Genomic DNA, 72089 nt, shown 5'->3' on the forward strand with positions numbered 1-72089 from the left:
CAATTTATATATATATATATATATATATATATATATATATATATATATATATATATATATATATATATATATATATATATATATATATATATATATATTTATGTCCGTTTTTATCTATATATAATCTATATACCTGTATATATGGAATCTGCATATACCAGTTTTTAATACGTATATTTATCTGTATATATATATAATATAGATTCCAAAATGATTCCTAATATAACCTGTATATATAATATTCGGTATATATATGTATATAGATATATCTGTTTTTTTATATATCTGTACATATACTATCTATTTACTATATTTAATCTAAATAATTAATAAGTATAACTATCATAATAATAATATTACTCTAAGTAAAAAAAAAATATTATAGATAATAATAATGTTTATAAGATTTATAATTATGATAATATTATTTATAATACTAAGATTATTAATGACAATACTACTATTAATAATAATAATAATATTATAACAATTTATATTTAACACCCTTCACAACTATATATTATATATTGAGAAACATTAATTACTAATACAGATTTTAATATTAATGAAAGTAGTCATAATATTATTAGTATAGTAATTTATATCTTTAATTTGTATTATATATTTTATTATTACAATTTGTTAATCTCATAATATTTAATAATTTCATGGAATATATAACAGTATATTTCGAATATTCAATATATATTTATTTTATATATTAATGTACAAAAAGCAATATTTGGGTATATTCATCAAGTGTGTATATATATATATATATATATATATATATATATATATATATATATATATATATATATATATTCTATTTACCATTAAAGGTTCGTGAATCGTCGGGATTAGTCAAAAGGGTAATTGGTTACATAAACACAGTTCAAAGTTTTTGAGATTTCAACATTTCAGACTTTGCTTATCGTGTCAAAATCAATTAAAGATCAAGTTTAAATTTGGTTGGAAATTCCCGGGTCGTCACAGTACCTACCCGTTAAAGAAATTTCGTCCCGAAATTTGAGTAAGGTGGTCATGGCTAACAATGAAAATGTTTATATGACGAATACGAGCTGATAAAATAGAGTTTTAACATTATTGAGTAATATGGAATAAACAATTCGATTATTCAAAGAGTACGAATGAAGCTATCACAAAAGTGTGAGATGAGAAATAGAGATTCGTCTTAACTTTTGACGTTGTCAGGGTTGAATTTAAAAAATAAGGTGCGTCTTAATTTTTGACGTTGTCTTGATTGAATTCCGGAATTCAAGGGGTTTAAAGAAAATCTTCGAAATCTAAAAGATTGGATTCTTCGGTGAGTAAGGAAATTAAGATCTCTATTATTTAATACGGTGATCTGCCTCGATTACTCTGTCTGCTATTTTCATTATAAATTAAGCTCTTCTGTTACATTATTCTCACCATTCCTGTACTTCCTTTCTTAGTTCATACATCCAAAAGATTGTGAAAATGCTTAGTCCAGTTCTAATCCTTGATACTTTCCTAACCTTCATATCTGTCATTCTTCTTTTCAATCTTCCACCAAAAAAATTTGTTTACTTTTACTTTTACCCTGGGGTGATACTATTCTTAATTATGTCGTGTCTTTATTTTGATATTCCTATTAACATCCATGGTTTGTAACATCCGTGTTGTTATTGGGCTTTATATTTTCTCTTATATTTTGGAGCCCTTTGCCTTTTTATTATCCTCCCGACCTCTAGTAAAGTGAGTAATGGTTCAGAATTCGTAAGCATGGAGTTTCGAATGAACTTTATGTTATAAACAAGAAAGAACGTTACCGCACGATTTGATTTTTCAAATTACTTGAATCACTGAAAATAGAACTATCAAGAATATATTTTCTTGATATGTTCAGAAGTTAAGCAGAATGAAGAAGTTATGTAACATGGAACCTGATGAAGTTATGGTCTGTGAATCATCAAGTTTCATTAGAAACTCGGCATGACTTACTGTAATATAATCACGTTGATCAAGTGTCATTATATTATACTAATTCATGCATCAATTTCTTTACATATCTCCAGGATTCATTCATAAATTAAATTTAGATTTTACAGAAGTTTCCAATATAATGAAACACAGGAAACACGAAGAGGTATATAATTTCGTACGAGAATATCTATGAAAATATCTTCAGAAATATCGAAGATATTTATGATGATATTTTGGAATTTCTAAGTTCGATGGTTGATGAAGAAAGATTTTCCGCAAGATTTTTAACATGAGTACGGAGTAAGATATTCGTTGAAGGTTTCATCGGATCCAGAATTACCTGGATTCTTTGAATATATGGTATGGTCCTTGTATTTGTCCTTGGTCTCCTTTGTGGTTAGCTCAATCCGTTTTCCAGTTCCAATTTTTCTGAGCTTTTCCAACATACTATTCTTTATCATCAAACTTTCGATGATTAAGGTCGTTTACGGTTGTCTATGATTTCTGCTGCTTCATTCAGCTTTTTCAACATTCAGAGTATTGATTTGTGACTGAGTGCTTTTCAGAATTTCAGAATGAGAGATCATAATTCTTAGAGATAAATGTCATACATATAACTGTTGATGTAGATATGCTGTGAGTTTTCAAAGTACTGATTGCTGATTCCCGATAATTGGTATGGCAGTTTTTGTTACAAGATGCGGATGATTATATGATAGGGTTTCAATGAATAAATATAATGATTTGTCAGAGAGATTTATGCCAAGAAGCAACGAGGTTGCTGGTACGTCTGCTGGTAATATGGTGGAATATAAAAGAATTCTCCGGTATCAAAAGGGTAATCGTATATATCAGGATTATAGTAAGGCTACTTCGAATGACAAGTCGAAGTTGACTTGCTGGAGCTGTGACAAAATTGGCTTCTTTGAAAAGGGATCGCAAAGTTATTTTTGCTAATAAATGCCAAAGGATCTGATGCGGCTACGTGTTAAACTTTTACTCAATTGTCGAGAGTTTCTCAGGTGCATAACTATATGCATAATTTTTTTTCTTCTATAGATGAAGTTCGGTTGGTTCATCCTCTCGATTGAGGTGCTTTCAAGAATCATGAAAGGTTTAAACGCAGATTGTAATCATCAAAATACAAATGAGGTTTAAGATGAAATCAAGTGGCAAACTTGAAGAATTGTTTAGTTTTATATGTTATAGTCAATATTTTAATTCATTTTAATTGTCCAATGTTGATAGTCCTCAGTTGATAGTCCCCATTTAGCAGTGTACAAATAATAATTCATATATAGTTTACTATATAATATTCGAATTAATTAATACGTATCGTGACCCGTGTACATGTCTCAGACTCGATCACAACTCAAACTATATATATTATTGTAGAATCAACCTCAACCCTGTATAGCTAACTCCCGCATTACTGCATATAGAGTGTCTATGGTTATTCCAAATAATATATATATATGGGTCGATATGATATGTCAAAATCTTGTATACGTGTCCCAACATTTAAAGTGCGTAAAATAAATAATAGAATTTAAATGACGATAAATAAAATTGCGATAATTAAATTGCGATAAATAAACTGCGATAAATAAAATATAATCAGTTAGCTAGGAACAGTTAGCTGGCAATAGTTAGCTGGCAACAGTTAGCGTGGATTCTTAACAAAATTTCTCATAGTTAATTTGTTTGTTTCTAACAAATTTTATTTTGTCTAATGTTTTCTTCATTATGCTACTTGTTGGATTATGATAAATTAAAATCCAAATATGAATTTGAATAAAAATGGTTATTCTATGGTGAACGGATACACATATTGGTGGATATAAGTAGTATAGTAAACGACTGTTGAATCAGCTTCGAAGAATGTACAGTGTAATTTATTAATGTGAAATCTGAATATTCCTCGGGTATTACCTACCCGTTAAAATATTTTCACGATTAACACTTTGTACGAAAGAATATTTAATTACAATCTTTATGAAAACATATATACATATATATTTTCTTCATATGTAATCATGGATTCATTGAGTTAATATGATATTAAACTCATTTGGTTTACCATTAGAACTAGAATATATAATCTCTAAAACATTAGAGATTTCATAATCGCCATGTCGAACGAAGATAAATGATGTAAAAATGATACATAGAATGATGATTATGCTCGGGGTAAATAATGAGATGTTGAGACGTGTGATGTTGAAACTTGGGTTGTTGGTGGTACTGGTATTGATGTTGGTGGTACTGTTGGTGCCAGTGATGTTGCTGAAGCTGGTAAATTTTGCACCATATTTTTCCAAGACTATAATTCGGGCGCGAAGTTCGCTGACTTCTTGTATTACTCTGAGATGATTGTCAGTCGGAACGAATGGATGAATAAGGTTTAGAATTTTAGATAGAATATAATCGTGGTGAGATATTCGGGAAATGAGGGTAAAAATGGTGTTTCGGTGTGGTTCGTCGGTAAGTGCTTCAGGTTCTTCACCAAGAGGTGAATTTGGTTAATGGAAAGGATTGCCTTCTTCTCGTCTCCATCAATTAAGTCGACTACGAACTCATCATATGAATTGGAGATGGTTGGTTGGTTGATTCATTCTGGTGACGCTGCTTTCGGAGCTTAGGTGAACGTCCACGTCGGAATAGCTGTCGGAATAACTATCGGAATAGCTATCGGAATTCGAGGGACTCGAACTGATTGAAGGATTCATCCCGTATAATCAGATGAAGAATTTTTGATAAGAAATAGATTATAGGATGTAGATTATTACCTTGCAATACATAATATACATATGCATATATAATACTAAAATCCCATAAGTTACGGAGGAATCTACGGAAGCTTGTCAGGCAAAGTAACAACAACAGATATGCTAAGATATGAATTTATCTATACACTGTCTATGCAATAGCGGCAGTAAGATGTGTCTAGACTTTAAGGATGATAAACAAGTAATTTTTGACACGAAATGATAAACAAAACTTTTGACATGCAGACACGGTCGAAGTCCAGACTCACTAATGCATCCTAACGACTTATCAGTTATACACACTAATGCAGACCTGGTTCGCTAAGACCACCGCCCTGATACCAACTGTAAAGACCCGTCCTAATCCATGCGGGCGAAGTCCATATCGATTATAAATGATTCACAACAGTTGATTACATCGCGAGGTATTTGACCTCTATATGATACATTTTACAAACATTACATTCAATTTTAAAAGACAATCTTTCTTTTCAACGAAAATTGACCGCATGCATACCATTTCAGAATATATCCAACTATAATTGACTTAATAATAATCTTGATGAACTCGACGACTCGAATGCAACGTCTTTTGAAATATGCCATGAATGACTCCAAGTAATGTTTCTAAAATGAGCAAATGCACAGCGGAAGATTTCTTTCGTACCTGAGAATAAATATGCTTTCAAGTGTCAACCAAAAGGTTGGTGAGTTCATTAGTTTAACATAAATAATTATTTCATAATTTTAATAGACCACAAGATTTTCGTTTCTCATAAACATATGTCTCATGCATAGAGACAAAAATATCATTCATATGGATTGAATACCTGGTAACCGACATTCACAATATACATATAAGAATATCCCCATCATTCCGGGATCCTCCTTCGGACATGATATAAATTTCGAAGTACTAAAACATCCGGTACTTTGGATGGGGCTTGTTGGGCCCGATAGATCTATCTTTAGAGTTCGCGTTAATTAGGGTGTCTGTTCCCTAATTCTTAGATTACCAGACTTAATAAAAAGGGCATATTCGATTAGATAATCCAACCATAGAATGTAGTTTCGATTACTTGTGTCTATTTCGTAAAGCATTTATAAAAGCAGCGCATGTATTCTCAGTCCCAAAAATATATATTGCAAAAGCATTTAAAAAGGGATTAATGAAACTCACCATACTGTATTTTGTAGTAAAAATACATAGAACGACATTGAACAAGTATAGGGTTGGCCTCGGATTCACGAACCTATATCATTTATATGTATATTAACACATATAATGGTAATCGAACAAATTTAGGTATTATTACTAATTGTTATTTTTAGTAACATGTACGTTTCATTAATAACTAAATTAACTATATTTACTTTTATATGCATTAAATAGATGATTAATATTTATTACAAACATATTAATATAGTTATGTTTTATGTAAATAATATATTTTTATATATAGAAAATCTTTATTTGATATATTGATATTGATAATACTAATAATAATGATGATAAAAATAATAATATTGGTGTTAGAAATAATAAAAATGATAATAAAAATAATAATGATAAAAATAATGATAATTCTAATAATGAATATGATAACTTTTGTATAAGAATTAGTTTCAATAATAAAACTACTTTCATTAAAAATGATAATAATAATAATAATAATAATTAATAATACTAATAACAATAATATTAGTAATGATAATACTAATAAACTTTAAATGATAATAATAATGATAGTAACATTCATAATATTAATATTAGTGATAACCATAATTAATCATAATAATAATAGCATAATTAATAATAACGAAAATAATAATAATAAAAAGTTTGATAAAGAAGCTACCTCAAAAAGCTTTAAAAAAAAAACTTGCAATTGACAGGGCTCGAACCCTGGATCCCTCACTCCCCCCACATCACACTTAACCATATGCTCTGCTTAGTTTTTCTGATTTAAGTACTACACTAAATATATATAACCCATTTTTTTTTTCTGTTTCTAGTCCAATAACATTCCAACCAAGCTTGTCCCAATAAAAGACTTCGGCCCAATAGTTCTCAAGCCCCATCTGTATATTTAATCTAGCCCAATAAACACTTGTATGTTCTTGATCAAATTCGTTAAAGGGTAACAGGAAACAAATAAAAGAGCAGTTGAAGGAAACCGATACATTATCCTCATCTTATCCATTATCTCGTCTATCCTTTCGCTGTAACTTCACGGACATCATCACTCTTTAATACTTAATTGAAAAAGGCAGCAAGTGGTTGGTTATTTTTGGTTATATCAAGGAATCTAGCACGCGAGAAAAGGAAGAAGAAAATAAGTGGGGTTTGGTTTTTAAAACTAAAAAAAAAAACATGACCGATACTTTACAAATTGCACAAGTGGGGTATTGTATTTGTCTAGACCTTGAGTAACATAGTCAAAAAGTAGGCATGCTTGTTTCTAGTTATGGAGTTTCTTTAGAAGATTAAATCGACCCTTTTGATTTTTAAAATAAAAGAAATCGCCCCACTAGTGAAGAAATGTGTGAGTATGATGATGCATGGGTGTCGCCTTGGAAAGAAAAAAAAATAAAACGCAAAAGGTCGACTAATAAAATCATTATATAATTATTCGGCCAAAACAATCACATGGCCCATTCAATCGATTTAAATCTGTTTCTAAATTCTTTAATCAACAAGTGGAGTATACACTTTAGAAAATGTTGGCCACGATTCCTTTTTAAATAACAAGTGTTGGTCATAATAGAAAGATCATGCAAAAAATAGTTTGATCTATCACTTATTTGCAAACTGCATATCTAATATATATATCGGTTTGCTTCGAGTTGTTCTTGGACAAGACAGCAACACTTGCCGAAGGTTTGCAGGTTTCATAAGGTAAATTGTGGTTATTTGGTTACAAGTATTAAAAGAGTTGAAGGATGATGAATAATGGAGGTGGATTTGATTGTATACATACGTGTGTAGGTGTTCGTGGGTGATGGGTATCACTGATCGAACAGAAAAATAATAATGGAAGTAGTAGCAATGAGTTCGATGATAGCACTAGCAGTTAAGGTGATTTCGTGATGGCAATTTTTCGAAGGTGGTGGTGACTCTTTGTTGATAGTAGTGATGATAAACGAAGGTGGTGATTGGTGACCGAATCAGAAACAAAATATAGAAACGCAAGTGGTGATCGAAGTGGAGGTGGTGGCTGTGAAACTGATAATGGTAGAGGGAGATTAAATGGACTGTCTATTATTCTATTTTGATTGATTTATGGAGATTGAAGATCGACATGAGTATTGCTCCAAGAGGAAAAAGATAAAAAAAATATAAAGGCAGAGTATGACTACTAACAAATTTGGAATCTGCTGAATCTAATTCGTACGATTTGCTTACGACTTATAATATTTTAGGAGACAGAATACAAAAAAAGTAGATAGAGTTTGATTGTAACACAAAACTGAATTTGGTTCTTTGAACCTAAACATGTATTCATCCAATTTATATATATATATTTATGTCCGTTTTTATCTATATATAATCTATATACCTGTATATATGGAATCTGCATATACCAGTTTTTAATACGTATATTTATCTGTATATATATATAATATAGATTCCAAAATGATTCCTAATATAACCTGTATATATAATATTCGGTATATATATGTATATAGATATATCTGTTTTTTATATATCTGTACATATACTATCTATATACTATATTTAATCTAAATAATTAATAAGTATAACTATCATAATAATAATATTACTCTAAGTAAAAAAAAAATATTATAGATAATAATAATGTTTATAAGATTTATAATTATGATAATATTATTTATAATACTAAGATTATTAATGACAATACTACTATTAATAATAATAATATTATAACAATTTATATTTAACACCCTTCACAACTATATATTATATATTGAGAAACATTAATTACTAATACAGATTTTAATATTAATGAAAGTAGTCATAATATTATTAGTATAGTAATTTATATCTTTAATTTGTATTATATATTTTATTATTACAATTTGTTAATCTCGTAATATTTAATAATTTCATGGAATATATAACAGTATATTTCGAATATTCAATATATATTTATTTTATATATTAATGTACAAAAAGCAATATTTGGGTATATTCATCAAGTGTATATATATATATATATATATATATATATATATATATATATATATATATATATATATATATATATATATATATATTTCTATTTACCATTAAAGGTTCGTGAATCGTCGGGATTAGTCAAAAGGGTAATTGGTTACATAAACACAGTTCAAAGTTTTTGAGATTTCAACATTTCAGACTTTGCTTATCGTGTCGAAATCAATTAAAGATCAAGTTTAAATTTGGTCGGAAATTCCCGGGTCGTCACACCAAATCTTGTCCTTATTTTAGTATGCAACAGCGGAATCTCTTAATAATCACCTGAGAATAAACATGCTTAAAACGTCAACAAAAATATTGGTGAGTTATAGGTTTAACCTATATAATATAAAATCATAATAATAGACCACAAGATTTCATATTTCAATATACATCCCATACATAGAGATAAAAATCATTCATATGGTGAACACCTGGTAACCGACATTAACAAGATGCATGTAAGAATATCTCCTATCATTTCGGGAAATCCTTCGGACATGATAAAAACGAATTCGAAGTACTAAAGCATCTGGTACTTTGGATGGGGTTCGTTAGGCCCAATAGATCTATCTTTAGGATTCGCGTCAATTAGTAGATCGGTTTACTAATTCTTAGGCTACCAAGCAAAAGGGGCATATTCGGCTTCGATCATTCACCCATATAATGTAGTTTCATTTACTTGTGTCTATTTCGTAAAATATTTATAAAACTGCATGTATTCTCATCCCAAAATATTAGATTTTAAAAGTGGGACTATAACTCACTTTCACAGATTTTTACTTCGTCGGGAGTAAGACTTGGCCACTGGTCAATTCACGAACCTATAACAAATATATATATATATATATATATATATATATATATATATATATATATATATATATATATATATATATATATATATATATATATATATATATATATATATATATATATATATATATATATATATATATATATCAAAGTATGTTCAAAATATATTTACAACATTTTTAATACATTTTGATGTTTTAAGTTTATTAAGTCAGCTGTCCTCGTTAGTAACCTACAACTAGTTGTCCATAGTTAGATGTACAGAAATAAATTGATATATATATTATCTTGAATCAATCTATGACCCAGTGTATACACGTCTTAGGCTAGATCACAACTCAAAGTATATATATTTTTGGAATCAACCTCAACCCTGTATAGCTAACTCAAACATTACTGCATATAGAGTGTCTATGGTTGTTCCAAATAATATATATACATGGGTCGATATGATATGTCAAAACATTTGCATACGTATCTATGGTATCCCAAGATTACATAATATATTAGAATACATGTATAATACAATATAAGTTAGCTAGGATATGATTTGTATAGAATTGTTACAATATTTCCCGTAGCTACAACAATCAAAAAATATCCAATCTTGTTTTACCCGTAACTTCTTCGTTTTAAATCCGTTTTGAGTGAATCAAATTGCTATGGTTTCATATTGAACTCTATTTTATGAATCTAAACAGAAAAATTATAGGTTTATAGTCGGAAATATAAGTTACAAGTCATTTTTGTAAGAGGTAGTCATTTCAGTCGAAAGAACGACGTCTTGATGACCATTTTGAAAAACATACTTCCACTTTGAGTTTAACCATGATTTTTGGATATAGTTTCATGTTCATAAGAAAAATCATTTTACCAGAAGAACAACTTTTAAATCAAAGTTTATCATAGTTTTTAATTATCAAACCCAAAACAGCCCGCGGTGTTACTACGACGGCGTATGTCCGGTTTTACGATGTTTTTCGTGTTTCCAGGTTTTAAATCATTAAGTTAGCATATCATATAGATATAGAACATGTGTTTAGTTGATTTTAAAAGTCAAGTTAGAAGGATTAACTTTTGTTTGCGAACAAGTTTAGAATTAACTAAACTATGTTCTAGTGATTTCAAGTTTAAACCTTCGAATAAGGTAGTTTTATATATATGAATCGAATGATGTTATGAACATCATTACTACCTCAGGTTTTATAGATAAACCTACTGGAAATGAAAAAAATAGATCTAGCTTCAAAGTATCCTTGGATGGCTTGAAAGTTCTTGAAGCAGAATCATGACACGAAAACAAGTTCAAGTAAGATTTCCACTCGAAATAAGATTGTTATAGTTATAGAAATTGAATCAAACTTTGAATATGAGTATTACCTTATATTAGAAAGATATATTACTGTAAATAAGAAAGATTTCTTGAGGTTGGATGATCACTTTACAAGATTGGAAGTAAGCTAGCAAACTTGAAAGTATTCTTGATTTTATGAAACTAGAACTTATAGAATTTATGAAGAACACTTATAACTTGAAGATAGAACTTGAGAGAGATCAATTAGATGAAGAATATTGAAGAATGAAAGTGTTTGTAGGTGTTTTTGGTCGTTGGTGTATGGATTAGATATAAAGGATGTGTAATTTTGTTTACATGTAAATAAGTCATGAATGATTACTAATATTTTTGTAATTTTATGAGATATTTCATTCTAGTTGCCAAATGATGGTTCCCACATGTGTTAGGTGAGTCACATGGGCTGCTAAGAGCTGATCATTGAAGTGTATATACCAATAGTACATACATCTAAAAGCTGTGTATTGTACGAGTACGAATACGGGTGCATACGAGTAGAATTGTTGATGAAACTAAACGAGGATGTAATTGTAAGCATTTTTGTTAAGTAGAAGTATTTTGATAAGTGTCTTGAATTTTTTCAAAAGTGTATGAATACATATTAAAACACTACATGTATATACATTTTAACTGAGTCGTTAAGTCATCGTTAGTCGTTACATGTAAATGTTGTTTTGAAACCTTTAGGTTAACGATCTTGTTAAATGTTGTTAACCCATTATTTATTATATATAAATAGATGTTAAACTATTACATTATCATGATATTATGATATATTAATATATCTTAGTATGATATATATACAGTTAAATGTTGTTACAACGATAATCGTTACATATATGTCTCGTTTCGAAATCATTAAGTTAGTAGTCTTGTTTTTACATATGTAGTTCACTGTTAATACACTTAATGACATGTTTACTTATCATTTATCATGATTAAACATAGTGTATCAATATCTTAATATGATTCATATGTATTTCGTAAGACATTGTTATAACGATAATCGTTATATATATCGTTTCGAGTTTCTTAATTCAATAAACTCAATTTTATGTGTATAACTCATTGTTAAAATACATAATGAGATACTTACTTATCATAATATCATGTTAACTATATATATAATCATATATATGTCATCATATAATTTTTACAAGTTTTAACGTTCGTGAATCACCGGTCAACTTGGGTGGTCAATTGTCTATATGAAACCTATTTCAATTAATCAAGTCTTAACAAGTTTGATTGCTTAACATGTTGGAAATACTTAATCATTTAAATAACAATTTCATTTAATATATATAAACATAGAAAAGTTCGGGTCACTAAAGTACCTACCCGTTAAATAAATTTCGTCCCGAAATTTTAAGCAGTTGGAGGTGTTGATGTATCTTCTGGAAATAAGTGCGGGTATTTCTTCTTCATCTGATCTTCTCGTTCCCAGGTGAACTCGGGTCCTCTACGAGCATTCCATCGAACATTAACAATTGGTATCTTGTTTTGCTTAAGTCTTTTAACCTCACGATCTATTATTTCGACGGGTTCTTCGACGAATTGAAGTTTTTCGTTGATTTGGATTTCGTCTAACGGAATAGTGAGATCTACTTTAGCAAAACATTTCTTCAAATTTGAGTAGTGGAAAGTGTTATGTACAGCCGCGAGCTGTTGTGGTAATTCAAGTCGGTAAGCTACTGGTCCGACACGATCAATAATCTTGAATGGTAATATATACCTTGGATTTAATTTCCCTCGTTTACCAAATCGAACAACGCCTTTCCAAGGTGCAACCTTAAGCATGACCATCTCTCCAATTTTAAATTCTATATCTTTTCTTTTAATGTCGGAGTAGCTCTTTTGTCGACTTTGGGCAGTTTTCAACCGTTGTTGAATTTGGATGATCTTCTCGGTAGTTTCTTGTATTATCTCCGGACCCGTAATCTGTCTATCCCCCACTTCACTCCAATAAATCAGAGACCTGCACTTTCTACCATAAAGTGCTTCAAACGGCGCCATCTCAATGCTTGAATGGTAGCTGTTGTTGTAGGAAAATTCTGCTAACGGTAGATGTCGATCCCAACTGTTTTCGAAATCAATAACACATGCTCGTAGCATGTCTTCAAGCATTTGTATCGTCCTTTCGCTCTGCCCATCAGTTTATGGATGATAGGTAGTACTCATGTCTAGACGAGTTCCTAATGCTTGCTGTAATGACTGCCAGAATCTTGAAATAAATCTGCCATCCCTATCAGAGATAATAGAGATTGGTATTCCATGTCTGGAGATGACTTCCTTCAAATACAGTCATGCTAACTTCTCCATCTTGTCATCTTCTATTATTGGCAGGAAGTGTGCTGATTTGGTGAGACGATCAACTATTACCCAAATAGTATCAAAACCACTTGCAGTCTTTAATGCAAAAACAACCGCGCCTAATTCCAAATCATGCGTCGTATAATTCTGCTCGTGAATCTTCAATTGTCTAGACGCATAAGCAATTACTTTCGGTCGTTGCATTAATACACAACCGAGACCTTGCTTTGAGGCGTCACAATATATCACAAAATCATCATTCCCTTCAGGTAATGACAATATATGTGCCGTAGTTAACTTTTTCTTCAACAATTGAAACGCTTTTTCTTGTTCATCCTTCCATTCAAATTTCCTCCCTTTATGCGTTAATGCAGTCAAGGGTTTTGCTATTTTAGAAAAATCTTGGATGAATCTCCTGTAATAACCAGCTAGCCCTAAAAATTGGCGTATGTGTTTCGGAGTTTTCGGGGTTTCCCACTTTGCAACAGTTTCAATCTTTGCTGGATCCACCTGAATACCTTCTTTGTTCACTATATGATCGAGGAATTGAACTTCTTCCAACCAAAATGCACACTTTGAAAACTTAGCGTACAGTTTTTCTTTTCTCAGCAACTCTAGCACTTTTTTCAAATGTTCTTCGTGCTCTTGATCATTCTTCGAGTAAATAAGTATGTCATCGATGAAAACAATGACAAACTTGTCAAGATATGGCCCACACACTCGGTTCATGAGGTCCATGAACACAGCTGGTGCGTAAGTCAATCCAAACGGCATAACAATAAACTTGTAATGACCGTAACGCGTCCTAAAAGCAGTCTTTGGAATGTCATCCTCTTTTACCCGCATTTGGTGATATCCAGAAAGTAAATCGATCTTCGAATAAACCGACGAGCCTTGTAGTTGATCAGATAAGTCGTCGATTCTCGGTAATGGGTAACGATTCTTGATGGTAAATTTGTTCAACTCTCGGTAGTCGATACACAACCTGAATGTACCATCTTTCTTCTTGACAAACAGAACAGGAGCTCCCCATGGTGATGTACTTGGTCGAATGAAACCAAGCTCTAAAAGTTCCTGTAATTGACTTTGTAATTCTTTCATTTCGCTGGGTGCGAGTCTTTATGAAGCACGAGCTATTGGTGCAGCTCCTGGTACAAGGTCTATTTGAAATTCAACGGATCGATGTGGGAGTAATCCTGGTAATTCTTTCGAAAATACATCAGAAAATTCTTTTGCGACGGGAACATCACTGATGTTCTTTTCTTCAGGTTTAACTTCCTCGATGTGTGCTAGAATGATGTAACAACCTTTTCTTATTAGTTTTTGCGCCTTCAAACTACTAATAAGATTTAACTTCGTGTTGTTCTTTTCTCCATACACCATTAAAGGTTTTCCTTTTTCACGCATAATGCGAATCGCATTTTTGTAACAAACGACCTCTGCTCTTACCTTCTTCAACCAGTCCATGCCAATTATTACATCAAAACTCCCTTACTTGACTGGTATTAAATCAATCTTAAACGTTTCATCACCCAGTTTAATTTCTCTATCCCAACATATATTATCTGCTGAAATTAATTTACCATTTGCTAATTCGAGTAAAAATTTATTATCCAAAGGCGTCAATGGGCAACTTAATTTAGCACAAAATTCTCTACTCATATAGCTTCTATCCACACCTGAATCAAATAAAACATAAGCAGATTTATCGCCAATAAGAAACGTACCCGTAACAAGCTCCGGGTCTTCTGCCGCATTAATATTGAAAACTCTTCCACGGCCCTGCCCATTAGTATTCCCCTGGTTCGGGAAATTTCTAATAATGTGGCCTGGTTTTACACATTTATAACAAACAGCGTTGGTATTACTTACTCCGACACTATTCGTTCCGGCATTACTTGTTCCGACACTATTTGTTCCTTTAGTTCTGTTAAACTTTGGTCCGTAGACCTCACACTTTGTCGCGCTATGACCATTTCTTTTACACTTGTTGCAAAATGTCGTGCAAAACCCCTGATGATTTTCTTCACACCTATGACATGGCTGTTTTTGGTTTTTGTTGCCGTTGTTGTTATTGAGGTTGTTGTTGGGATTGTTATTGTTGTTGAAACGGTTGTTGTAGTTGTTGTTGTTGTTGGGATGTTTGTTGTAGTTATTGTTAGGATTGCGGTTATTGTTGCGATTGTTGTTGCGGTTGTTGGGATAGTTGTTGCGATTGTGGTTGTAATTGTTATTGTTGTTGTACTGGTGATTCTTGTCACCGTTTTCCTCCCACTTCCTCTTGAGTTGTTTCGTGTTGGCTTCTTCGGCTGCCTGCTCTTTAATTCTTCCCTCAATCTGATTTATGAGTTTATGAGCCATTCGACTTGACTTTTGTATGGAAGCGGGCTCGTGTGAACTCACATCTTCTTGAATCCTTACTGGTAACCCTTTTACAAATGCGTCGATCTTCTCTTCTTCATCTTCGAACTCTCCCGGACACAATAGGCACAACTCTGTGAATCGTCGTTCGTACATGGTAATGTCGAACCCTTATGTTCATAACTCTCTAAGCTCTACCTTGAGCTTATTGACTTCGTTTCTAGGACGGTACTACTCGTTCATCAATTGCTTGAATGCCGACCACGGTAGTGCGTAAGCAGCATTTTGTCCTACCTGTTCAAGATAGGTGTTCCACCACGTTAATGCAGTACCTGTGAAGGTATGCGTAGCATACTTAACTTTGTCCTCTTCAGTACACTTACTTATGGAAAACACCGATTCGACTTTCTCGGTCCACCGTTTCAATCCAATTGGTCCTTCGGTTCCATCAAATTCTAAAGGTTTGCAGGCAGTGAATTCTTTGTAGGAGCATCCTACACGATTTCTTGCGCCGTTAGCTACATTGCTAGATTCAGAGTTATTGTTGGTATGTAGCGCAGCCTGTACTGCGGCTATTTTTGCAGCAAGAAAGGTACGAAATTCTTCTTCACTCATATTCATGGTGTGTCGAGTAGTCGGTGCCATTTCCTTCAAAACATTTCTGAAAAGTCTTTCAAATGTTTGATAAGTTAATTTTGCCATAATTAATTGTGCTGATGAATTCTGACCAACTCTAGACAAGATTTCCTCAATCATATCCTCTGGTAGATCTTCTAAAATATTCGGTTGTCTACCCTTAACGTCCATTTTGTTTTTATACTGTAAAATAGACAAGGATTAGATTCGTAAAAGATAATTAACAAACAATACAAGCAATTTCATAATCTGGCGCATTAATGTTTGGTTGAGTAATTGCGTGACCTTGGCCAGTGCGTTTAGCTCGCATTCGGTCTTCCATACTTAGAGGTTCCAGATTCTCCATGATTGAATTTGTTGAATCTGAATCACTAAAGGATTCTGATTTAATGGGTTGTTCCTCGACAATCTCTGTTTGAATGATTGGTGGTTCCGGAGGAAAGATTAATGGTTCAGGATCTCTGAATTGTCCCTGAATATCTTTCGGATTCTCAATTGTGAGGTCTGGTTCAAAAAATGGATTATCGGAAATTTGAATTGGAGTACTTGGTTGACTGGATGACGATTCTAAAGAAAAATCAACGGCGACAATATTGGCCAGATGTCTTGATCGAGTTACAGGTGGTAAACGTATAAAAGGTGGTGAACGTTTTGCTCGGTGCATTCACTGAATATCCTATTATTTATAAAAGATAAAAATGATATAAGTTATCAAATTAATAGACTTTTCTGATTTTGCCCACGTTTCGAATAGCCAATAGATGCAGCAGGTATCCAGGACCCTTTAAATCGGAAGCCCACAACTCGCCACTAACAAATCTAACTATTACTACGAACCAGAAAATTTTGGATGTCTATCAATTTAACCACTTAAAATAATTTTTCGTTGAAATTTAAAGAAATTTTTGAGAAGAAATAGAAAATTCTATGTCCTAAAAACTAGAGCGTCGAGAAATAAGAAAGAAAAAGAGTGCGTCGAAAAACGTCGAAAAATAAAAGGTCGAAAAATTAAGCGTCGAAAAGTAAAAGTCTAAAAACTAAAATTTAAAACTTACGTCTAAAGGTATTAAAGCTTAAAAGGAATTCTATATCCAAAACGGCAATAACTTAAAAAGGCACTAAAACTTAAAACGGCGTCGCAAAATTCTAAAGCACCTAAATCTTAGTCTAAAGAAAAAGCACTTAAGGGATTTTACGGCAAAGCCTAAAAATCTAGAAATAAAAATAACTACGGCAAGTACTATATCTTAAAACTAGTTACGAACGAAAAATACAAATTACGAATTAAACTAATAAAAAGATACGAAAATATAAAAATAAAACTAAAGTTATAAAAATACAATTTTTTTATAAAAATATTATTTTTATATTATTTATATAAAAGTATTAGTTTTATATATTTAATTAAACTTAATAAAACTAACTAAAACTAAATAAAACTAATTATTATTTTAATTAACCCTAAATATAATTAATTAATAATAATAATATTAATTAAACACAAACCCTATCCGTACCAGCTCAGGTTCAGACCTGTCAGACACGACCATGCGGTCGCATGGATTTATAACTGAACCTTCATGCAATCGCATGAGGGTCAGGTTCAGTTCACATGCAGGTTCAAAATTGATAGGTTCAAAGTATATTTTTATTTTATTTTACTTTTTTACATTTTTTTTAACTTATAAAATATTTATATAAAATAAATAAAAACTTATACTTTAAAAACTAAAAAAAATTGAAATACTTTATAATTTTATATATTTTAAACAAACTCTTAAAAAATATATATTTTTTTTGTTTTTATATTTTTGTATTTTTAATATTTAAAACGTATTTTTACGAAAAGAAATTAAAACTTAATAAAAATCTTTTTTTATAGCTTTTCGCTTTCGGCGTTGTTTTTCCCCGGCAGCGGCGCCAAAAATACTTGATGTTAAAGCGAAGGGGTACAAAATAGTTATATTTTTACTACAAAATACTATTAAATACGATACAATTTTACACAAGTTATTTATTTATTTATAGAGTGGATATACCTAAACCTTGCTACAACACTTATAGGCAGTGTACCTAATCGTACCGTAGTGTAGTTTTTAGTAAGTCTGGTTCGTCCACAGGGAACTCGCCAAGTTTAACGCTATATTTTTAAAAACTATATTTGTATAAATATAAATATATATATAAGTAGTATTATTATTATAAAAGGGGGATTTTACCGTTTAATGACCGGTTTGTCTATTTTATAACTTTAGTCGCAGTTAAAACCTAATGTAAAATATTAAAAATAAATATAACTTAATTTTAAGCGTAAAGTAAATAACGATAATGAAATTGCGATAAATAAAAGTGCGATAAAATGACGATAAATAAAATTACTATAATTAAAAAGTACGATATATAAAATGACAATAAATTAAAGTGCGATAATTAAAAGTGCAATAAATATGAAATAAAGGAATTATGCTTATTACCATGGGTTAATTGTCCTTTGTCCTAAATTATTCAATACGTTCGTCTGGTTTTTGTCCATAACAGTCCGTCAGTCATAAATATAAAGTGCGAGTGTCCTCGTCAAATTATCCTTATATCCGAAGTCAAATATTCCAATTAATTGGGGACTTAAACTATAATTACACCAAGTATCCTTGTATATAATTCACCCCTGTTTTAATAAGTCCATAGACTATTAATCCATTCCCGTGTCCGGTTAAATGAACTATTATTAGTACTTATAAATATCCCGCCCATCGTGTCCGATCGAGTGTATGTGGTTATTTATAGGTACGTCCAATTGTAAATATTTATATTAAATTAACAAACTATCATTTAATTAAACAAATATAAAGCCCATTAATAGCCCATAGTCTAATTTCCACAAGTGTCGTTCTTTTGTCCAAACCCCAATTATGGTACAAAGCCCAATTACCATGTCTTTAATATTTAGCCCAACATTATGATTACTTTAATTTAAATAAGCATAATAATAACTTAGCTACGAGACATTAATTTAAAAAGGTTGAACATAACTTACAATGATTAATAATAGCGTAGCGTTACACGGACATAATTTCGACTTACACCCTTACAACATTCGCTAACATACCCTTATTATTAAAATTAAAATTAAAATTAAAATTAAAATTAAAATTAAAATTATAATATATATATATATATATATATATATATATATATATATATATATATATATATATATATATATATATATATATACACATTTGAGATGGAGAAAGAAAAAGATGTGTTTTTGTTCGACCAAAACTGCGAAATTTATAGGACCTGACCCTCAAATTGGGGCCATGCGATCGCATGGGTTTTCTACTTCCTAGCCATGCGATAGCATGGCCTGGGATTCCAGCTCACATATTGTTGTTTTCTTCTTGCCGACGGTTTTATAAATATATATAATATATATATAATTTTTAAGAATTATTTATTTATATATTATATTATATTTATGTGCATAGTTAACTTGTAATTTTAGCTCCGTTGCGCGTTGAGAGTTGACTCTGGTCCTGGTTCCGGATTTTTGAACGTCCTTTCGTACTATTTAATATCTTGTATTTTGCGTTTCGCGTCTTGTACTTTTGTAATTTTGAGACGTTTCTCATCAATAATTTGGATCACTTTGATTGTACTTTGTACTTTTTAGCTTTTTGGTCGTTTGTGTCTTCAAATCGTCGAATCTGTCTTTTGTCTTCACCTTTTATTATTTAAACGAATATCACTTGTAAATAGAACAATTACAACTAAAAGCTTGTCTTTCTTGAGGGATAATGCTATGAAATATATGTTCGTTTTTAGCATTATCAAATATTCCCATACTTGAGCGTTGCTTGTCCTCAAGCAATATAGTCTTGAAATAAAAAAAAAAAATACTAAAATCACTTATTTATTCTTTACACTTTGTACATCAGTGATTTCGATTTGGCGGTATGAACAATGATAGTAACGTTGTGGTTTACAGTCCCACATGACTATGAAAATTTAGATCCTTTAGGAAATTGGATCTTTATGAAAATAATTGATCTTTCGAAAATTCAATCTAGCTTTTACCCTAGATAAGTTTTCCGGAATAACCCTTTACCGGTGTTTGCTAAATTGTTTTTGTGGGTTTTGTGGGTTTCAGATTTGAAAATTTTAGCTCAAAACTTATGGTTTTGTGTCACCCACTTGCTAACCTTGTATTGGGAAAGCAACACGTCCAGTTTACTTACTCCGTATATTACCTTTCGGTAAACTACCGTCCGGTTGTAAAGGAAAGCGTTGAACAAGAAACTGTTGAGGCAATGTCCCGTGACATGCTTTTGATTATGGTCTATATCGTGTCAGATGCAATTACTATCCTTTGTAGGAGCAATAATAAAGATCACCCTATAGTTTTTTGGTCTGGCACAAGGTCCTGTCTTCGACCATGCTATGCAACCACCGTTCTTACGGTTGACACCCGATTTGGTTCAGGTGACCTAATGAATTCCGGTGAATTCTTAGGATTTTACGTTCAATGGTAATGAACGCATTGAAAATAGGTTTTCAGAAAACAAATCGGCTTTAATTTTATCAAAATATTTTCTCGTTCAAGCTTGAGTTTAGATATCATCGAATTTCATGAGTTTGAATTCTCAATCTTTAAAAGTCAATCTCAAGGATTGAGTAATATCAGTCTTAAAAGCTGATTTTTGATCTTTTAAGGAGATTATCCTTTCTTGGGATCTGATTCATTAGTCTTATCAAGCTAATTTTCACGGCGCCCTCCCCATTTTACGAGACAGATCCTCTTATTGTTAGGATAAATCTGACCACTTGGCGACCATGTTTGATGCTGAGGTCCGTGGATTTCCTGCTGATTTTAGAGATGACTTTTCTAGATTTTTCGTCAACCTACAGCTGGTCTGGACGACAACTTCTTGACCTAAATCGAGAAGCGCGTGTCTTTTTCGGAAGACTTTACTTCCTTTTAATGATGGAATTGATTCATCGTGTAGATCCATCTTTCTTTTAAATATATTACAATTTATCGGGTAAAACGGTTAATTTTGTTCAAAACAAAAGTATCTTCAATTATTTGTACAAAAATATGTGATATATGTTTTAAATAACTTGGTAAATTTTTCCCACACTTGGCTTTTATTTTCCTTTCTTTGCCTTTTTATTGTCCTCTATTTCATTTTAAATGAATTCTAACATTTTGAGTTGTTTCTCAATTTATGTCCTTTCCGAGGTAACAATAATTTCGGTGTTAACACCTAGTTTTATCGCTCATAAATATGTATAAACATGATTTTGAATTCATTTAATTGAAAATTTTACTAGAATTGGGTAGTCAGTATATAAGACTAGGGCTGTTCTTTATTATCAGAGAGCACTAGATTCTAATACAACTACTGCGTTACTAGTATTTTTAATGGTAACCAAGTGTATAAGTTAAAATTTTAAAAATCCGAAAGAATTTAATCCCTTCCCACACTTAAGATCTTGCAATGCCCTCATTTGCAAGAAATCAGTAACAATTTAAATTATTGAGGGTGATTAGCGTAGAAAAATGATTAAATTTTACCAAAGTTTCCTTTTACTTTAGGTAGTTTCGGTATGTTTACCTAGTCCGTCCCTCGACAAAATTTAAAATTTGTCGTTTTTAAAGCGATTGTTTTAAAAGCAAAGATTTTTGGGTTTTTAAATTTTTTAATTTTTTTGGTATACTTTAGATCAATAAAATTAAAAATAATGATAACAAAATTTTTCGCCCTGCCCTTGGGTAAAGTAATTTCAGTTCTATGACCTAATCTTCAACTTACGATGAATTTTTAGAAATCATTTTTTTAAACTTAATGAAATAAAGTAATTTTTGTTTTTTTAAAATCACACAAAAATTAAATTTAAAAATGCATATAAATTTCATACAAAACCTACAAAACAAAAATTCAGAATGGGGGAGAAAACTAGTTCTTTAGTGTCTGCTAGTGGAAAAGACCAATCGGATTCCATTCTCGGAACTACATGAGAACAAAACAACTAACTCTAGATAGCATTTTCTTTTTAGAACATTTGAATCTCCCCACACTTAGGTAGCTGTGGTGTCGAAATTGTGATTAAATTCATCGTCAGTTTCTTTTGGACCATAATCAACTTGCATATCTGTGACTTTTGCTTTCAGCCATTGGTCGAATTCCTGTGTAATATCCACAAATTCTATTAGTTTCGCCTTTTCTTTGAGCGATAGATTGGATACTAACTGGTTACATAACTTAACGTTCCCCATGGTTCTAGCATCGTGAATCCGTTTAATAAGTTTCTTCATTGAACTATTAATAACGGGGTCATTTAATTTCGTATCAACAATGGGGTTCTTTGTTATCAGGTCATCATTAGGTGTTGCTTCATCTTCCCCACACTTAGGTGTTTAATTATTGTTAAGCACTACCATCGGAGTTAGTAAAATAATGTGGTTCTTACCAATCGTTTTTGTTAGTTTAACGGTTTTGGTTGGTGGAGATTTAGTCTTTCGAATCACAAAGGTGACCAATTTGTCACCATCACTAAGTGTCATTCTACCCTCTCTTACATCAAATAACACCCTGGTGGATGCTAAGAATGGTCGACCTAAAATTAGAGGAAAGTTTGAGTCCTCTAAAACTTTGAATTCTCAATCTTTAAAAGTCAATCTCAAGGATTGAGTAATATCAGTCTTAAAAGCTGATTTTTGATCTTTTAAGGAGATTATCCTTTCTTGGGATCTGATTCATTAGTCTTATCAAGCTAATTTTCACGGCGCCCTCCCCATTTTACGAGACAGATCCTCTCATTGTTAGGATAAGTCTGACCACTTGGCGACCATGTTTGATGCTGAGGTCCGTGGATTTCCTGCTGATTTTAGAGATGACTTTTCTAGATTTTTCATCAACCTACAGCTGGTCTGGACGACAACTTCTTGATCTAAATCGAGAAGCGCGTGTCTTTTTCGGAAGACTTTACTTCCTTTTAATGATGGAATTGATTCATCGTGTAGATCCATCTTTCTTTTAAATATATTACAATTTATCGGGTAAAACGGTTAATTTTGTTCAAAACAAAAGTATCTTCAATTATTTGTACAAAAATATGTGATATATGTTTTAAATAACTTGGTAAATTTTTCCCACACTTGGCTTTTATTTTCCTTTCTTTGCCTTTTTATTGTCCTCTATTTCATTTTAAATGAATTCTAACATTTTGAGTTGTTTCTCAATTTATGTCCTTTCCGAGGTAACAATAATTTCGGTGTTAACACCTAGTTTTATCGCTCATAAATATGTATAAACATGATTTTGAATTCATTTAATTGAAAATTTTGAAAATTTTACTAGAATTGGGTAGTCAGTATATAAGACTAGGGCTGTTCTTTATTATCAGAGAGCACTAGATTCTAATACAACTACTGCGTTACTAGTATTTTTAATGGTAACCAAGTGTATAAGTTAAAATTTTAAAAATCCGAAAGAATTTAATCCCTTCCCACACTTAAGATCTTGCAATGCCCTCATTTGCAAGAAATCAGTAGCAATTTAAATTATTGAGGGTGATTAGCGTAGAAAAATGATTAAATTTTACCAAAGTTTCCTTTTACTTTAGGTAGTTTCGGTATGTTTACCTAGTCCGTCCCTCGACAAAATTTAAAATTTGTCGTTTTTAAAGCGATTGTTTTAAAAGCAAAGATTTTTGGGTTTTTAAATTTTTTTGGTATACTTTAGATCAATAAAATTAAAAATAATGATAACAAAATTTTTCGCCCTGCCCTTGGGTAAAGTAATTTCAGTTCTATGACCTAATCTTCAACTTACGATGAATTTTTAGAAATCATTTTTTTAAACTTAATGAAATAAAGTAATTTTTGTTTTTTTAAAATCACACAAAAATTAAATTTAAAAATGCATATAAATTTCATACAAAACCTACAAAACAAAAATTCAGAATGGGGGAGAAAACTAGTTCTTTAGTGTCTGCTAGTGGAAAAGACCAATCGGATTCCATTTTCGGAACTACATGAGAACAAAACAACTAACTCTAGATAGCATTTTCTTTTTAGAACATTTGAATCTCCCCACACTTAGGTAGCTGTGGTGTTGAAAGTGTCATTCTACCCTCTCTTACATCAAATAACACCCTGGTGGATGCTAAGAATGGTCAACCTAAAATTAGAGGAAAGTTTGAGTCCTCTTCTATGTCAATGACAATAAATTCGACTAGAAAGGTTAAATTACCTACTTGAATGGGTAGATTGTCAGCAATTCCAACTGGGTGCCTAATGGTTTGATCAAAGAGTCGGACACTCATCTCTGTTGGACTTAACTCACCTACTCTTAATCTCTTATATAATGAAAGAGGCATAACACTCACACTCGCACCTAAATCTGCTAGTGCATCATACATGACACAATTACTAAGTAGACAAGGAACAATAAATTCACCCGGATCACCCAACCTGGGTGGAACTTTTGGTGGAACTGTCTTCACCGGGTTTATTTTTACGATTTTTGTTTCTTGCACTTTCTTATTCTTCTTTTTCTTTCCAGAGGAATCACAAACTTTATTACCTATTACTTGCTCATACTCAACTCCTTTTCTTGGAAACAGGATGGGTGGTCTGTATGGTGCCACCACTGGCTTTACATACTCGGGTGGTGGTGGTGGTGTTGTAACTTCTTCATTGTTACTCAAATCGAAAACCTTCCCATCTTCTGATGATGGTTTTTCAGAATTTGTTGACACCATGTTAACATTCTCATTCCGAGGATTTACTTCAGTATTACTCGGTAGCTTTCCTTATTCCCTCTCACTCATCATGCTAGCAAGAGTACCTACATGTTTTTCTAGATTCAAAATGGAAGCTTGTTGAGTTCTTAATGACTGATCAAACCTCTCATTTGTTTGGGTTTGAGATGTTATAAATTGTGTTTGAGATTCCATTAGCTTTGCCATCATTTCTTCTAGATTTGACTTTTTCTCTTCGGTTTGTTGTGGTGGTTTATACAAGCTAGGTCTTTGTTGATTGAAAGTGCTGTTTTAAGTTGGTTGGTTATTTGGACCTTGTTGGTTGTATGAGTTATTGTTGGGTCCATTTGGATTGTAAAGAATGTTTTGATTTCGATTAAAGTTTGGCCTTGGCGGTTGATAATTATTTTGATAATTATTTCCCGGCCTTTGGTTCATATAGGAAACATTCTCTCGTTGTTCCATCGTTTGCTCAATGTGACAATCTTTCGTTAAGTGTGGTCCACCGCATTGCTCACAACTGATTCGTATTGCGTGAATATCTTTATTCATCTTTTCCATTCATCTCTCGAAAGCATCTATTTTTGCGGAAACAGAATCAAAGTCATGGCTAGAATCGGCTCTAGCCGCTTTAGATGAACGAAAGATATCTTTTTCCTGGTGCGACTCATGCGAGTGGGAGGCTGTGTTATCAATGATTTTGTAAGCTTTAGTTGCGGTTTTCTTCATAATGGAACCACCAACTACTATGTCGATGTCTTTTCGTGTAGTAATATCGCATCCTTGGTAGAATATTTGCACTATTTGATAAGTATCTAAACCATGTTGCGGACATCCTCTCAACAACTTTCCAAATCTTGTCCACGCCTCATATAGAGTTTCGTTTGGCTTTTGTGTGAACGTAACAATTTTTCCTTGAAGTCTCACGGCTTTAGATGCCGGAAAAAATTGTTTAAGAAAATTTTCAACTAAAACGTCCCATGTATCAATCGCCCCTTCAGGTAACGATTCTAACCAATCTTTGGCTTCTCCCTTTAAAGTCCAGGGAAATAACATGAGATATATCTATTCATCCTCCACTTCTCTTATTTTAAATAAAGTACAGATCCTATTAAAGGTACGAAGATGTTCATTTAGATCTTCCTTCGGCGCACCACTAAATTGGCATTGATTAGTTACCATGTGTAGAATTTGTCCTTTAATTTCATAATCTGGTGAATTAATGTCTGGTTGAGTAATTGCGTGACCTTGGCCAGTGCGTTTAGCTCGCATTCGGTCTTCCATACTTAGAGGTTCCAGATTCTCCATGATTGAATTTGTTGAATCTGAATCACTAAAGGATTCTGATTTAATGGGTTGTTCCTCGACAATCTCTGTTTGAATGATTGGTGGTTCTGGAGGAAAGATTAATGGTTCAGGATCTCTGAATTGTCCCTGAATATCTTCCGGATTCTCAATTGTGAGGTCTGGTTCAAAAAATGGATTATCGGAAATTTGAATTGGAGTACTTGTTTGACTGGACGACGATTCTAAAGAAAAATCAACGACGACAATATTGGCCAGATGTCTTGATCGAGTTATAGGTGGTGAACGTATAAAAGGTGGTGAACGTTTTGCTCGGTGCATTCACTGAATATCCTATTAGTTACGGAGTATAAAAGATAAAAATTATATAAGTTATCAAATTAATAGACTTTTCTGATTTTGCCCACGTTTCGAATAGCCAATAGATGCAGCAGGTAGCCAGCACCCTTTAAATCGGAAGCCCACAACTCGCCACTAACAAATCCAACTATTACTACGAACCAGAAAGTTTTGGATGTCTATCAATTTAACCACTTAAAATAATTTTTCGTTGAAATTTAAAGAAATTTTAGAGAAGAAATAGAAAATTCTATGTCCTAAAAACTAGAGCGTCGAGAAATAAGAAAGAAAAAGAGTGCGTCGAAAAACATCGAAAAATAAAAGGTCGAAAAATTAAGCGTCGAAAAATAAAAGTCTAAAAAATAAAATTTAAAATTTACGTCTAAAGGTATTAAAGCTTAAAAGGAATTCTATATCCAAAGCGGAAATAACTTAAAAAGGCACTAAAACTTAAAACGGCGTCGCAAAATTTTAAAGCACCTAAATCTTAGTCTAAAGAAAAAGCACTTAAGGGATTTTACGGCAAGTCTAAAAATCTCGAAATAAAAATAACTACGGCAAATACTATATCTTAAAACTAGTTACGAACGAAAAATACAAATTACGAATTAAACTAATAAAAAGATACGAAAATATAAAAATAAAACTAAAGTTATAAAAATACAATTTTTTTATAAAAATATTATTTTTATATTATTTATATAAAAGTATTAGTTTTATATATTTAATTAAACTTAATAAAACTAACTAAAACTAAAAATAAAACTAAATTAAACTAATTATTATTTTAATTAACCCTAAATCTAATTAATTAATTAATAATAATAATATTAATTAAACACAAACCCTATCCGTACCAGCTCAGGTTCAGACCTATCAGACACGACCATGCGGTCGCATGGATTTATAACTGAACCTTCATGCGATCGCATGAGGGTCAGGTTCAGTTCACATGCAGGTTCAAAATTGACAGGTTCAACGTATATTTTTAATTTATTTTACTTTTTTACATTTTTTTAACTTATAAAATATTTATATAAAATAAATAAAAACTTATACTTTAAAAACTAAAAAAAATAGAAATACTTTATAATTTTATATATTTTAAACAAACTCTTAAAAAAATATATATATATATATATTTTATTTTTTTCTTTTTATATTTTTGTATTTTTAATATTTAAAACGTATTTTTACAAAAAGAAATTAAAACTTACTAAAAATCTTTTTTTATAGCGTTTCACTTTCGGCGTTGTTTTTCCCCGGCACCGGCGCCAAAAATACTTGATTTTAAAGCGAAGGGGTACAAAATAGTTATATTTTACTACAAAATACTATTAAATACGATACAATTTTACACAAGTTATTTATTTACAGAGTGGATATACCCAAGGTTGCAAAAGACGCGAGACGGGGTCGAGACGGTCGGGTCCTAAAAGGGTCGAGACGGGGTCGAGACGGAGGTCTAGACGGATGTTGACTACAACAACAACAACAACAACAGTACCCAATACCACTTGAGTGGTGTATGGGGGAGGTGAGATGTAGACAATCCTTCCCTTATCCGAGAATAAAAAACAAGTCATTTCTCCACCCAGAAAAGTAGAGAAAGTCATCCCTCTCTTTATTCGGCGGATAAAGAGATTGCTTCCGAGTGGACCTCCGGCCTTTTTTATTTATTTATAAAAATAGTAAAAAAAAAAAAAAAAAAAAAAATATATATATATATATATATATATATTGAGACGCCATGAAAATGATAGGATCAAAATTTCATGGGTTTAAAAGTCTCCCTGAAAATCAATTTAGGCTCTAAGCGGCTAAAAAATAAAAATACTAATACTAGTACTAGTGTTAGTAAAAAATAGTTAAAAGCAATAGTAATAATATTAATACCACAAATAATATTAATAATTAATATTAACACACCCATAATACAATAATAGTAATAATAATAATAATAATAATAATAATAATAATAATAATAATAATAATAATAATAATAATAATAATAAAAATAATAATAATAAAAGTAATAGTAGTAGTCGTAAAAGTACCAGTACTAGTAATACCAAGAGTATTATAGTAGTAGTAACAATAATAAAAATAATACTAATAGTAATAGTAATAATAATAATAATAATAGTAATAATAATAATAATAATAATAATAATAATAATAATAAAAATAATAGTAATAATAAAAATAATAATAATAAAAATAATAATAATAATAAAAACTAACAATAATAATATAGAGATAATAATAATAATAAATAAAGTAATAATAATAATAAAAAAAGTAATAAAAAGCAAAAAAAAAAAAAAAAAAAAAAAAAAAAAAGCAAAAGTAAGAAACCTAATGAGAAATACTATTAAAAATAAAAAAATAACATAAAAGGACGTAACCCTACTCGACTATTCTAATTCTAGCCCTCCACGCACCCCTATCAGAAGTCATGTCCTCAGTCAGCGAAAGCTCCCTCATGTCGAGCCTAAGTCTATCCATCCACCTACGTGTAGGTCTACCCCTTCTCCTTACGCCATCGACCGTGAGTGCCTCGACTCTCCTTACCGGGGCAATACGAGGTCGCCTCATCACATGCCCAAACCATCGAAGCCGTTCTTCCCTTAGCTTGTCGATGATGCTACAGACTCCAAGGTTTTCCCTAAACACACCATTTGGGATCCTATCTAACATGGTTTTACCACACGTCCACCTAAGCATCCTCATTTCTGCTACTTCCATCCTTCTCTCTTGGGCCTTCGTCATTGGCCAACATTCTGATCCGTACAACATGGCAGGTCTAATAGCTACTTTAAAGAATTTCCCTTTTAATTTGAGTGGGATCTTCTTGTCGCACAAGACCCCTTTCGCCGCTCTCCACTTCAACCAACCTACCTTAATACGATGAGACACGTCTTCGTCTATCCTCCCCGATTTGTGGAGGACCGAACCTAGATATCTAAACGACTCTTGTGGGTGCAAGATCTGGTCCCCAATGTTGATAATCCCTCCACCATTTAGTTCATCCTCACTCCTACTGAATTCGCACCTAAGATATTCTGTCTTTTGTCTGCTGATCCGTAACCCATTTTGTTCTAAGGCCTCCCTCCATTGTTCTAGTCTTCTATTAAGCTCCTCATTTGATTCTGATACAAGCACGATATCATCGGCAAAAATCAGACACCAAGGGATGTTCTCTTGTATTCCTCGAGACAGCTCGTCTAGAATCAAAGCGAAAAGGAAAGGACTAAGGGCCGATCCCTGGTGCAAGCCTACTTCTATCGGGAAATACTCTGTGTTTCCCACAGGCGTCCTGACACAGGACTTCGCCCCATCATACATATCCATAATAGCTCTAATATATCTACTTGGGATACCCCTAACATTAAGTGTCTTCCAAATCAGCTTTCGCGGTACGCTATCATAGGCCTTTTCTAAGTCTAAGAAGACCATCTCTAGGCCCTTTTGTTTCTCCCTATACTTCTCCATAACGCTTCTTAAAATATGAATTGCCTCCATCGAAGAGCGCCCTGGCATGAAACCAAATTGGTTTTCTGAAACCGTAGTCTCGCGTCGAAGTCTAGTCTCAATCACTCTCTCCCAAAGCTTCATAGTATGACTAAGTAATTTTATGCCTCTATAATTACCGCAGATTTGGGCATCCCCTTTATTTTTGTAAATAGGGATAATCTCGCTGAGTCTCCATTCCGTAGGCATTTTATAACTTCTAAGCGTCTTATTGAAAAGACACGTCAACCACCTGACACCATCCTCGCCCAGGCACCGCCACGCCTCTATTGGGATCTGGTCAGGTCCTACAGCTTTGTTTCTACCCATCTTTCGTAGTGCCGAACTTACTTCTTCCTTCCTGATTCTCCTACAGAAACTGTTGTTCCGGAATTGTCCTATTCCCAAGTCCTGCGGAACTTCTTGGCGCCCAGGTCCTTCACCCACGAAAAGAGTTGAGAAATACCCTTCCCATCTTTTCCTAATTTCTTCTTCCTTCACTAAGGTTTGACCGGCTTCATCCTTGATAAACTTGATGTTATCTATATCCCTCCTCCTACGCTCCCTAGCTTTTGCAATCCTGTAAATATCATTTGCTCCTTCTTTGGAGTCTAGTTTCCTATACAAGTCTTCATACGCTTTATCTTTTGCACGGGCAACGGCCTTCTTAGCTTCTCTGTTGGCTTCTTTATACCTCTCTTCTGCCCTAGTTCTATCTTCACGTGTCCCGTCCCGGCATGTAATGAGCTCCTTAAACCTCTGTTGCTTAAGTGCGACTTTGGTTTGAACCTCATCACTAATCCACCATGATTCTCTATTAGACTTATGTCCTCTCGATGTCCCTACTGCCACACCTAAGGTTTCCTTGGCAACATCCCTAATAGCAGATGCCATCCTATTCCACATCTGATCTGCGTCCATTTGAGTAACGGTATCCATTCCTGCCTCTACTCTTTCCAACACTGAAGTTTTAAAAGTTTCGGCTTTCCCTTCAATCAGATTCTTCCAAAGGATCCTAGGTTGGACGGGTCTCACTCTTTTAGTAACCCGCCTCTGCAGAACCAAGTCCATGACCAATAATCTGTGTTGGGTGGAACAAGTCCAGGTAGTCAGGGCTCTACAGTCTCTGCAAGCTCTAAGGTCCCCTTTGCGAAGCAGCAAATAGTCAATCTGGGTACTATGTCCCCCACTGTGGAAAGTAGCTAGTTGTGCTTCCGTCTTCCTAAAGAAGGAGTTTGCAACAACCAGTTCGTGGGCAACAGCGAATTCGAGAATAGATCGTCCTTCTTCATTCCGAACTCCGTACCCAAAGCCCCCATGGACACCCGTATATCCGTCCGAGATCGTTCCTATATGACCATTAAGGTCTCCCCCAATAACCAATCGATGGTCGGCGGGGCAACTCCTCACAACTTCATCTAACGCTTCCCAAAAGCGAACTTTTTCATCATCTCCTAAACCAGCATGGGGTGCGTAAGCGCAAATGACCATGTAAGTCTCCTCCTGGATAACTACCCTAACCGACATAATCCTATCGCTACACCTATCCACACCCACAATATTATCCTTATAAAGGGGTCCTATAAGGATCCCTACCCCGTTTCTAGCTACTCTAGAACCCGAGAACCACAACCTGTAGTCGTCCACGTCAACCGCCTCTTCACCCCTCCATCTGGTCTCTTGAACACACAATATGTCCACTTTACTCTTACGTAGCGTATTTACAAGTTCATGGGCTTTGCTAGTCAAAGTTCCTACATTCCAACTACCTACTCTAATCCTAACGTGAGTATCTCTACTCCCTCTAGACCTACCCGCCCCTAAACTAATAGGACATGACCTCAAGTAACCATGCGTATGTGACGAGTTAATCTTACCCTATAAACAGCGCACTAAGTAGAAAAGAGTTGCTAAAGACACAGTAGAAACAACTAGCAAAAACGCTAACGATAGCAAGAGTGCAAAAAAAAAAAAAAAAAAAAAAAAAAAAAAAAAAAAAAAAAACAAATACCGTAATAAGTAGTAACAGGAATAACAGGATTCCTACAGGTTGAAAATCAAAGCTACAGGTTGAAAAACAGTAGGTATATGGGAAAAAAATGTAACTAAAAATAATAAGTAGTTATATGTAATGAAGGATCAAATAGAAGTGTAAACAGCACCGTTAGGTGCAAAAAAAGGTAGTAGAACAGAAAAGTTAAGGGTCAGAGAAAACAAACACGGCCTTGTAAGAACAAGGGAGTTCCGGCAACCGGCGGCTACCGGCGGCACAGAGGTAGCAGAGCAGATAGCAAATTAGCGAGGTTTCTGGTTCGCAAGGACTTTTGCTCCAAGCTCGGTAATATTCCCTGCAAAAAAAAACCTGAAAAAAAAAAAAAAAAAAAAAAAAAAAAAAAAAAAAAGTGACCGGAGTACTATTCCGGCGACCTGACAGGCAGCGCGTGGCGGCGCGTGGAGAGAGGTTTGTCGGCGAAAGTTGTACTCTCAGGTTCGGAAAATTGCTGCGAGTATAATGATGACGATTTCGACTTCCAATTCGATCGGATCTAAGAGCAAAATGTGTTCAAATGTATGAGGTGGTTGTTTGCTTTTTTGGGGTGGAGCAAGTCAGAGAGAGAGAAAAAGACGTTAGAGTTACTATTTCTGGATGTTGACTAACGTTGACTTTTAAATAAAAATGCTATATATTATTTATATATTGTACATTACATTATTTCAAACATAAGCATTTCACACATGTTTAAATACTTCAACATTTAAAATATAAAAAAAGAAACCCTAAGTAATAGCACAACGTTTAATTTTTTTTTTTATAAAAAAAAAAAACTTGAAAAAAATCAGAAAAACCCGTTTTTTCCCGTCTCGGACCGTGTTTGACCGTCTTTTGACCATTTTTTGGCCAATTTCCGTTTTTTCAAACGTTTTATGTATAAACGGGACGGGGCACTCCAAAATCCGTCTACACCCCCGTCTACACCCCCGTTTTTGCCGTTTTTTACAACACTGGATATACCTAAACCTTGCTACAACACTTATAGGTAGTGTACCTAATCGTATAGTAGTGTAGTTTTTAGTAAGTCCGGTTCGTCCACAGGGAACTCGCCAAGTTTAACGCTATATTTTTAAAAACTATATTTGTATAAATATAAATATAAATATATATATATATATATATATATATATATATATATATATATATATATATATATATATATATATATATATATATATATATATATATATATATATATATATATATATATATATAAGTAGTATTATTATTATAAAAGGGGGATTTTACCGTTTAATGACCGGTTTGTCTATTTTAAAACTTTAGTCGCAGTTAAAACCTAATGTAAAATATTAAAAATAAATTTAACTTAATTTTAAGCGTAAAGTAAATAACGATAATGAAATTGCGATAAATAAAAGTGCGATAAAATGACGATAAATAAAATTACTATAACTAAAAAGTACGATAAATAAAATGACAATAAATTAAAGTGCGATAATTAAAAGTGCAATTAAATATAAAATAAAGGAATTATGCTTATTTAAACTTCCGTAATCATGATGTTTGACGTGTTGATTTCAGTTTATTACCATGGGTTAATTGTCCTTTGTCCTGAATTATTCAATACGTTCGTCTGGTTTTTGTCCATAACAGTCCGTCGGTCATAAATATAAAGTGCGAGTGTCCTCGTCAAATTATCCTTATATCTGAAGTCAAATATTCCAACTAATTGGGGACTTAAACTATAATTACACCAAGTGTCCTTGTATATAATTCACCCCTGTTTTAATAAGTCCATAGACTATTAATCCATTCCCGTGTCCGGTTAAATGAACGATTATTAGTACTTATAAATATCCCGCCCATCGTGTCCGATCGAGTGTATGTGGTTATTTATAGGTACGTCCAATTGTAAATCTTTATATTAAATTAACAAACTATCATTTAATTAAACAAATATAAAGCCCATTAATAGCCCATAGTCTAATTTCCACAAGTGTCGTTCTTTTGTCCAAACCCCAATTATGGTACAAAGCCCAATTACCTTGTCTTTAATATTTAGCCCAACATCATGATTACTTCAATTTAAATAAGCATAATAATAACTTAGCTACGAGACATTAATTTAAAAAGGTTGAACATAACTTACAATGATTAATAATAGCGTAGCGTTACACGGACAGAATTTTGACTTACACCTTTACAACATTCGCTAACATACCCTTATTATTAAAATTATAATTATAATATATATATATATATATATATATATATATATACGTTTGAGATGGAGAAAGAAAAAGATGTGTTTTTGTTCGACCAAAACTGCGAAATTTATAGGACCTGACCCTCAAATTGGGGCCATGCGATCGCATGGTTTTTCTACTTCCTAGCCATGCGAGCGCATGGCCTGGGATTCCAGCTCACATATTGTTGTTTGCTTCTTGCCGACGGTTTTATAAATATATATAATATAGATATAATTTTTAAGAATTATTTATATATCATATTATATTTTTGTGCATAGTTAACTTGTAATTTTAGCTCCGTTGCGTCGCGCGTTGAGAGTTGACTCTAGTCCCGGTTCCGAATTTTCGAACGTCCTTTCGTACTATTTAATATCTTGTATTTTGCGTTTCGCGTCTTGTACTTTTGTAATTTTGAGACGTTTCTCATCAATAATTTGGATCACTTTGATTATACTTTTTACTTTTTAGCTTTTTGGTCGTTTGCGTCTTCAAATCGTCGAATCTGTCTTTTGTGTTCACCTTTTATTATTTAAACGAATATCACTTGTAAATAGAACAATTGCAACTAAAAGCTTGTCTTTCTTGAGGGATAATACTATGAAATATATGTTCGTTTTTAGCATTATCATATATTAAGTTAGCTGTCCTCGTTAGTAACCTACAATTAGTTGTCCATAGTTAGATGTACAGAAATAAATTGATATATATTATCTTGAATCAATCCACGACCCAGTGTATACACGTCTCAGGCTAGATCATAACTCAAAGTATATATATTTTTGGAATCAACCTCAACCCTGTATAGCTAACTCAAACATTACTGCATATAGAGTGTCTATGGTTGTTCCAAATAATATATATACATGGGTCGATATGATATGTCAAAACATTTGCATACATGTCTATGGTATCCCAAGATTACATAATATATTAGAATACATGTATAATACAATATAAGTTAGCTAGGATATGATTTGTATAGAATTGTTACAATATTTCCCGTAGCTACAACAATCAAAAAATTTCCAATCTTGTTTTACCCATAACTTCTTCGTTTTAAATCCGTTTTGAGTGAATCAAATTGCTATGCTTTCATATTGAACTTTATAGTCGAAAATATAAGTTACAAGTCATTTTTGTAAGAGGTAGTCATTTCAGTCGAAAGAACGACGTCTTGATGACCATTTTGAAAAACATACTTCCACTTTGAGTTTAACCATGATTTTTGGATATAGTTTCATGTTCATAAGAAAAATCATTTTCCCAGAAGAACAACTTTTAAATCAAAGTTTATCATAGTTTTTAATTATCAAACCCAAAACAGCCCGCGGTGTTACTACGACGGCGTATGTCCGGTTTTACGGTGTTTTTCGTGTTTCAAGGTTTTAAATCATTAAGTTAGCATATCATATAGATATAGAACATGTGTTTAGTTGATTTTAAAAGTCAATTTAGAAGGATTAACTTTTGTTTGCGAACAAATTTAGAATTAACTAAACTATGTTCTAGTGATTTCAAGTTTAAACCTTCGAATAAGGTAGTTTTATATATATGAATCGAATGATGTTATGAACATCATTACTACCTCAGGTTTTGTGGATAAACCTACTGGAAATGATAAAAATAGATCTAACTTCAAAGGATCCTTAGATGGCTTGAAAGTTCTTGAAGCAGAATCATGACACGAAAACAAGTTCAAGTAAGATTTCCACTCGAAATAAGATTGTTATAGATATAGAAATTGAATCAAAGTTTGAATATGAGTATTACCTTATATTAGAAAGATATATTACTGTAAATAAAAAAGATTTCTTGAGGTTGGATGATCACTTTACAAGATTGGAAGTAAGCTAGTAAACTTGAAAGTATTCTTGATTTTATGAAACTAGAACTTATAGAATTTATGAAGAACACTTAGAACTTGAAGATAGAACTTGAGAGAGATCAATTAGATGAAGAATATTGAAGAATGAAAGTGTTTTTAGGTGTTTTTGGTCATTGTTATATGGATTAGATATAAAGGATGTGTAATTTTGTATACATGTAAATAAGTCATGAATGATTACTAATATTTTTGAAATTTTATGAGATATTTCATGCTAGTTGCCAAATGATGGTTCCCACATGTGTTAGGTATATTACATGGGCTGCTAAGAGCTGATCATTGGAGTATATATACCAATAGTACATATATCTAAAAGCTGTGTATTGTACGAGTACGAATACGGGTGCATACGAGTAGAATTGTTGATGAAACTGAACGAGGATGTATTTTAAGCATTTTTGTTAAGTAGAAGTATTTTGATAAGTGTTTTGAAGTATTTCAAAAGTGTATGAATACATATTAAAACACTACATGTATATACATTTTAACTGAGTCGTTAAGTCATCGTTAGTCGTTACATGTAAATGTTGTTTTGAAACCTTTAGGTTAACGATCTTGTTAAATGTTGTTAACCCATTATTTATTATATCTAAAGAGATGTTAAATTATAACATTATCATGATATTATGATATATTAATATATCTTAGTATGATATATATACAGTTAAATGTTGTTACAACGATAATCGTTACATATATGTCTCGTTTCGAAATCATTAAGTTAGTAGTCTTGTTTTTACATATGTAGTTCATTGTTAATAAACTTAATGACATGTTTACTTATCATTTATCATGATTAAACATAGTTTATCAATATCTTAATATGATTCATATGTATTTAGTAAGACGTTGTTATAACGATAATCGTTATACATATCATTTCGAGTTTCTTAATTCAATAAACTCAATTTTATGTATATAACTCATTGTTAAAATACCTAATGAGATACTTACTTATCAAAATATCATGTTAACTATATATATAATCATATATATGTCATCATATAGTTTTTACAAGTTTTAACGTTCGTGAATCACCGGTCAACTTGGGTGGTCAATTGTCTATATGAAACCTATTTCAATTAATCATGTCTTAACAAGTTTGATTGCTTAACATGTTGGAAACACTTAATCATGTAAGTAACAATTTTATTTAATATATATAAACATGGAAAAGTTCGGGTCACTACAAATGTGATATCTAGGGATTCTTCTATGATATTGGTGTATTTATTTAGAACCCTATATGCCTTACTTTCTAATGAATAACCTAAGAATACTCCCTCTTAAGCTTTGGATTCAAACTTTGTAAGTATTCCTTTTTGTTCAAGATGAAGCATTTGTTCCCGAATACTCTAAGATGACTTAAGGGTGGCTTTCTACCATTTAAGACTTCATAGGGTGTTTTATCTATTGATGGCCTAATTAAGACTCTATTTTGAATGTAGGTGGAAGTGGAAACGGCTTCACTCCAAAACTTTTGAGGTATAGATTGTTCATTTAACATTGTTCGACTCATTTCTTGAAGAGTTCGGTTTTTCCTTTCAACAACCCCATTAGATTGAGGTGTGCGAGGAGCCGAGAAATTATGAGAAATACCATTTAAATCACAAAAGACTCCAAATTGAGCATCATTATCAAATTCTCTACCATGATCCGTTCTTATTGTTACTATAGTATAACCAAGCAAGTTTTGTATTTTAGTAGCAAAAATGATAAATCTTTCACATGCTTCATTTTTATGCTTTAAAAATAGTGTCCATATATATCTTGAGAAGTCATCTACTATTACTTAAGTATAAAAATTTCCTCCATAACTTTGAACGGTCGATGGCCCAAATAAATCCATGTGTAAAAGTTCTAGACATCTTTTAGTAGAGATAAAATTCTTAGGCTTATGACTTGCACAAACTTGTTTTCCTACTTTGCATGCATCACAAAAATGACTTTCATATTTCAATTTAAGCAAGTCTCTAACTATGTCTTTTGACGAAATGTTAAGAATTAATTTCATATTTGCATGCCCTAGTCTTCTATGCCACAAAGTAGTAGTATCATGTATAGAGGTTAGAAAATATCTACATGTTTGAAGTCATCTAGTTTACATGTATAAAGGCATTTCTTCCTAATTCCATTTATGACACTTTTACCATCTTTTATATGTGTGAGGAGTTTTTGGTAAATGTCATGTTATAACTTCATCACATATTCTTCCTACACTTAGCAAGTTAAAGCTTAGGTTTTTAATGTGTAACACATTGTCAAGTGTAATCTTTTGATTAGTAATGTTACCTTTACCGACGATTTTTCCCTTTACATCACCACCAAAGATCACATCACCTCCATTGTGCTCCGTATACTTTGTGAAGAACTCTTTGTTGCCCGTCATGTGTGTTGTACATCTGCTATCAATTATCCAATCTTCATTTTGTACAACGCCATTGAGACAAACCTCATTGTCGGTTTGTCCGACTTGTGATGCTTCGTCGTCGTCATTTGGATTATCAATGGCCATGAGACATGTTTCTTTTCCCTCCTCTTGTGTGTCGTTTTCTTCATCATCCCATGCACCTCCAAGAAATGCCTTTCCATTCTTTCTTTTTGGACATTCACTTATCAAGTGATTTGGATCACTGCACCCAAAGCACTTTCGCACAAACTTCTTCTTGGAATCGAATAGTGTCTTATTTGGTTCCATTGGAGGACGAACATGGTTTCCCGACCTTCGATAAAATTTCTTAAATGAGCGAACAATGAATGCAAGTTGTTCTTCATCATTTAGAATGTCGTCATCATCATCATCGACATCATATTCTTCATGAATCTTAGCCTTTAGAGCAATTGACTTGTTCTTCTCTCTTTTGGCCTTTTCTATTTCATCATCTTTATCTAGTATGACCTCATGTACTTTGAGATTTCCAATGAGTTCATCTAGAGTCAACTTTTCCGCATTCTTTGATTCGTCAATGGCCGTTACTTTTGGTCTCCATCTTGATGATAGAGCTCTCAAGAACTTTCGAACATATTGCTTATCCGTATAGATTGTCCCTAGAGCTTTCAAACTTGAACAAATATTGTTAAATCTAGTATAAGCACTATCTATTTTCTCATAATCTTCAATAGCAAATTGTTCATATTTAGTTATAAGCAACTCTACTTTATTTTCTTTGACTTGTGGGTTTCCATGATGAGTAACCATGATACTATCCCAAATTTCTTTAGCACTACCCATCATAAAAACTCTCTCATATTCTTTCCTAGGCAAAGCATTAAAAATGGTCATTTTTGCTTCATAGTTTTTGCCTACTTCTATTTTTGTTCCTTAGACCACTCATCCTCGGGTATAAAGATTTTAGTTTTTCTATCATCACCAAGCTTAGATGGAACAAAATCACCTTTAGTAATGATGTTCCAATAGTCTATGTTTTTGGAGCGAACATACGTTTCAAATCGATGCTTCCAATAACAAAATTCTTCACTTTCAAGAAGTGAAGACCTTTGCATGGAGCATCCTTCACTATAGTTCAAGTTTTCAAATTTTTGTTCCATGATCTTAAACTCTAAGATTTGCAAAAATTAGCCTTAATTCCAAATTAGTAATTTTTAGCAAAACGTTTAGAGCAACCGCTCTGATACCAATTGTAAGTAATGTTTAGACGACTCGGAAATTTTCGACTAATTTTAAATCAAACTCTCGATACGATTTAATAATTTTAACACGATAAGCAAAGTCTTTTAGGTTGAGTCTCAAAAATTTTGAACTGTTTTCATATATGCTTTTACCCTTCGACTGTTCTCGATGATTCACGAACAACTGTTTGTAATAGATACATATATATATTTAAAAATATAAATATATATATTAATTCGAAATATAATTTGAAAAATTATATTATTTAGTTATTAGAATTAATTTTGTAAAATAAAATAATATAAGATATAATAAAATTTATTATTAAAATGAATCTATATATAGATATAAAAGTTTATTGAATACATTTATTAATTAATTGTAATACTCGGTTGGCTTTTCGCTAGTGTTCATATAGATCTAATACGAGTTCAAGAAAATTTAAAATAAAAGTTGAACTATAAATCGATTACGAAGATTTTAGGTTTGATAAAAATATTTTTACCTTTTTAGATTAAATTTTAGTACTCTGTACATATTATTTGGAACAGAAAATAAATAATTAACGAACCATTTTGATCAGGTTTCAAACTGTTAATGACTGAAATAATTAAATGAACTGAATATAAAAATATGAGATTTTTCGAAAAACTTTTATATGTTAACTGTTTAGCAATGGACACGATATAATACTCCGTGAATTAAATGTCGACACATAAATATCCAAATTTAATACTGTGATGATTAGTACACGTTTTCTTTGATTTCAATATGAGATATTTTATTATTATATTATTATTAATTTTATATATAGATATAGATTATGCATTGCCAATCCACTGGAGAAATTGATCCACAAATTGGAATATTTAAAGTGGAGTTTACTGTTATTGATTGGATACGGTTTCATAAATTTTATCAATCTAAATTCTATATATATGATATATATACATGTACATTTTCAGATAGATATATTCACTACCAATCACCAACCCTCTTTATTCTTCTCCATCAACACCTCTCACCACCCTAGACTCCAACTATTAACAACTGGCAACCATGAAACACCCATGACACATACACTGACACTCTTCGTGCTTCTTATCTTACTTTTCATCTTTCTCTAAATTTCTTCAAATCAAAATCAAACAACTATTTAGCATAAATAAATACGAGTAAAATAATCAAGGATGGTCTTCATAATTGGTACGTTAAGTTATTATCATTTAACTTGTTACATATAATCATACAGATAGATTAAGATATCACACACCACCTTCTTTATTGTTTTCTTTCTCATGAAACCCATTTCACCATCCTCACCCTAGCTCACTCGTCACCCGTACAAAACACCACCCTCATTTGTTATCATGTAAACTCATCACCAATGAACCTTGTTTCTAAATATTATCTTCGATCACCATCACAACCACCTTCGTCATCTGCACCTTGCACCACCAAACGAGAACCCATCTCTCTCCTAGTCGACCTACAAACTCACAAACGATTCAAATTAGTCGACCACTTAATACTACTATTGTTTACTGTTGTTGCTTGCTATTGTTACACAATCACCACCACTACAACTACTCTATCACCACTACTAGCTACCCTTCTAAACAACCACCTTCAACCATGAATAGCATCACCAAAAACCACTTATGAACGAGGAATCTTGATGTTGTTATGATTATGATTCTGTCATTGATAACTAACCATAACGGGCTACTATAACCGAAGCACCACCACTTTTCTTCACGTTTCTTCTTCATGAAACCACAAACGATAATGAACCGCCACCAAATTTTTTTTTTTTATCTTTCCTTACGCTGTTCTGCAGCCTGTTTAACATCTCATTTACAGCAACTACTACTGCTTATGTTACCTATTTCTACTTCTATTTCTGATCGAGTCTGTTTACCGCTGCCAAAATCTCATGAAAACCGTTTAGTTTTCTGCCACTACAGCTACTATTCGCTGCTGCTAATTACTCTCTTGTCTCTACTATTTTCTGTCCGAGACCACTCCAAAGTCATCACCATATAATTATCCTAAAATACACCTACTTGTTTCTCATTATGGCTGACATATAATAAAGCGTACAACCCCACCATGTGTCTCCCACATAACTCGTGAAACATGGACTGAAATGTTAAAATGATTTGACGTGGATAAAATTGTTTTCTTGGGCCACTTGGAAGTTAAAAGGACTAGGCTAATGGTTTTTACTAACTAGGCTTAGATAATTAAAAGTGATTGGGCTTTTCGGGTTAAAAACAGAAAACATATCATATATATCTAGGTCGTGACAATAATCAGAAAACCGGAAATGGATTGATGGTTAGGAGTGTTTTGATTTGGCGAGAGATCGCTAGTTCGAGTCCTGGCAGAGACAGTTTCATTTTTTTGATAGATTATACTCTTAAGGTAGTTTTTATTAATATTATTGTTATTATCATTTTTATTATTTTTTTTTTATTATTATTATTATTATTATTATTATTATTATTATTATTATTATTATTACGATTATTATCATTATTAGAAAAAGTATTATTATTATTAATGTCATTTACATTATTATTATCACAAATATTATTATTAACATATGACTTTTTATTTATTTTTAGTAGTATTATTTTTATTATTAATATAACTATAAGTATAAATATTAAAATAAAAAATAAATATATATAACTTTTAAAATAACAAATATATGACTAAACTAAATAAATAATATATATAAACTAGTTGATTATTATTACATGTTAATTATATGTGTTAATATATATATAAATGATATAGGTTCGTGAATCCGAGGACAACCTTGCATTGTTCAGTTTCGTCGTATGAACATTTTTACTACAAAATATTGGATAGTGAGTTTCATTACTCCCTTTTTAAATGCTTTCACAATATATATTTTTGGGACTGAGGATATGAAGGGACCCATTCATATACATTATAAACGATTCACAATAGTTGATTACATCGTGAGGTATTTGATCTCTATATGATACATTTTACAAACATTGCATTTGTTTTTAAAAGACAAACTTTCTTTACATCGAAATTTGACAGGCATGCATACCATTTCATAATATCCATTATCCAACTATAAATTGACTTAATAATAATCTTTGATGAACTCAATAACTCAAATGCAACGTTCTTCGAAATATGCCATGAAAGACTCCAAGTAATATCTTTAAAATGAGCAAATGCACAGCGGAAGATTTCTTTAATACCTGAGAATAAACATGCTTTAAAGTGTCAACCAAAAGGTTGTTGAGTTCATTAGTTTATCATAATCGTTCATTTTCATCATTTTAATAGACCACAAGAATTTCATTTCCAGTTCTCATAAATATACGTCCCATGCATAGAGATAAAAATCATTCATATGGATTGAACACCTGGTAACCGGCCTTAACAAGATGCATATAGAATATCCCCTATCATTCCGGGACTCCCTTCGGACATGATGAATTCGAAGTACTAAAACATCCGGTACTTTGGATGGGGCTTGTTGGGCCCAATAGATCTATCTTTAGGATTCGCGTTAATTATGGTGTCTGTTCCCTAATTCTTAGATTACCAGACTAAAAAGGGGCATATTCGGTTTAATAATTCAACCATAGAATGTAGTTTCATTTATGTGACACCGCTATATATATATATATATATATATATATATATATATATATATATATATATATATATATATATATATATATATATATATATATATATATATATATACGTGGCGGAAGCATTTATTTATTAATCACAAAATAAACATTAACTATTGCTAAGACAACCAGTGTCATGTGTCATTACAAAATACATGTTTATACGGAGAAGATGTAGTTACAACATGTTTACAAAAGAACACGGTTTAAACTATAAAAGATCACATCAGAGTTAATCCTATCAAACATAACATCACCATGCCCGTCTTCTCCCAAAAAGCACTATCTACAAAAGCTATCAACCTGCAGGAGTAGATGGAGGGGAATTAGCATGAAGCTAAGTGAGTACGACTAACTACATGCCATAGCATACATGAAATGTCCCGTTCATATTGATTATAAACGTTCCATATTAATTGATTTCGTCGCGAGGTTTTGACCTCTATATGAGACGTTTTTCAAAGACTGCATTTTTTTAAAATAACCATAACCTTTATTTTATCGATAAAGGTTTAAAAAGCATTACGTAGATTATCAAATAATGATAATCTAAAATATACCATTTACACACGACCATTACATAATGGATTACAATAAGAATATATTATATCAAAAATAAGTTTCTTGAATGCAGTTTTTACATAATATCATACAAGCATGGACTCCAAATCTTGTCCTTATTTTAGTATGCAACAGCGAAAGCTCTTAATAATCACCTGAGAATAAACATGCTTTAAACGTCAACAAAAATGTTGGTGAATTATAGGTTTAACCTATATATTTATCAATCGAAATAATAGACCACAAGATTTCATATTTCAATACATCCAATACATAGAGATAAAAATCATTCATACGGTGAACACCTGGTAACCGACATTAACAAGATGCATATAGAATATCCCCATCATTCCGGGACACCCATCGGACATGATAATTTCAAAGTACTAAAGCATTCCAAATTCCAGAATGGGGCTTGTTGGGCCCGATAGATCTATTTTTAGGATTCGCGTCAATTTGGGGGTCTGTTCCCAAATTCTTAGGCTACCAAGCTAAAAAGGGGCATATTCGGCTTCGATCATTCACCCATATAAAGTAGTTTCATTTACTTGTGTCTATTTCGTAAAATATTTATAAAATTGCATGTATTCTCATCCCAAAATATTAGATTTTAAAAGTGGGACTATAACTCACTTTCACAGATTTTTACTTCGTCGGGAAGTAAGACTTGGCCACTGGTCGATTCACGAACCTATAACAAATATGTACATATATATCAAAGTATGTTCAAAATATATTTACAACATTTTTAATACGTTTTAATATTTTAAGTTTATTAAGTCAGCTGTCCTCGTTAGTAACCTACAACTAGTTGTCCTTAGTTAGATGTACAGAAAATAAATTGATATATATTATCTTGACCCAATCCACGACCCAGTGTATACACGTCTCAGGCTAGATCACAACTCAAAGTATATATATTTTTGGAATCAACCTCAACCCTGTATAGCTAACTCCAACATTACTGCATATAGAGTGTCTATGGTTGTTCCAAATAATATATATAGATGGGTCGATATGATATGTCAAAACATTTGCATACGTGTCTATGGTATCCCAAGATTACATAATATATTAGAATACATGTATAATACAATACAAGTTAGCTAGGATATGATTTGCATAGAATTGTTACAATATTTCCCGTAGCTACAACAATCAAAAAATATCCAATCTTGTTTTACCCATAACTTCTTCGTTTTAAATTCGTTTTGAGTGAATCCAATTGCTATGGTTTCATATTGAACTTAAGTTTATGAATCTATACAGAAAAAGTATAAGTTTATAGTCAGAAATACAGGTTACAAGTCATTTTTGTAAAGGTAGTCATTTCAGTCGAAAGAACGACGTCTAGATGACCATTTTGGAAAACATACTTCCACTTTGAGTTTAACCATGATTTTTGGATATATTTTCATGTTCATAAGAAAAATCATTTTCCCAAAAGAACAACTTTTAAATCAAAGTTTATCATAGTTTTTAATTAACTTACCCAAAACAGCCCGCGGTGTTACTACGTCGGCGTATATCCAGTTTTACGGTGTTTTTCATGTTTTCAGGTTTTAAATCATTAAGTTAGCATATAATATAGATATAGAACATGTGTCTAGTTGATTTTAAAAGTTAAGTTATAAGGATTAACTTTTGTTTGCGAACAAGTTTAGATTTAACTAAACTATGTTCTAGTGATTACAAGTTTAAACCTTCGAATAAGGTAGTTTTATATATATGAATCGAATGATGTTATGAACATCATTACTACCTCAGGTTTTGTGGATAAACCTACTGGAAATGAGAAAAATAGATCTAGCTTCAAAGGATCTTTGGATGGCTTGAAAGTTCTTGAAGCAGAATCATGACACGAAAACAAGTTCAAGTAAGATTTCCACTCAAAATAAGATTGTTAAAGTTATAGAAATTGAATCAAAGTTTGAATATGAGTATTACCTTGTATTAGAAAGATATCTTACTATAAATAAGAAAGATTTCTTGAGGTTGAATGATCACTTCACAAGATTGGAAGTAAGCTAGCAAACTTGGAAGTATTCTTGATTTTATGAAACTAGAACTTATAAAATTTATGAAGAACACTTAGAACTTGAAGATAGAACTTGAGAGAGATCAATTAGATGAAGAAAACTGAAGAATAAAAGTATTTGTAGGTGTTTTTGTACGTTGGTATATGGATTAGATATAAAGGATGTGTAATTTTGTTTACATGTAAATAAGTCATGAATGATTACTAATATTTTTGTAATTTTATGAGATATTTCATGCTAGTTGCCAAATGATGTTGGTCCCACATATGTTAGGTGACTCACATGGGCTGCTAAGAGCTGATCATTGGAGTGTATATACCAATAGTACATACATCTAAAAGCTGTGTATTGTACGAGTACGAATACGGGTGCATACGAGTAGAATTGTTGATGAAACTGAACGAGGATGTAATTGTAAGCATTTTTGTTAAGTAGAAGTATTTTGATAAGTGTATTGAAGTCTTTCAAAAGTGTATGAATACATATTAAAACACTACATGTATATACATTTTAACTGAGTCGTTAAGTCATCGTTAGTCATTACATGTAAGTGTTGTTTTGAAACCTTTAGGTTAACGATCTTGTTAAGTGTTATTAACCCATTGTTTATTATATCAAATGAGATGTTAAATTATTACATTATCATAATATTATGATGTATTAATATATCTTAATATGATATATATATATATATATATATATATATATATATATATATATATATATACAATTAAATGTCGTTACAACGATAATCGTTACATATATGCCTCGTTTCGAAATCATTAAGTTAGTAGTCTTGTTTTTACATATGTAGTTCATTGTTAATATACTTAATGATATGTTTACTTATCCTAATACCATGTTAACTATATATATATATCCATATATATGACATCATATAGTTTTTACAATTAATCACCGGTCAACTTGGGTGGTCAATTGTCTATATAAAACCTATTTCAATTAATCAAGTCTTAACAAGTTTGATTGCTTAACATGTTGGAAACACTTAATCATATAAATATCAATTTCATTTAATATATATAAACATGGAAAAGTTCGGGTCACTACAGTACCTACCCGTTAAATAAATTTCGTCCCGAAATTTTAAGCAGTTGGAGGTGTTGACGTATCTTCTAGAAATAAGTGCGGGTATTTCTTTTTCATCTAATCTTCTCGTTCCCAGGTGAACTCGGGTCCCCTACGAGCATTCCATCGAACCTTAACAATTGGTATCTTGTTTTGCTTAAGTCTTTTAACCTCACGATCCATTATTTCGACGGGTTCTTCGATGAATTGAAGTTTTTCGTTGATTTGGATTTCGTCTAACAGAATAGTGAGATCTTCTTTAGCAAAACATTTCTTCAAATTTGAGACGTGGAAAGTGTTATGTACAGTCGCGAGTTGTTGAGGTAACTCAAGTCGGTAAACTACTGCTCCGACACGATCAATAACCTTGAATGGTCCAATATACCTTGGATTTAATTTCCCTCGTTTACCAAATCGAACAACGCCTTTCCAAGGTGCAACTTTAAGCATGACCATTTCTCCAATTTCAAATTCTATATCTTTTCTTTTAATGTCAGCGTAGCTCTTTTGTCGACTTTGGGCGGTTTTCAACCGTTATTGAATTTGGATGATCCTCTCGGTAGTTTCTTATATTATCTCCGGAACCGTAATCTGTCTATCCCCCACTTCACTCCAACAAATCGGAGACCTGCACTTTCTACCATAAAGTGCTTCAAACGACGTCATCTCAATGCTTGAATGGTAGCTGTTGTTGTAGGAAAATTCTGCTAACGGTAGATGTCGATCCCAAATGTTTCTGAAATCAATAACACATGCTCGTAGCATGTCTTCAAGCATTTGTATCGTCCTTTCGCTCTGCCCATCAGTTTGTGGATGATAGACAGTACTCATGTCTAGACGAGTTCCTAATACTTGCTGTAATGTCTGCCAGAATCTTGAAATAAATCTGCCATCCCTATCAGAGATAATAGAGATTGGTATTCCATGTCTGGAGATGACTTCCTTCAAATACAGTCGTGCTAACTTCTCCATCTTGTCATCTTCTCTTATTGGCAGGAATTGTGCTGATTTGGTGAGACGATCAACTATTACCCAAATATTATCAAAACCACTTGCAGTCCTTGGCAATTTAGTGATGAAATCTATGGTAATGTTTTCCCATTTCTATTCCAGGATTTCGGGTTGTTGAAGTAGACCTGATGGTTTCTGATGCTCAGCTTTGACCTTAGAACACGTCAAACATTCCCCTACGTATTTAGCAACATCGGCTTTCATACCTGGCCACCAAAAATGTTTCTTAAGATCCTTGTACATCTTTCCCGTTCCAAGATGTGTTGAGTATCTGATTTTATGAGCTTCTCTAAGTACCATTTCTCTCATATCTCCAAATTTTGGTACCCAAATTCTTTCAGCCCTATACCAGGTTCCGTCTTCCCGAATATTAAGATGCTTCTCCGATCCTTTGGGTATTTCATCCCTTAAGTTTCCTTCTTTTAAAACTTCTTGTTGCACCTCATTTATTTAAGTAGTGAGGTTAGTGTGAATCATTATATTCACAGCTTTTACTCGAATAGGTTCTCTGTCCTTTCTGCTTAAAGCGTCGGCTATTATATTTGCCTTCCCCGGGTGGTAATGAATCTCAAAGTCGTAATCATTCAACAATTCAATCCATCTGCACTGCCTCATGTTCAGTTGTTTCTGATTAAATATGTGTTGAAGACTTTTTTGGTCGGTATATATAATACTTTTAACCCCATATAAGTAGTGCCTCCAAGTCTTTAATGCAAAAACAACCGCGCCTAATTCCAAATCATGCGTCGTATAATTCTGCTCGTGAATCTTCAATTGTCTAGACGCATAAGCAATTACCTTCGTTCGTTGCATTAATACACAACCGAGACCTTGCTTTGAGGCATCACAATATATCACAAAATCATCATTTCCTTCAGGTAATGACAATATAGGTGCCTTAGTTAACTTTTTTTTCAACAATTGAAACGCTTTCTCTTGTTCATCCTTCCATTCAAATTTCTTCCCTTTATGCGTTAATGCAGTCAAGGGTTTTGCTATTTTGGAAAAATCTTGGATGAATCTCCTGTAATAACCAGCTAGCCCTAAAAATTGGCGTATGTGTTTTGGAGTTTTCGGAGTTTCCCACTTTTCAACGGTTTCAATCTTTGCTGGATCCACCTGAATACCTTCGTTGCTCACTATATGACCGATGAATTGAACTTCTCCCAACCAAAATGCACACTTTGAAAATTTAGCGTACAGTTTTTCTTTCCTTAACAACACTAGCACTTTTCTCAAATGTTCTTCGTGCTTTTGGTCATTCTTTGAGTAAATAAGTATGTCATCAATGAAAACAATGAAAAACTTTCAAGGTATGGTCCATACACTCGGTTCATGAGGTCCATGAACACAGCTGGTGCGTTAGTCAACCCAAACGGCATAACCATAAACTCGTAATGACCGTAACGCGTCCTAAAAGTAGTCATTGGAATATCATCCTCCTTTACCCGTATTTGATGATACCCAGAAAGTAAATCAATCTTTGAATAAACCACGAGCCTTGTAGTTGATCAAATAAGTCATCGATTCTCGGTAGTGGGTAGCGGTTCTTGATGGTAAGTTTGTTCAACTCTCGGTAGTTGATACACAACCTGAATGTACCATCTTTCTTCTTAACAAATAGAACAGGAGCTCCCCATGGTGATGTACTTGGTCGAATGAAACCACGCTCTAAAATTTCCTGTAATTGACTTTGTAATTCTTTCATTTCGCTGGGTGCGAGTCTGTATGGAGCACGAGCTATTGGTGCAGCTCCTGGTACAAGGTCTATTTAAAATTCAACGGATCGATGTGGGGGTAATCCCGGTAATTCTTTTGAAAATACATCGGGAAATTCTTTTGCGACGGGAACATCACTGATGTTCTTTTCTTCAGGTTTAACTTCCTCGATGTGTGCTAGAATGACGTAACAACCTTTTCTTATTAGTTTTTGTGCCTTCAAACTACTAATAAGATTTAATTTCGCGTTGTTCTTTTCTCCGTACACCATTAAAGGTTTTCCCTTTTCACGCATAATGCGAATCGCATTTTTGTAACAAACGACCTCTGCTCTTACCTTCTTCAACCAGTCCATGCCAATTATTACATCAAAACTCCCTAACTCGACTGGCATTAAATCAATTTTAAACGTTTCATCCCCCAGTTTATTTCTCTATCCCGACATATATTATCTGCTGAAATTAATTTACCGTTTGCTAATTCGAGTAAAAATTTACTATCCAAAGGCGTCGATGGGCAACTTAACTTAGCACAAAAATCTCTACTCATATAGCTTCTATCCGCACCCGAATCAAATAAAACATAAGCAGATTTATTATCAATAAGAAACGTACCCGTAACAAGCTCCGGGTCTTCCTGCGCTTCTGCCGTATTAATATTGAAAACTCTTCTGCGGCCCTGCCCATTAGTATTCACCTGATTCGGGCAATTACTTCTAATGTGGCCCGTTTTTCCACATCTATAACAAACAAAGGCGACATTACTTGTTTCGCCACTATTTGTTCCTTTAGTTCTGTTAAACTTTGGTCCGTAGACCTCATACTTTTTTGCACCATGGCCAGTTCTTTTACACTTGGTGCAAAATGTCGTGCAGAACCCATTCTGGTGGTACTCTTCACACCTTTGGCATTTTTGGTTTTTGTTGCCGTTGTTGTTATTGAGGTTGTTGTTGAGATTGTTAATGTTGTTGGAACGGTTGTTGTAGTTGTTGTTGTTGTTGGGATGTTTGTTGTAGTTATTATTAGGATTACGGTTATTGTTGCTATTGTTGTTGCGGTTGTTGGGATAGTTGTTGCGATTGTGGTTGCAATTTTTGTTGTTCTGGTGACTCTTGTCACCGTTTTTCTCCCACTTCCTCTTGAGTTATTTCGTGTTGGCTTCTTCGGCCGCCTGCTCTTTAATTCTTTCCTCAATCTGATTTATGAGTTTATGAACCATTCAACTTGCCTTCTGTATAAAAGCGGGCTCGTGTGAACTCACATCTTCTTGAATCCTTACTGGTAACCCTTTTACAAACGCGTCAATTTTCTCTTCTTCATCTTCGAACGCTCCCAGACACAATAGGCACAACTCTGTGAATCGTCGTTCATATGTGGTAATGTCGAACCCTTGTGTTCGTAACTCTCTAAGTTCTGCCTTGAGCTTATTGACTTCGTTTCTAGGACGGTACTGCTCGTTCATCAATTGCTTGAATGCCGACCACGGTAGTGCGTAAGCAGCATTTTGTCCTACCTGTTCAAGATAGGTGTTCCACCACGTTAACGCAGTACCTGTGAAGGTATGCGTAGCGTACTTAACTTTGTCCTCTTCAGTACACTTACTTATGGCAAACACCGATTCGACTTTCTCGGTCCACCATTTCAATCCAATTGGTCCCTCGGTTCCATCAAATTCCAAAGGTTTGCAGGCAGTGAATTCTTTGTAGGAGCATCCTACACGATTTCTTGTGGTATTAGTTCCACTGCTAGATCCAGAGTTATTGTTATTTTGCATCGCAGCCTGTACTGCGGCTATGTTTGCTGCAAGGAAAACAAGGAAGTCTTCCTCGCTCATGTTCAAATTCTGACGAGTCGCCGGTGCCATTTCCTTCAAAATAGCCAACTGAATCGAGTTAATCATACAGAATATTAAGAGTAGTCAATAGTATTTCGTAGCATAATATGAACTTATTTATAAAAGCTTTTTCTTCATATTAGCGTTTTATAAGTTTAAATTCGGGTACTACCTACCCGTTAAGTTCATACTTAGTAGCTAATATACAATTCAACTAGTACAATTCCATATGAAAAACTGATTATAATAATATAACACATACAAATATTCTTCAAACTTACAACTTCGCTATACTACATATAACATGAAATATAGTACACTTTGATACAGGACAGTTTTGAAGAAAAATCTAGTTAATACGCAAGTTGTTCAGCAAAGGAAATAAAGACACGTAATTCATAAGTCCAGAAACAAGTCATGCATTCTGGTTTTACTAAGACGACTTCCCATCCTTGGTCTTGTGGAAAATAACCGTTATGACCATTGGCTAGGCAGCATGTTGTAATGTCATCAAAAGGACGAGGGTTTCGTAATGTCCAACAGCCCCGTAATAATCTAAAAACCTTGTTTCTCACTCCAACTACTGAATCCGTCACTTGTGGGAAGGTTTTATTTAAAAGTTGCAATCCGATGTTCTTTTTCTCACTTTGGTAAGAAGCGAACATCACTAACCCGTAAGCATAACATGCTTCTTTATGTTGCATGTTAGAAGCTCTTTCTAAAGAACGGAGTCCTATGTTGGGATATGTTGAGTCAAAATAGGTTCGTAACCCGTAGCGTAAAATTGCATCTGGGTTTCCCGCACTAAATGCCTTAAAGAAAACTTGGCGTAACTTAAAGTCTCCCCAATGTAATATACCCCATCTTTCAAAGGAAAGCCTTTTATATACTAAGGCATGCCTGGAATGTCTTTCAAACATTTGACAAACTAATTTTGTCGTAACTAATTGTGCTGATGAATTCTTCCCGACTCTAGACAAGATTTCATCAATCATATCTCCTGGTAGGTCTTCTAAAATTTTTGGTTGTCTATCCTTAACGTCCATTTTGTGTTTTTATACTGTAAAATAGATAGGGATTAGATTCGTAAAAGATAATTAACAAACAATACAAGCAATTTTTACATTGAACATAAAAGTACAAGCACACTATAATACATATAATACACAACATGATTACAACCCTCTAATCTGAATCACTGGTTTCTTCTTCTTCGGACTTGGTTCGTTTTCCTAATTTTCTAGGGATATATGATGTTCCTCTAATACGAGCCGTCATTTTCCACAATGGTTTAGAAAAACCTGGTGGCTTAGAGATTCCCGGGTTATTGTTACAATTTAGGAAATACGGACGTTGCCGATACATATAAAGTTCATCGGGGTTGGAATCAGGTTTTTCTATTTTTATACCTTTTCCCTTATTATTTTCTTTTGCCATATTAAATTGGGTCAAGGTAATTTCTATAACATCATCGGAATCCTCATCGGGATCCGATTCATCGGGAAATTAGTAATCTTTCCAATATTTTGCTTCCTCGGCGGAAACACCATTGACTATTTTTAACTTTGGTCCATTGGTTGATGATTTTCTTTTATTGAATTGATTTACTGTAGGTATCAAAATTTCATCCTCCGAAACCTCTTCTTCTTCCGGTTCCTCCTCTTCCGGTTCCTCCTCTTCTGATTCCTCTTCTTCCGGTTCCTCTTCTTCCGGTTCCTCTTCTTCAGGTTCCTCTTCGGGAATTTGTGAATCTTCCCAAATTATATTCGACTCTTCATTATTATTAGGTGAGTCGATGAAATTTGTACTAGTGGTAGACATCTATCACACAATATCAAACACATTAAGAGGTTAATATATCACATAATATTTACGTTAATAATATATAGTTTCCAACAAAAGTGTTAAGCAATCGTTTTTAAAGAAAACACGGTCGAAGTCCAGACTCACTACTGTATCCTAACAAACTTGATAAGACACACTAATGCAAATTTCTGGTTCTCTAAGACCAACGCTCGGATACCAACTGAAATGTCCCGTTCATATTGATTATAAACGTTCCATATTAATTGATTTCGTCGCGAGGTTTTGACCTCTATATGAGACGTTTTTCAAAGACTGCATTCATTTTTAAAACAACCATAACCTTTATTTTATCGATAAAGGTTTAAAAAGCATTACGTAGATTATCAAATAATGATAATCTAAAATATACCGTTTATACACGACCATTACATAATGGTTTACAATAAGAATATATTACATCAAAAATAAGTTTCTTGAATGCAGTTTTTACATAATATCATACAAGCATGGACTCCAAATTTTGTCCTTATTTTAGTATGCAACAGCAGAAGCTCTTAATAATCACCTGAGAATAAACATGCTTTAAACGTCAACAAAAATGTTGGTGAGTTATAGGTTTAACCTATATATTTATCAATTGAAATAATAGACCACAAGATTTCATATTTCAATACATCCTATACATAGAGATAAAAATCATTCATACGGTGAACACCTGGTAACCGACATTAACAAGATACATATAGAATATTCCCATCATTCTGGGACACCCATCGGACATGATAATTTCGAAGTACTAAAGCATTCCAAATTCCAGAATGGGGCTTGTTGGGCCCGATAGATCTATCTTTAGGATTCGCGTCAATTTGGGGGGTCTGTTCCCAAATTCTTAGGCTACCAAGCTAAAAAGGAGCATATTCGGCTTCGATCATTCACCCATATAAAGTAGTTTCATTTACTTGTGTCTATTTCGTAAAATATTTATAAAATTGCATGTATTCTCATCCCAAAATATTAGATTTTAAAAGTGGGACTATAACTCACTTTCACAGATTTTTACTTCGTCGGGAAGTAAGACTTGGCCACTGGTTGATTCACGAACCTATAACAAATATGTACATATATATCAAAGTATGTTCAAAATATATTTACAACATTTTTAATACGTTTTAATGTTTTAAGTTTATTAAGTCAGCTGTCCTCGTTAGTAACCTACAACTAGTTGTCCATAGCTAGATGTACAGAAAATAAATTGATATATATTATCTTGACCCAATCCACGAACCAGTGTATACACATCTCAGGCTAGATCACAACTCAAAGTATATATATTTTTGGAATCAACCTCAACCCTATATAGCTAACTCCAACATTACTGCATATAGAGTGTCTATGGTTGTTCCAAGTAATATATATAGATGGGTCGATATGATATGTCAAAACATTTGCATACACGTCTATGGTATCCCAAGATTACATAATATATTAGAATACATATATAATACAATACAAGTTAGCTAGGATATGATTTGCATAGAATTGTTACAATATTTCCCGTAGCTACAACAATAAAAAAAATATCCAATCTTGTTTTACCCATAACTTCTTCGTTTTAAATCCGTTTTGAGTGAATCCAATTGCTATGGTTTCATATTGAACTTAAGTTTATGAATATATACAGAAAAAGTATAAGTTTATAGTCGAAAATACAGGTTACAAGTCGTTTTTGTAAAGGTAGTCATTTCAGTCGAAAGAACGGCGTCTAGATGACCATTTTGGAAAACATACTTCCACTTTGAGTTTAACCATTATTTTTGGATATAGTTTCATGTTCATAAGAAAAATCATTTTCCCATAAGAACAACTTTTAAATCAAAGTTTATCGTAGTTTTTAATTAACTAACCCAAAACAGCCCGCAGTGTTACTACGACGGCGTATATCCAGTTTTACGGTGTTTTTCGTGTTTTCAGGTTTTAAATCATTAAGTTAGCATATCATATAGATATAGAACATGTGTCAAGTTGATTTTAAAAGTCAAGTTAGAAGGATTAACTTTTGTTTGCGAACAAGTTTAGATTTAACTAAACTATGTTCTAGTGATTACAAGTTTAAACCTTCGAATAAGGTAGTTTTATATATATGAATCAAATGATGTTATGAACATCATTACTACCTCAGGTTTTGTGGATAAACCTAATGGAAATGAGAAAAATAGATCTAGCTTCAAAGGATCTTTGGATGGCTTGAAAGTTCTTGAAGCAGAATCATGACACGAAAACAAGTTCAAGTAAGATTTCCACTCGAAATAAGATTGTTATAGTTATAGAAATTGAATAAAAGTTTGAATATGAGTATTACCTTGTATTAGAAAGATATCTTACTATAAATAATAAAGATTTCTTGAGGTTGGATGATCACTTTACAAGATTGGAAGTAAGCTAGCAAACTTGGAAGTATTCTTGATTTTATGAAACTAGAACTTATAAAATTTATGAAGAACACTTAGAACTTGAAGATAGAACTTGAGAGAGATCAATTAGATGAAGAAAATTGATGAATGAAAGTGTTTGTAGGTGTTTTTGTATGGATTAGATATAAAGGATGTGTAATTTTGTTTACATGTAAATAAGTCATGAATGATTACTAATATTTTTGTAATTTTATGAGATATTTCATGCTAGTTGCCAAATGATGGTTCCTACATATGTTAAAAGTGTATGAATAAATATTAAAACACTACATGTATATACATTTTAACTGAGTCGTTAAGTCATCGTTAGTTGTTATATGTAAGTGTTGTTTTGAAACCTTTAGGTTAACGATCTTGTTAAGTGTTGTTAACCCATTGTTTATTATATCAAATAAGATGTTAAATTATTACATTATCACGATATTATGATGTATTAATATATCTTAATATGATATATATATATGTATATATATATATATATATATATATATGTATATATATATATATGTATATATATATATATATGTATATATATATATACAATTAAATGTCATTACAACGATAATCGTTACATATATGCCTCGTTTCGAAATCATTAAGTTAGTAGTCTTGTTTTTACATATGTAGTTCATTGTTAATATACTTAATGATATGTTTACTTATCATAATACCATGTTAACTATATATATATCCATATATATGATATCATATATTTTTTACAAGTTTTAACGTTCGTGAATCACCGGTCAACTTGGGTGGTCAATTGTCTATATAAAACCTATTTCAATTAATCAAGTCTTAACAAGTTTGATTGCTTAACATGTTGGAAACACTTAATCATATAAATATCAATTTCATTTAATATATATAAACATGGAAAAGTTCGGGTCACTATAATACATAAGTGTTATACTAATCATGTCACATAGTCTAACACACAAACATCACCCAAGTGCCGTCTACAGAGACTCTGGCGGCTCGGCCAAACAATTAACCACCAGCTGATCAGACTGGGGCTTACCAGAAGTTCCTCCACCACCGTATGTATATACATAATCCACACGTGATGAACGCGTCATTCACATATATATACACCACAGTTGTCTAGGCTACCACAGAGGAACCCAACCCACAGGTTATTCTCTCCTACCGAGGCTACCACACAATAGGGACACACTGGGCTCCAGCAAACAAGCATTAACTAACATGCAGTTATCACAAGTACTAACTAACCACAACAATAAGTATATCTAACAAGCATGGAAATCATAATATAACATGCTTCTATATACTATATTCTTCAGTTAGTCCCACTCACCAAATACCAGCAAATGAGAAGGTATTCAACTATCTAACAACTAAACCTTCTCTTTCTCCTTTTCTCCTGAGAAAAACATATACACAAGTTAGTTTCTGTTCGTTAACATCAAATAACACAATATATAAATTTTTGTATCAAAAACTGTTCGCTAAATATTTTTGCTTAACACTTGTGCGCTTTCAAAATTTACATCCTGAACATCAAAATACAAACGGGCAGCATAACGGCTAAAAATCAACACTTTGGTAAAATATTCTGCCCTGGACACTCAGTCAGTCGACTGACTCTTACAGTCGGTCGACTGTCAACACAACCGGTCGTCTGACCTTCCCAGTCGGTCGATTCATTTGGTATTACATCAATCGGCCGAAGGTAAATCTCAGTCGGTCGGTTCACTCCATCAGTGGAAGATGTGAATCCCAAGAACCACCATATTCTAAGACACACGCTCTCAACATGTCTTCTAATGTTTGAATCATTCGTTCACTCTGACCGTCTGTTTGTGGATGATATGCTGTACTTAAATTCACACGTGTACCCAGATTCTGTTGTAAACTATTTCAGAAGTTCGATACAAACCTAGTATCTCTATCGGAAACTATTGACAACGGTATACCATGTCGACTAACGATCTCTTTCAAGTACAATTCTGCCAAATCACTTAACGAAGCTGTTTCACGAGTAGCTAAAAAGTGAGCACTCTTTGTTAAACGATCCACAATCACCCAGATCATATCATGTCATTTTTGGGTTCGGGGTAACTTGGTTACAAAATCCATCGTTATATGATTCCATTTCCACTGAGGAATTTCTAACTGTCTTAGAGATCCATACGATTTCTGATGTTATGCCTTAACTTGCGCACAAATATGACATTTTTCGACAAAATTTGCAACATCTGTCTTCATTGTCGGCCACCAATACAATGTTTTCAAGTCTCTATACATCTTTGTACTACCTGGATGCACTGATAATCTCGATTTATGCGCTTCAGTAAGGATTAAATCCCTCAAATCTCCAAGCATAGGCACCCAAATTCGATCTTTATAGGTCTTTAATCCTCTAGAATCATTGTATAGGTCAAATTTTCTTTTAGTCATTTGTTCAGTCTTTAGGTTTTTGTCATTCAAAGCTACTAACTGAACAGTTTTCAATCGATCAATCAAGTCTGAAACTATTTCAATTCTCATAAATCTAACATTTTTGATGGTTTTCTTTCGACTCAGAGCATCTGCGACCACATTTGCTTTACCCGGATGGTACTTAATCTCACAATCGTAGTCTTTAATCAATTCTAAACATCGACGTTGACGCATATTTAATTCTTTCTGTGAAAAGATATATTGAAGACTCTTATGATCTGTATAGATTTCACAATGTGTACCATACAAATAATGTCTCCAAAGCTTCAAAGCAAACACAATGTAACGACCCGACCAAAACCGTTATTGACGGCGTCGTTAACTTAGGTCCCGTTGCGTGGTCGTAGTCCCTATATGAGACTCGTTTGACCAAAATTATGTCGCATTCATTTGAAAGGTACAAGACTTGCAAGTTTAGTTTACAAAACCGTTCGACAACAAGTCTAAGTTTACAAAAGTCATAAAGTATAAATGAAATAACTTGCGACATAATTGGTTTAAAAACACAGTTGCTATAAATAGCGTAAGTATGTAAACAAAAGTTTGAATCCAAAGGTGCTATCACTAGCGTATGTATGTATGTATCTTGACTCCAAGCAAATAATCAGAGTGTATGCATGTATGCTTGACCCCAAGCAAGTAATCAAAGAGTGCGGAAGCATGTATCAAGTAGCCAAGTATGAACCTGAGAAAACATGTAGAAAACTGTCAACGAAAAACGTTGGTGAGATCATAAATGTATTTGTGAAAGTATGTTTTTGAATCACAAGGTTTAGTATCAAGGCGTATACATCTCTAAAGATGTGTTTGTAAACCATAAGATTTAGTATAAAGTGAATATCAAGCGTATACATCCCAAAAGATGTTGTCTGTATCACGAGCACCCAATTACCAAAACTTAACTGAATCTTCCCTCTGAATTTTGAATATAGTGTTAGAACATACACTATGCACGTTGAAATTATATTTCATCCACTAACGGTAGCGAACCGTCTGAATGAGGGTTCGTTAAACCCGTATGGCCACACAACATAATCACTCGCTTACACTTACACCCTGCAAGTGGAACTAATGATAATTGGATTGAGGACTTTTGTTCTAACTCGTCTGTATCTTTGTATTCGTATTTGTGTTCAAAGTATAAAAGTATGAAAAGTATATATACATGTGAAATGTATATAAGTATGTAATGTATATGTTTCTCAGCCCACGATTTAAAAGAATAAAAGTTGTTGAAAAGGTGGGACTATGATCTCACCTCGAGTGCACGAGTATAAAAGTACTTCACAAAGTAACGTATGCATGATAGTTGCTTAGCCTTGACCTAAACAAATAAGTTGTATCAATTAACCGGTTACGACACAAGGTCGGGTGAAATGTGTTCAATTAGTCCTATGGCTCGTTACGACTCGAATAGTATAGCATGTGAATCACGTTGTCAAGTTTCATGCAAGAATCAAGTATAAAAGCATGTTAGAACGATTGTATAAAAGTTTGGTTAAGTTGACTAAAAGTCAAACTTGGTCAAAGTCAACGAAAAAATCAACACGTTCGGGTCGGGTCCCGAACTATTTTTCTATGCTAGTTATTCATATATAAGCATGTTAAAACAAGTTGCATGTAAATTGGAGGTCTAGAACATGTCAAACATTTTTAGTAAAAAGGTCAAGGGAAACAGAATCTGGACGCGGCTTATGTCGCGCCGCGGCCAGGCCTGTCGCGCCGCGACAATGGCCGTGGCCTGGTCCCAGGCCTGTTTCACTTGTTCAAGGCTTGGTAAAATTTCAAACAAACGCAAAACTCAAACCGTAAACAATTAGAAAGCGTATCTTATACCGTTGGAAAGCTCTTTTGACAAGGAACACAACTAAACATGTTTCATCAAACAAAAACAACATTTTCCATAACCGATTTCTCGTCAAGTGATCATTAAAAGTCTATTTTCAAATTTTCAAGTTCATCAAATGCATTTTGAGTTTCGGGAATCCAATTCTCACATATGATATGCCGTTTTGAAGGTAATGAGGCATACATTACAACTAAACACTAACAATTAACATTCCATGGCATTCAAGCATCCAAAAATTCATGTCAAGAACTATCAAACCCTAGTCAAACATCTCAAAATCAATAATCATGCTTTTGAAGTTTTCTTAATCAACCTACACATCAAATTGAAGCTAATGATGCTAGTAACACATTTAATACATGAACTTTAACAATTAAACAACATTTAATCATCCAAAATCAAAGATTAAGCACACCCATTTCAAAGTTCATACTAGTTACTCCAAATCAACAAATCGAGCAAACAAAACATATATTCATGTTACACACGAGCCATAGACACTAACTAACACAATTTCAAGTCAAAAACACGAATTTAAAGAAAATTAGTGATTTTAGAAAGTTACCCAAAATGGATGAAATTGGTACCAAATCGAAGAGGATGATGAGAGGATCACGAATATGTAATTTGTTTTGAAGTTTGCTTCCCGATCCGGATTTAGATGATGATTTATGTTTGTGTTCTTGAGAGAAAAAAAGAAAGAAAGAGGGAGAGAGGGAGGTGATTGAATGGTGGTGATTGGGGTGGACTAGTTGACCTAGTCAACTAGTTTGCCCCGTGTCAATTTTAGTCCCTCGAGTTTAGAAGCGGGTGCGGGATTTAACCGATCGAATATTTTTAAAACGCAAGTTAACGAGAGATGTTATAATTAAATAACGAGAATATTATGAACGTTCGTCAACGGAGTCGACGAATTTAAATACGAAAGATATTATTATATAAAAAAAATACGGTGTTAAAAATAAATTTAACGGAAAAACGCGGGATGTTACATTATCCACACCTCAAAAGAAATTTCGTCCCGAAATTTAGTTGGAAGTAGCAGTTGTTGAATCTTCCTCGAGATCTTGTGTTGCCAATTCTACGAATGAGGGAGAAGTACGTTCTAGGGTATTTCAACGAACTTTGACAGTCGGGATTTCACGTCGTCTTAGGGTTTGGGTTCACGATTCATGGTTTCGACCGGCCCTCCTAGGAATGAAGTTTATCGTCGATAGTGAGCCCATCAAAAAGGAATAACAAGTTCTTGTTTCGCAAAACACGTCTTTAAGTTGATACATCGAATGTAGGATAAACGGAGACTCAAAATGGGTCAGAAAATCTAAACGGCTAGCAACGGGTCCAAAACTCCCCAAGATTTCATAAGGATTAAAATATCACGGATTTTGTTTTCTATGTTTCCCGAAACGGACTGCACCTTTCCAAGGTGCGACTCTTAACGTGACGCGGTTTCCCACGTGGAATTTGAAAGGTTTACGTCTAACATCGGCGTAGCTCTTGGTGATTACGAGTCGCGTAGGGTTTTGCTTGAATATGAATAAATTTTCTCGGTTGCTCATGAATATCCTCGGCCCCGGTGAATTGATCATCGTTTACTTGGTTCGACAAAGGAGAATGACGTTTCCGGTCACATGTGGTTTCAAAAGGTGTGACATTAAAACTCGAATGAAAATCATTGTAGTACGAGGATTCGGTTAAAGGAAAATACTTTTCTCAAGTAAATTTGAAGTTGATAACACAAATTCGTATTACGGTTTCCAAGGTTTGAATCGTATGTTTGCTCGGTCCGTCGGGTTTTGGATGGTACGCGGTACTCATGTCTAAACGTGGTCCCGAGGCTTTTTGTAAGGCACTCCGAAATCTAGAAGTGAAACGAGGATCTCGATCCGAAACGGGGTACATTTCCCTAAGGCATATTGAACAAGTTTGCTAGGAATTGAAAACGTTAGCTAGGACAAGTTTCTCAAGAAAATTCGCGTCGCGGAAGATTTATCGGTTTCCAAAAAAACGTTCGTCGGGGCAAGTTCTTATCGGGTTTTGAAAACGATTGTTAGGACTATCCACCCTCGCGGCGAATACTTGTATGACGTGAAGAGTCGCTCTCCATTGAGAATTTAGAATAAGGACCTCCTGAACCGGAAGTACGAGGGTGATGCAAGAGAAGTTTCCGCCCCGATGTGAGCATAACGAGTAAATTGTAGTTAGTCAATAAGACTGCGCGAGGACGAGCTAGTATACCCGTGTGACATACGGTTGAAGTCGAATGGAATCGGTAATTCATTCGGAAGCATAAATATAGTTCGACAAAAGTCGAAGGTGTGTCCCCGGTATGGTTGTTAACAATATTCTCGGAGTTTTCGGATGTCCGAACATGAACGGATGAAGTCATGTACATGGCACATGGTGGTGTTTAGGTTGATCGAGTCTAACCACCATCACGCGTCACTAGAACTTTGGTATGTCTTACCGTAATATAACCACGTTGATCGAGTGTCGTTATATTACGCTAACTCATACCTCCATTCCCACATCACTCTATAGATTCAAGTTCGTGCAATCGTGAAGTTTAAAATAAACAAAGTGTAACAACGTCTCTAACGTGACTCGTATTGAATCAAAAGAATTAGTGCAACTATAAAGAAGCGTTCCCCGAGGGAAGTGTATAAATGATTGTTCACGTCAATGTGGTTCGAGTCAGACAATAAGGTATTCAGGTATGAAAAGAGTAACGAGTAGCACGCAACCGTAGTGATAAATGTTGATGACGATACTCACCTAGAGTAGTGGTGGTAACTTTACAACACTTGTGTATAGTAAGCTGAGACGGGGTGGATAACAACCAAGGAGTCAGAATTCTCGAACTAGAGCGACTAACGAAGTCGTGGTCATCCGTACGCGTATAAACCTTGAATTCACGTGTATTACCAAAAAGTGGTGGAATACGAGTTCGTATAATGAAGGTTGGGTACCATTAAAAACTTTTCCTAAGAATGATTCAAGTATAATGCACAAGTAGTCAAGTAAGTGCTATCTATAGCAAATGTATGTCAGAATGCAAATGCTAACTATCCGGTTGTAGTCTAGACTCACTAATGCGTCCTAACGACTCTGTTAGACACACTAATGCACGTCCTAGTTCCCTACAACCAACGCTCTGATACCACTTGTAACGACCCGACCAAAACCGTTATTGACGGCGTCGTTAACTTAGGTCCCGTTGCGTGGTCGTAGTCCCTATATGAGACTCGTTTGACCAAAATTATGTCGCATTCATTTGAAAGGTACAAGACTTGCAAGTTTAGTTTACAAAACCGTTCGACAACAAGTCTAAGTTTACAAAAGTCATAAAGTATAAATGAAATAACTTGCGACATAATTGGTTTAAAAACACAGTTGCTATAAATAGCGTAAGTATGTAAACAAAAGTTTGAATCCAAAGGTGCTATCACTAGCGTATGTATGTATGTATCTTGACTCCAAGCAAATAATCAGAGTGTATGCATGTATGCTTGACCCCAAGCAAGTAATCAAAGATTACGGAAGCATGTATCAAGTAGCCAAGTATGAACCTGAGAAAACATGTAGAAAACTGTCAACGAAAAACGTTGGTGAGATCATAAATGTATTTGTGAAAGTATGTTTTTGAATCACAAGGTTTAGTATCAAGGCGTATACATCTCTAAAGATGTGTTTGTAAACCATAAGATTTAGTATAAAGTGAATATCAAGCGTATACATCCCAAAAGATGTTGTCTGTATCACGAGCACCCAATTACCAAAACTTAACTGAATCTTCCCTCTGAATTTTGAATATAGTGTTAGAACATACACTATGCACGTTGAAATTATATTTCATCCACTAACGGTAGCGAACCGTCTGAATGAGGGTTCGTTAAACCCGTATGGCCACACAACATAATCACTCGCTTACACTTACACCCTGCAAGTGGAACTAATGATAATTGGATTGAGGACTTTTGTTCTAACTCGTCTGTATCTTTGTATTCGTATTTGTGTTCAAAGTATAAAAGTATGAAAAGTATATATACATGTGAAATGTATATAAGTATGTAATGTATATGTTTCTCAGCCCACGATTTAAAAGAATAAAAGTTGTTGAAAAGGTGGGACTATGATCTCACCTCGAGTGCACGAGTATAAAAGTACTTCACAAAGTAACGTATGCATGATAGTTGCTTAGCCTTGACCTAAACAAATAAGTTGTATCAATTAACCGGTTACGACACAAGGTCGGGTGAAATGTGTTCAATTAGTCCTATGGCTCGTTACGACTCGAATAGTATAGCATGTGAATCACGTTGTCAAGTTTCATGCAAGAATCAAGTATAAAAGCATGTTAGAACGATTGTATAAAAGTTTGGTTAAGTTGACTAAAAGTCAAACTTGGTCAAAGTCAACGAAAAAATCAACACGTTCGGGTCGGGTCCCGAACTATTTTTCTATGCTAGTTATTCATATATAAGCATGTTAAAACAAGTTGCATGTAAATTGGAGGTCTAGAACATGTCAAACATTTTTAGTAAAAAGGTCAAGGGAAACAGAATCTGGACGCGGCTTATGTCGCGCCGCGGCCAGGCCTGTCGCGCCGTGACAATGGCCGTGGCCTGGTCCCAGGCCTGTTTCACTTGTTCAAGGCTTGGTAAAATTTCAAACAAACGCAAAACTCAAACCGTAAACAATTAGAAAGCGTATCTTATACCGTTGGAAAGCTCTTTTGACAAGGAACACAACTAAACATGTTTCATCAAACAAAAACAACATTTTCCATAACCGATTTCTCGTCAAGTGATCATTAAAAGTCTATTTTCAAATTTTCAAGTTCATCAAATGCATTTTGAGTTTCGGGAATCCAATTCTCACATATGATATGCCGTTTTGAAGGTAATGAGGCATACATTACAACTAAACACTAACAATTAACATTCCATGGCATTCAAGCATCCAAAAATTCATGTCAAGAACTATCAAACCCTAGTCAAACATCTCAAAATCAATAATCATGCTTTTGAAGTTTTCTTAATCAACCTACACATCAAATTGAAGCTAATGATGCTAGTAACACATTTAATACATGAACTTTAACAATTAAACAACATTTAATCATCCAAAATCAAAGATTAAGCACACCCATTTCAAAGTTCATACTAGTTACTCCAAATCAACAAATCGAGCAAACAAAACATATATTCATGTTACACACGAGCCATAGACACTAACTAACACAATTTCAAGTCAAAAACACGAATTTAAAGAAAATTAGTGATTTTAGAAAGTTACCCAAAATGGATGAAATTGGTACCAAATCGAAGAGGATGATGAGAGGATCACGAATATGTAATTTGTTTTGAAGTTTGCTTCCCGATCCGGATTTAGATGATGATTTATGTTTGTGTTCTTGAGAGAAAAAAAGAAAGAAAGAGGGAGAGAGGGAGGTGATTGAATGGTGGTGATTGGGGTGGACTAGTTGACCTAGTCAACTAGTTTGCCCCGTGTCAATTTTAGTCCCTCGAGTTTAGAAGCGGGTGCGGGATTTAACCGATCGAATATTTTTAAAACGCAAGTTAACGAGAGATGTTATAATTAAATAACGAGAATATTATGAACGTTCGTCAACGGGGTCGACGAATTTAAATACGAAAGATATTATTATATAAAAAAAATACGGTGTTAAAAATAAATTTAACGGAAAAACGCGGGATGTTACACACAACTGCAGTTAACTCTAAATCGTGAGTAGGGTAGTTTCGTTCATGATTCTTTAACTGTCGTGAAGCATATGCTATAACTTTATTTCTCTGCATCAAAACACAACCCAGACCTGCACGTGACGCATCGCAGTAGACCATAAAATCTTCTGTTCCCTCTGGTAAAGCTAAAATCGGTGCTTGACATAACAACTGTTTGAGAGTCTGAAAAGCCTTTTCTTGTTCATCAGTCCATCGAAAGGCTACATCTTTTCTAGTTAACTTATTCAACGGACCTACTATTTTAGAGAAGTCTTTGATAAATCGGCGGTAATAACCTGCTAAACCCAGAAAACTCTTAATTTCTGTCGGCGTTTTCGGTGAGTTCCAATTCATTACGGCCTCTATCTTAGACTGATCTACTTTAATACCCTGTTCACAAATCACATGACCCAGAAACTGTACTTCCCGCAACCAAAATTCACACTTAGAAAACTTAGCGTACAACTGTTCCTGTTTCAGAAGTTCTAATACCAATCTCAAATGTGTAGCATGATCTTTCTCAGTTTTTGAATATATCAAGATATCATCTATGAAGACAATCACAAACTTGTCAAGATACTAACGACACACCCTGTTCATGAGATCCATAAACACTGCTGGCGTGTTTGGCAACCCAAATGGCATAACTAAAAATTCATAATGACCATATCTAGTTCTGAATGCTGTTTTCGATATATCACTCTCTGCAACACGTACATGATGATACCCTGAATGTAAATCAATCTTTGAAAAGTAGGAAGCACCCTGTAACTGATCAAATAAGTCATCTAGTCTTGGTAACGGATACTTATTCTTGATTGTTCTCTTATTTAAGTCGCGGTAATCTATACACATACGAAGCGACCCATCTTTCTTTTTCACAAACAAAACAGGAGCACCCCACGGTGAAGAACTTGGTCGGATAAACCCCTTATCTAACAGTTCCTGAATCTGAGACATCATTTCTCGGATTTCTGACGGAGCTAATCTGTAAGGAGCTTTTACAACTGGCGTAGCACCTGAAACCAAATCAATTTTATACTCTACATCACGTACTGGAGGTAACCATGGTAAATCATCTGGAAATACTTCTGGAAATTCTGACACAACGAGAATATCGGTCACCTGCTTCTTCTCTTTCTTAACATCAATCACGTAGGCTAAGAATGAATCACACCCTTTCGTTATTGCCTTCTGAGCTTTCATGAGGGAAACCATAGGGAAGTTAAATCCACTGCGCTCTCCCCTAGATATCACTCAGGATCCGTCGGCCAAACAGAAAGAAATCATCTTCTTATCACACTTAATATTAGCCCTATTAGCTCTTAACCAATTCATACCTATGACTACATCAAAGCTAGGTATAGGCATCAACAAACAAGTTAAAGGGAAGGAATGGCCGTCGATTTCGATGATAATTCCAAACACAGATGATGTGCATGGAACCATCTTACCATTAGCTACTTCTATTCCCAAAGGCGCATCTAACATCCTAACAGGCAACTTCAACTTATCACAGAAGCCTAAGGACATAAAAGAACAATTCGCTCCTGAATCAAACAACACACGAGCTGGCAAGGAATTAACCAAGAACATACCGGTAATGATGTCATCGGTAGCGGTTGCAGCGTCTACCGTCATCTGAAATGCCCTTGCCTTTGCTGCTGGAGGATTCTTTCTCTTCTGCCCGGCAGTAGAAGCATAAGATCCCCCAGAAGTTACAGACCTCGCCCTGACCCTGTCCCAGAACCGGCTCTCGACGTAGATGGACAATTCGCAGATCTATGCCCCTCTTGATGGAAACTCCAACAAACATTAGATTTAAAAGAACAAGCTGTAGATTCATGACCTAACACTCCACATTTTAAACACCTTCTGGTCATTGGAGAACACGGACCGAGATAGGTCAACTTGCAAACATTACACCACCCAGACTGACTTGAACCCAATCCACTAATACCAGACTTACTTTTCTATTTAAACCCACCTGACTTCTTACCACGAAATCCTGATTGCTTACTTGATTGCTGAACAGACTGACCACCCGATTGACTTTCTGATTTTCCTCCAAAAGATCCACTTTTCGAACTTTCTCTTTTCGATGCCATGATATCACCTTCAGTAATCTTCGCCATCTCATGAGCCTGTGCCAATATGGTTGCAAATCTCGCAACTGTTCTATATTCTGGCTTAATCACCCGCATAAAATGCTGAATCTTATCCTTTTTCAGTCGGTACCCACTGTTGAACAAACCTTAACTTCGATGTAAAATCTCTGAAAACCTCATCAATCATCATGTTTTCGGTCATTTTCATACTCAGAAACTCAGTTTTCAATCTTTCCATCTCATACTCAGAACAATACTGCTCACGAACCTTAGCAGTGAACTGTTCCCAAGTTATCTGACTGATCTGTTCTTTGGGTAAATATGCAGTAATAGAATCCCACCACTCCATTGCTTCACCTTTGAGAAGCCTACTAGCAAACAGTACCATAGATTCAGGCTCACAAAAACATGCTTCCAACATTCTCTCTACTTCTCTTAGCCAATTAAGGGTCATTATAGGGTTTGTGTGACCACTGTACTCAGGAGGTTTGCAGTCCATAAACTGTTTATAGGTACACTTCCTTCTTGTCTCAGGGACTTGAAATAAGTACATCATTTGATTAGGAAAATTCTGGTTAAACGGAAATGGCATTGGATAATTTTGATAGGTATTTTGTGGAAACTGTGATTGGGAACTGCCACCGGCTTGATTATAAAGGTTTGAAGGAAAAGTTGTGTTTAACGCAGTGGTATTAGGGTTCCATTGCGCCCGTTCTTGTTCCAATTCCTTAATTTTCTCCTGAGCTTCTAGTAACCAACTTTGAAGTTCTATTACTTCTTGAGAAGTTTCTTCTTCTGAAGACACATATCCATCTTCGTCAGGGGCTCTAAAAGTACCAGTTCCAGGGACAGTAGCGGTTGCTTCATTATCTGCCATTACTGCACTACCACAACACTCACACCAAAGCTTAGTATAAATTTTGTTAGTACTAACAACTAACACATATCCTGTCCTAATACTCACTTAACCCATCCCCAGCATGTTATGTTTGACATGACTCTTCTAAGTTTGGGAACATGACATTTAGATCACAATGCACATGCTGCCAAACTAAGCTCTGATACCAACTTGTGACACTGCTATATATATATATATATATATATATATATATATATATATATATATATATATATATATATATATATACGTGGCGGAAGCATTTATTTATTAATTACAAAATAAACATTAACTATTGCTAAGAAAACCAGTGTCACGTGTCATTATAAAATACATGTTTATACGGAGAAGATGTAGTTACAATCTGTTTTCAAAAGAACATGGTTTAAACTATAAAAGATCACATCAGAGTTAATCCTGTCAAACATAACATCACCATGCCCGTCTTCTCCCAAAAAGCACTATCTACAAAAGCTATCAACATGCAGGGAGGAGATGGAGGGGAATTAGCACGAAGCTAAGTGAGTACGACTAACTACATGCCTTAGCATACATAAGTGTTATACTAATCATGTCACATAGTCTAACACACAAACATCACCCAAGTGCCGTCTACAGAGACTCTGGCGGCTCGGCCAAACCATTAACCACCAGCTGATCGGACTGGGGCTTACCAGAAGTTCCTCCACCACCGTATGTATATACATAATCCACACGCGACGAACGCGTCATTCACATATATATACACCACGGTTGTCTAGGCTACCACAGAGGAACCCAACCCACAGGTTGATCTCTCCTACCGAGGCTACCACACAATAGGGACACACTGGGCTCCAGCAGACAAGCATCAACTAACATGCAGTCATCACAAGTACTAACTAACCACAACAATAAGTATATCTAACAAGCATGGCAATCATAATATAACATGCTTCTATATACTATATTCTTCAGTTAGTCCCACTCACCAAATACCAGCAAATGAGAAGGTATTCAGCTATCTAATCACTGAACCTTCTCTTTCTCCTTTTCTCCTGAGAAAAACATATACACAAGTTAGTTTCTGTTCATTAACATCAAATAACACAATATATAAATTTTTGTATCAAAAACTGTCCGCTAAATATTTTTGCTTAACACTTGTGCACTTTCAAAATTTACATCCTGAACATCAAAATACAAACGGGCAGTATAACGGCTAAAAATCAACACTTTGGTAAAATATTCTACCCTGGACAATCAGTCGGTCGACTGACTCTTACCGTCGGTCGACTGTCAACACAACCGGTCGACTGACCTTCCCAGTCGGTCGATTCATTTGGTATTACATCAATCAGTCGGTTCGCTCAACAGTCTGTCGGTTCACTCAACAGTCAGTCGGTTTTCTTCGTTAATCGGCCGGTTCAACCCTCAGTCGATCGACTGTCAACCGACAGTCGGCCGACTGTGTTCATCTTCATCAGAAACTGAAAAAAGGCTACGGACTTCACGATGAAATCCTCAAATCTCGATCTAGAGCTCGTTTTAAACACCAAAATCGACCACAACTTGTTCACTACTTGTTATAGACTCACAACCCACAACAATTTGACCATGACAACACTTAAATCACTTGTTTTGACACAAATTTACACTTTTATGAAAACTAACACAAAACCTTAAATTTCTCAAAGATTAGAGCATGGAAGCTTGTGATTCTTACCTTAAAAGAATCAGTGAATCATAAGGAACACAAAGATATGAACAATTTGAGCTCTAGATAAAGATTAAGGATTAGGGTTTGATTGTAGGTGGAAGGAAAGGTATAGTGTGTGTGTGTGTGTGAGATGGTTCTGGAAAAAATGCGAGAGAGAGATAGCACTAGTCACTTAATTGGGTTTAATTCCCACACTGTGCGATACACGGGTATTTATCAGTTATCTGATATCTTTCGTACAACATTTGGCAACCCAAACGAAGTCCAAATTAAATAAGCAAGCATGTTCTGTGACCCTTGTCAAAACTGGTCCTAACCACATCATTATTTAATAATAAATATTAAATAAAAATAAAAGCATATAATAACGCAATACAAACTTAAGGGCAATCTAGTAATCTTACATCTAGGCCCGATTGAGGATGTTTCAAATCTACCCCCTTAAGAAGATTCCGTCCTCGGAATCTGGTCAAGGTCAAACAACTGGGGATAGCGCGCCCTCATTAACTCCTCAGTTTTCCACGTCAAGTTAGAACCTAAACTGTGCCGCCATTCCACTAACACCATAGGAATCTGTTTCTTTCTTAGCTTTGTGACTTTCTTGTCCACTATTCTAACCGGCTCTTCTACTAACTTCTTAGTTAAATCAACTTTCAAATCCTTCAATGGAAGAATCTGACTTTCATCGTCTACTTTACACTTTCTTAAATAACAAACATTGAATGTGTTGTGTATTCCTGCTAACTCTAATGGAAGATCTAAAACAACAGTCTGATCATTCAAAATTTCTTTGATCGGGAATGGCCCAATAAACCTCAGTGCTATTTTACCACGTTTACCAAATCTGATCACCCCTTTCCACGGTGAAACTTTCAGATAAACACGATCACCTACATTAAATGTCACCGGACGTCTGCGCGGATCAGCATACATCTTTTGTCGATCTCTAGCTGCTTTTAACTTTTCACGTGCTATTTTGACT

The sequence above is a fragment of the Rutidosis leptorrhynchoides genome, chromosome 1, assembly GCF_046630445.1.
Source record: "Rutidosis leptorrhynchoides isolate AG116_Rl617_1_P2 chromosome 1, CSIRO_AGI_Rlap_v1, whole genome shotgun sequence".
In the NCBI taxonomy this organism is placed as follows: Eukaryota; Viridiplantae; Streptophyta; class Magnoliopsida; order Asterales; family Asteraceae; genus Rutidosis; species Rutidosis leptorrhynchoides.